A 53,101-nucleotide genomic window follows, 5' to 3' on the forward strand; every position below is an offset into this window, starting at 1 on the left:
CATCGATCTTCTAGTACTAGATACGGCATAGGCTATCTAACAGCATTGAGTTTGTTTTGATACGCAAAGTCGTGGACATGGAGCTCTGCGGGATGGGGCGGGGAACAAATATTTGACGTTAGTCCTATACACCAGTGGCGTAGTACATTAGATTGGTTCATTAGGAATTTTAATTACAATTTAGTATTAAATGCAAGAAGTCTTATCTTCGGAAATAATTGAGTCAAACTTAATTTTAAAGCAGTACATCTTGACATAATAAAGGCTGTGGTTAGCAAAATATATATTTTTTTGCAAATGATATGGGGTTATAGGAACTGTAGCAAAATCAGTTTTTGTAAAAATTGTAATTTTTTCATTTGACTTATACAATATAGTGTACAATTCTTGTTATGGGGGAAAATTACAGAATGACTAAATCTTCATTTGACTATTTTAGTATAGTTATTTACTGATGACTAATTTATCAACATCTAAGTTTACATAGTATACTCGTATATTATGTTAAAATATGTATCTCGCCCTACTTTTATTAATATGTTTTTCAAAAAGCATTTTTTGTAGCAGACGGTTTCTGAGACTGTTGTGAGTAACTTATTGGTTTTGAAATTTGATGGTAATATCATCAAATCAGCAGTTCTCAACAACTTTCTATTAAAAAAATCACGTATATTTATTTTACATGAGACCTTTCTATTAGTTACATGTTTTACACAATTGACAATATTGCCGTCTAAAATTAATGTACTCGTTTAACATTCTATTAATTACATGTTTTACACGGTTGACAATATGGCGGTCCAAAATGAATGTACACGTTTAACATATAACTTGTCGGAGTTATGAACCGTTTGTCAATCAGCAGACTGTCGCATTGTGAGAAACAGAAAAAGTGTGGATATAACTAGGTATTAGCGAATTCTACAAATGCTAGTACAAGTTGTAGGCCTCCGTTTCGGTCAGGTTTTCGTGTTTCAACCGATGTATTTCAAGGCAGGAGTTACGGTTTCTTCCTATTCACATATTCACGATTGGAGTCATATCCACACTTGTCGCTCTTAAAAGCCTCCATTTGGAAGGGTGATAATTCACACCTGTCAACCTTTTTTTTGTGCATCAATTGAGATCGCCTCAAAGACTACTAGTGCTCGATTGTTAGCAAAGCACACAGGAACCTTTGCATTTATGAAGACCCTTTATGCTTCAACATGTGACGTCCGATACTGCTCCTGTAATTGGTTTCACAATCACAGTAGTTACACTTGTGTGTTTAGACTGGGACAAAGGATTTTTATGGTTCAGTTGGGGCTGTTTGATACTTCTGTATTTAGTTCCGAAATAGCAATACTTAAATCTGTACATTTGGACGTAGGAGCATCTTTATGTTTCATTTGGTGTCGTTTGATAGCACTCTTATATTTAGTTTTGTAATTGCAGTCGTTACACTTGTACATTTGAACCTGTGAGGGATCTTTATGTTTAAGTTGGTGCTTTTCGAAATAACTCCTAACTATAGTTTCGTAATCGCAATCGTTACACCGTAACATTTGAACTTGCGAAGGATCTTTATGCTTCAGTTGGTGCCGTTTCATATGAAACTTGTATTTGGTTTCATAATCACAGTCGTTACACCTGTACATTTGAACCTGTAAGGGATTTTTATGTTTCTTTTGATGCAGTTTAATATTATTCTTGTATTTAGTTTCAAAATCGCAGTCATTACACCGGTACATTTGAACCTGTGAAGGATCTTTATGTTTCAGTTGATGCTGTTTGAAATGGTTGTTGTATCTAGTTTTGTAATCGCAGTTGTTACACCTGTACATTTGAACCTGCGAAGGATCTTTATGTTTCAGTTGATGCTTTTTGACACATCTCCTGTATTTAGTTTCGAAATCGCAGTCGTTACACCTGTACATTTGAACCTGCGAAGGATCTTTATGTTTCAGTTGATGCTGTTTCAAATGACTGTTGTATATAGTTTTGTAATCGCAGTGGTTACACCTGTACGTTTGAACCTGTNCCTGTATTTAGTTTCGAAATCGCAGTCGTTACACCTGTACATTTGAACCTGCGAAGGATCTTTATGTTTCAGTTGATGCTGTTTCAAATGACTGTTGTATATAGTTTTGTAATCGCAGTGGTTACACCTGTACGTTTGAACCTGTGAAGGGTCTTTATGTTTGAGTTGATGCTGTTTGAAATAACTGTTATGTCTGGTTTTGTAATCGCAGTCGTTACATTTGTACATTTGAACCTGAGAAGCATTTTTATGTGTAAGTTGGTGCCGTACGATATAATTCTTGTATTTAGTTTCGTAATTGCATTCATTACAGCTGTACATCTGAACCTCTGAGAGCTCTTTATGTTTCAATTGATGCTGTTTGATACCACTCCTGTATTTACTTTCATAATCGCACTCGTTACACCTATACATCTGTATCTGTGAAGGATCTTTATGCTTCAGTTGGTGCTGTTTGATATAACTCCTTTGTTTGGTTTCATAATCACAGTCGTCACACCTGTACACATGGACCTGTGAAGGATCTTTATGCCTCAACAGGTGCCTCTGGAGTAATTTCCTGTTTTCAGTTTCGTACTCGCACGATTCACATTTGTACACTTCCAAATCGTTCTCACGTCTCGCACTGTGTGCCGTAAAACGGATCTCGCATTTGTACAATACTTTGGGCTCCTGCTTGGTTTTCACTTCTGATCCATTCTCACCTTTACATCCATCCTCTTCTTCATTTTTACAGTCACTCTCCTCGAATGGTACAATATCGGAGGTCTGAAGTGGCGTGTCGCTGAAAAAATTGCATATACAGGGTTTTTTTGAAAATCAGGTATTAATTTTAAGGGTTTATAACAATAACTGAATCAACTATAGTACTGATAGTATAATGAATCGATTCAGATTTTTGATAATGTATTTAATTATCAGAAAAGGCATGCTATGTATAAAGTCACAATAAATCCATAAACAAAGCCAAATACAGATAATTTAAATACAATCTACAATAGCATTATAAATAAATTTATTAAATTTAAATCAAATAATAACACCCAGTATATCACCTTCTTTTTGTTTGTCAACGTTATTTAGTTTTTCTTTTCACTTTATCACGAATTTTAAAACACTAGTCACAAAAATTAAAGGATAAAAAGAAAACCCTAAATTATTAGGTGGTTTTCGAAGCAAAATGGCCGTAGAGCAATAAAAAAAAACAAATTCAAGCTTGAAGTTTTTAGTTTCAGGCTTGAAAGTCAAAAATTTTTATCTTTGGCCACCTTTGACGATTAACAAAATAATTTTGGGACAGCCCTTAACACAAGAAAAAAAATATATTAGAGAAAAAACCTGAAAAACCTATAACTGAAATTATAACATGTCTCCTCATCTTCCAAGTTTAATCAACTACTTATTTGTTATTATAATTACTATTACTTTTTTTCACAGCTGTCTCTGATTATACTGGTGCGATTGATTTGTCACTGTGTATAGTCAGGATCCAATACAACATAATATTTATTCTCTAATACAAGTCTGGGTCCCGGCTGACATAAGTGCAATTTACCTCTCATAACTTCTTGTGTAGATTAATTGCATCTAGTCGTACAACAGGGTTCCGAGATATAAAAAAAGATTATTCTTAAGGGCGGACTTCAGGGGGCTGCGACTCCGAAAGAGGGGGCCAGTTTGCAAAAAGAAAAAATACGGATCTCTAAAATTTGTCTTAAGAATCTAAGGCCAAATTTTGTCGCATGAATTTGGGGACACCCTGTATATGGATTTTCTGTATCCGCCGAGATACCAAGGAATATGGCCTCAGAAAAAGATTTCAGATTCCAAGCCATACCGATCGTTTTATAATGATCTTACATTTTTTCCCAATAATTTGTTAACCCAACTCTTAACGACTATTCGAAAATTTATATAATATCGTTTATAACCGACGCAATCTCATAATATGTTACAAGTAATTCATCATCAAAAAATGGTAACAGTCTTCGCTTACCTTCTTTCCTCATCTTCCGGTTTTATGTCAACACATTCAGCCTTAATGGACATTTCCATCTCGTCAAATTCCTTATCTAGGTTTTCAGTCTTAACGAATAAATCGAGTGGAGACGTATCCATCTGACTTCCTGTGGCAGAACCACCATAAATACTTTTTATTTTTTCTTCTACCTCTGAGCAATCTTCAAGGAAACTGTTGTGAGTACACAGAGAATCAAAACATGGCTTACAAACAACGGGATCTTTGACGATATTTATATTCTACAAAGCAGTTTTGTTACCTTACAAAATATGCAAGTATTTAATATTGTTCATACCATTTCAGGAACTAATTTCTCAATAGCTTCAAGTTCCAATTCGCATATGCACCTAAACTCACTTTCTACTGGGTGCATACACAATCGGCATATTTTCTGACTGCAAACTAATTCACTTTTCTTTTCCTGCATGTACACTTCTCTTAAGTCGAGCTGTAACATTTTTTCGTTATCCACATAAGGCATAATCGTGTTATTGGTATTCAGGCACGTTGACTTGAACTCTGAAGCCTTATTTAACTTTCTTCTGCATAGGTTACATATAACCTCGTTGCTCTCATCATCAAATTTCTGAAACATATGCAACTTCAGACAGAAGGAAAATAACTGGCGGAAAATAACAATTAAATACTAAAAGTTAATTTATACTCGAGACTGCTATTACGTAATGTAATGATATTTCCGACTTACAAATATCGGAAAAAGAACATTTAAAATGTATCTGATACTGTTGTCTATCACTTCAAAACTTTCATCGGTTATAATTTTAAGGCAAAGCCTACACGACATTTCCTTAACATCAGTCATTACTCTGCAACAATCTTCTTTTAAATATAAACAGAAAACATAACGCAAAGACAAAAATACAAAGCACAAATCCCTCAAATCTAACCTAACCTTTTTGGCTTCTTATCTTGACTAAATTGGCAGTTGGCACTGTTGGCACTATTGGCATTGGCAGCGCATCTAGTTGTGGATAGAGGTGGGCGAAACATGACGATCCGGCCACAAAACATAGATCTGGCTCTCCGTACTAACACGAGAGACCGGAGCTACCACGGGTCGTGTGAATACACCTATCTATATATTTTTATTAATGGGAATGAATAGTGGAAATNCGGACCATTGGACGGATGTCGTGTGCAATGACTCTACGAGGAAACGGAACAGCAACATGAGCCGGATATCTTAGTTACAATTTAAACGTGAATAGGGTGATTCAGACATTAGCTGCTTTCTTTCGGTTGCCGCTTTCGGATCTAAACGCGTTATGATCCCAAAATCATGTTCGTAGTTGTTTTCTTGTTTCCGGATCATGTCAGATTAACGAAGGCTGTCCAGGCCTACACGAGAAGAGGCAGGATAAAGAGGGATAATCCCCCTCAATCCCAAATCATTGAGGCCAACTTCTAGCCATGGAATAATGGCGCGAAGCTCAAAACCTTCGAGATATGGCTGTTGCTTGAGGTAACTTGGATATTAGTAAAAATCGGTCGAAAATAATATATACAATGAAAATGTAAGGTTGCGCCAAGAAAAAAAGTTGTGCTCCTTGCAGAAAAAATTAAAAACTGCAAAAATACTCAAAAATGACGTGTTTTTCTAACATTTTCCAACATAACTTCTTAAATATGCAGTTTACAGAAAAAACTATTATCGGTGAAATTGTTTGTTATGAAATTTGCTACAAGATAGAATTGTTTTGATACCTGCGCATACCATATTTTTGTTGCTAAATAGCCAAAACAACGTAAGAAAGTGATGAAAATCCAGGTAATTTGGAAGCGTCAAACTGACAGGCAAGAAATTCTCCAGTTCTACTATAAATGTAGATGTAGTACTTTAAACGATTATAAAACGAAATTCCAAAACCCGATCCAAATCGGTCTGATAGTATTGGTATGAGACAATTTGTTACAAAATTTCAACGCGAAATGTCGTTATTTTTTTACGTGAGTGCTGGGGTTAAATTAGGCATTTTAATTGGCGCTGATTTTTTTACACATACTTGGACACCGTAACAATCATATAGAATAGTTAGAATATCAATTTTCTTTTTTTTTAATAATTTTTGGAACGAATTTAAGTTAGAAAAATTTTTATTTTATACTTTCGTGAAGCGGTTTTGCGGGTTGGAAAATATACCAAAGTACTAAAAAACAATTCTCGGAAAGGCGCTTAACTTGAAAAAAGAGAACGTTCAAATCGGTCCTATAAGTTCCGAGATATAGTGCCATAGTCAACAAGCGCTTGCTGCAAAACTATGTTTAATGTAACAACAATAAAAATTGAATTTGGTAGGTTTTTTCAAGAACTTTCCGTATGTTTTTTATAAATATGATCGCACGTGTGCTTTTTTATGAAAATTCAATGAATACCGTCAAGCCTACCATTTGCCGCAAAACCGGGGGGAGGGAATGAATTATAGAAATTGAAATCGCGCGTTCAAAAAAAAGCGCGCGCGCTTCGGCGTTCAATACCTCGGCTTCTATGGCTCCGATTTTGATGATTTTTTTTTAATCGATAAAGTAAAATGAGAGGAATTCAATTATCAAGATTTCATTGATATATTATAAATCCCTTTTCTGTCTATTACGACTACTTAAAATTTCTCACATTTGTTATACTGTATATTCATGTAAATAGTAATATCGATGGTAGGATATAGGTACATAATCCACTGTTACTAGGTTTTAGTTTTAATAATTACATGGTAATAATGTTTAAATAAAATCTTGAAATTTTTATTTAATATGTAATTTATTTATTGTATGCATAGAATATAGAAAAAGATATAGGTACAAATAATTATTTATTTATTTATGTTTATAAAACGTGTTTATTATATTTTCATTATCATCGTATTATTAAAGTTTTTCACTTTTTTACATCATTGGTATTTTCACTTATAATATCAGCATTTGAATAAGTACCGTTTTCCATTATTTTCAAATCAGTGCTTAACTAATTGTAAGTAGGTACCACTGTCAGATTAACAGCAAATGATGACTTATGGTTGGTTAATTTGATTTTTTAAATTTGCTAGCAATTTCATAGCCACCCTCGCAAGAAATTGGATCATTTTATTTATCACAAAAACCGTCAGAACAGAAAAATTAAGAGATAGGTATATGGAGATGTAATGTGGATACATATAGAGTAAATTTTTACAACAGATTTTTATTAAATAAATTTTTGATTAAATGTACAAGGTGTCTAATTTAGAAAAACCAAGTTTTGGCGGTTTGGTCAATCAAATGCGACAATAAATATGAAACTGAAATAGGTCGAAGAGATGAAGCTTTATAAAATTCCCCTAAAATTACGCGTAGAATCCAAATATGCAAAAATATAGTTAAAATCGAAGCCGTAGAAGCCGATTTATTGAACGCCGAAGAGGGCACGCACTTTTTGAACGTGGAATTTCAGTTTCTATCATTCATCCCCTCCCCCCCAGTTTTGCGGCTCAAATGGTCGGCTTGGCGATATTCATTGAATTTTCATAAAAAAGGCACACGTGTGATATTTATAAAAGCACATACGAAAAGTTCTTAAAAAACCTACCAAATTCATATTTTGTTGTTAAATTATGCATAGTTTTGCAGCTAACGCTTGTTGACTTTGACACTCGATATCTCGGAACTTATAGGACCGATTTGAATGTTCTTTTTTTCAAGTTAAGCGTCTTTCCGAGAACTGTTTTTTAGTACCTTGGTATATTTTCCAACCCCTAAAACCGCTTCACGAAAGTAATTGTTTATAAAGTCAAAATTTTTCTAACTTTTCTCGTCGCTCCAATAATTATTCAAAAAAAGAAAATTGATTCTAACGAGTCTATATGATTGTTAGGGGGTCCAAGTAAGTGTAAAAAAATCAGCGCAGATTAAAATGTCTAACTTTAACTCCAGCACACACGTAAAAAAATAAGGACATTTCGTGCTGAAATTTAGTAACAAATTGTCTCATACCAGTACTATCAGACCGATTTGGAATTTCGTTTTATAATCGTTTAAAGTACTTACATCTACATTTATAGTAGAACTGGAGAATTTCTTGCCTGTCAGTTTGACGCTTCCAAATTACCTTGATTTTCATCACTTTCTTATGTTGTTTTGGTTATTTAGCAACGAAAATATGAAATGCGCAGGTATCATAACAATTCTATCTTGTAGCAAATTTCATAACAAACAATTTCACCAATAATAGTTTTTTCTGTAAACTGCATATTTAAGAAGTTATGCTGGAAAATGTTAGAAAAAACACGTCATTTTTGAGTATTTTTGCAGTTTTTAATTTTTTCTGCAAATAGCACAACTTTTTTTCTTGGCGCAACCNGTCAGAACAGAAAAATTAAGAGATAGGTATATGGAGATGTAATTTGGATACATATAGAGTAAATTTTTACAACAGATTTTTATTAAATAAATTTTTGATTAAATGTACAAGGTGTCTAATTTAGAAAAACCAAGTTTTGGCAGTTTGGTCAATCAAATGCGACAATAAATATGAAACTGAAATAGGTCGAAGAGATGAATATAGGGAAGCTTTATAAAGTTCCCCTAAAATTACGCGTAGAATCCAAATATGCAAAATATAGTTAAAATCGAAGCCGTAGAAGCCGATATATTGAACACCGAAGAGGGCACGCTCTTTTTGAACGTGGAATTTCAGTTTCTATCATTCATCCCCTCCCCCCCAGTTTTGCAGCTCAAATGGTCGGCTTGGCGATATTCATTGAATTTTCATAAAAAAGGCACACGTGTGATATTTATAAAAGCACATACGGAAAGTTCTTGAAAAAACCTACCAAATTCAATTTTTATTGTTGTTACATTAAACATAGTTTTGCAGAAAGCGCTTGTTGACTATGGCACTATATCTCGGAACTTATAGGACCGATTTGAACGTTCTTTTTTTTCAAGTTAAGCGTCTTTCCGAGATTTGTTTTTTAGTACTTTGATATATTTTCCAACCCGCAAAACCGCTACACGAAAGTATTTGTTTATAAAGTAACAATTTTTCTAACTTTTAAATTCGCTCCAAAAATTATTAAAAAAAAGAAAATTGATACTCTAACTATTCTATATGATTGTTACGGTGTCCAAGTATGTGTAAAAAAATCAGCGCCAATTAAAATGTCTAACTTTAACCCCAGCACTCACGTAAAAAAATAACGACATTTCGCGTTGAAATTTTGTAACAAATTGTCTCATACCAATACTATCAGACCGATTTGGATCGGGTTTTGGAATTTCGTTTTATAATCGTTTAAAGTACTTACATCTACATTNTCTATTTCGTGCAGAGATATAGACAGATATATCTCTGATTTCGTGGGTCCGTTAAATGAATATTATTCAGCGAGATATACAGTACGTCCACTCGATTGGTACACGAGTCGCAGTGTAGTAAGAAGGGAAGGAATAGTTACGACAAATTCGGCTCCCTAGGAGGAATCGTATCAGCAAAATGAGCCGGATTTCTTAGTTAAAATTTCAACGTCTATACAGGGTGATTCAGGCATAATGTCATTAATTTTAACCACGTATTCGGAAAAACTCGTATTCAACATAGTGAAAATGTTAACAATATTAAAAATACTAAATTGTAATAACGTAACATTCGAAAACAATTATTATCCTTTGTTTTTATTAACAAATAAATACTTGGTAATATTCAAAATGTAAAAAAGTCTCTTATTCATTCACGCATCTGTATAAAAAGATCTTATTTATTCGTTGTAGTTCATTACGGATTAAAAACGCATTAAAAGCTAGATTAATGACCGAATAGGACAAGATTTACTCTCGATAAACCTTTGTGGGTCAGCGGTCAGGAGTCATTCCAAATGGGATTTAAATAATTATTTGAAAGTATTTTCTTCAGTATAAATAAGCATTTTTTAACTGTGTTCTCATATTCTACTTATTTTTTCCCATCCTTAGAATTAATGACATTATGACCGAATCGCCCTGTATGAGTTTAATGCTCGACATGTAAATACCACAGAGATAAAAAATAATGCACATATATTTTGCTTTAGTTCTTTTATTCCTAATATTGTTGCAAAAAAAACCTATTAATTGTACAGGCTGTTACAAATTCACTTCCCACTACAGGGATCTCGGAAACAGTAAGAGCTACGAAGTAGTTTAAATGGGGCAAAGTTGCATAATCAGGGGACCAACATTATGCATCTAAAAAATCAAGGCTAACATGATTTAGTTTTCTAAATATTTGAAAAAACAGAAATTTTGGAAATCCGATTTTGTTTCATTTCAGCCTCGTTTGAGGTGATATTGAAAAAAGAAAAACACTTTCGCATGGCAACTTTTTGCCCTCTATCGAATGGCATATTCAATTTTTATATGTAACGTTTCGTCTTTCCAGGACCATCGTCAACTTCATTCTTTAAATACGGCCCCGGAAATTCTATTTCATTTTTTACAAGCCTTCATGACCCCCAATACTATATTGCCTCAGCCCGAACCAGATTCTGACGTTTTGTCTTGAAAAATTCATCTTCAATGTATTCGTTCCAAATTTATCTAATTTTTTATTTAGATTTTTATGTTTATTGAATTATCGTACACTCTTAAGTGTCGTTAGACCCTGTGAGATCCAGCTAGTTATTTAAATTATTACCGTCACCTGGTCATATATAACTCGATAAGATGTTGCGTGAAAATTAAAACATTAAAATTTTAATTTTATTATGAAAAATTAATTCTTGAACATGCATATGAACAACCAAAACGTCAAATGAATATTATTATACAATAAAAAATTACAGTAAACTTTCAAAAACATTTCCGTTTTGGCAAATGTTGAAAATGAAGATAAGAGTAATATGGTCGGAATTTATTACACCTGTACCCGCAACTGTGAAAAAGCACGTCAAATGTATTTAAATGAATATCCTGAAAAAAAATTCGATCGGAATTTGTTTGAATTTTGAGCACTCGAGAAGCCTAGAAATAACTATGGGCACGGGATTAAAACTCTAATAATGCTTTATTGTAACGCGTGGTGGTAATAGTACAACTAGGTGGATTTCCTAGGGTCTAACGACACTTAGAATGTACGATAATTCAATAAACATAAAAATCTAAATAAAAAATTTAGAAAAATTTCAAAAACTAAATCATGATTGATTTTTTAGAGGCATAATAGCGGTCCTCTGATTACGCAACTTTGCCCCCATTTAAGCTAGTTCGTATCAGTTACCGTTTCCGAGATCCCTAGTGAGAAGCCAATTTGTAACACCCTGTATATTCTACAAAGTAAATTGTATCACTATTTAAAACACATATTGATGCACACAATTGGGATTCACTCTGAACATTGTACAGATATAAGATATATTTTTAGACATGGACAAAACAGGTGCATATTACAATGTACAGTAAGGCCCCGCTTAACGCTGTTTCGTTTAGCGCTGTTTCGGTTTAGCGCTCTTTAATTTCAACCTGGGGATTCCCCGAAATTGCTCGCAGCACTACGGGATTCCCCGAAGTTGTGCGCAGCGCTAGATTTCCAAATATGTATGTACATAACCTATCCGAAACAGTGTAATTGTGTTTCTTGTTTGGTGCGGTGCTGTACGAACGCATTTTTATCAGTTGAAACATTTGATGACATTATTGTAAGTATAAATTTATATAATACTATAATGATTAATACAGTGACAGATATTATGACCTTTAGTTTTTATCATGGGTGATAATGAAAAACAAGAAAAGAAAGCAACCAGAAAAAGCGTTTCACTGGAAACTAAAATGCAAGTGATTAGAAGATTAGATTCTGGTGAACGTCAATCCCAAATTAGTTCTGCATAGAATTTAGAAAATGATCCAAATTTTGACAGGAGTTCAAAAACAAGACGGGCTGTTATAGATGCTTTATCCACTTATCAACAACTTCTAACAGAACGCAAAAGGAAAACGCAAACTACATTAGATGCCTTCTTGACAAAAAGGCAGAAAATTGGAAACACAGAATAGACTGAATGATCCGACTGACTAATATTCGTTTATATTGTTTTTATTTTTGTAAGAAATAAATGTTTGGTTTTATTTTTATTAAAAAAAACACAATTATTTAGAGATGGGCAATGGGAAATTTTCCGTCCCGGAAAGTTTCCAAAACGGAAATTTTCCGGGAAGAAATAATCGAAGCTTGAGAAATTTTCCCTGAAAAGTTTCTGAAAAAATTTCCGTCGGAAATTTTCCGGGAATATTTCTAACAATTTGTAAACTTGGAGCCAATTTTACTTCTAACTTCTATGAACATACACAAAAAATCGTTAGTTAATTTCGGATTTTCGGTTAATTCGGAATACCAGAAGACCATATTATCCAAATAAGTTAGAAAACACTTACACTTACTTATTTTAAGCTTTGTTAAGTCTACAATCTACATAATAGAGAGCAATACAAGACTCATAAATTGCCTCCTTTTCAAATTTAATATGAATTTTGATAGTTGAACCAAAGTATAATTACATTTTAAAACTAGTATAATTATTTAATGTATTTACTATTTGTTTGTTAAAAAATAAAGATAAATATTGTATACTGTATAGTGTTAATGCACTATAACCCTCAGCATGTAATTTTTTCTAACGGATGATTAATACATAATTTATATTTTTCCAATATTTATACCAATATAAATAAAAATGTATATAAGTATTTGGTCTTTTTGGAAAGCTGATGGTATGTAGAACACAATACCAAATCCAAATTTTTTTTGAAATTTTCGGAAAATTTCCGGAATTTTCAATGGAAACTTTCCAGGAATTTTCATAGTTTGGGAATTTTCCATCTCTATAATTATTAAATTTAATACCTAACCAATTTTCTATCCATCTTCACCTAACCCCATTATTTACATGTTAAGATAGGCTCGTTTAGCGCTGTTTCGCATTACGCTCTACTTTGATGGAACGTATCCTACGCGTTAAGAGGGGTCATACTGTATGTATATTAATACACTTGGCTACAGAAACGCATGTAAACTTGTTGATGTTTTTCAAGATAGACTTTACATTTTGCTTCAGTTCAAATATTTAGTCAGTCTCTAAAATGCCCCAATTTTTGACTGTACTTCAATGGGCGGAACTTCACATTTTTTGTGCATCAATTGACGTTTTCTCAAAAAGTTCTTCTATGCTTCAACAAATGACATACCACTCCTGCATTTGGATTCGTAATCTCAGTCATTACACTAGTATCTTTAGAACTTGCGCAGCGTATTTGTTTCAGTTGATGACGCTGCAGATGATTCTTGTATTTACTTTCGAAGGGGCAGTTGTTACACTTGTATGTCTGGACCTGAGAAGGATTTTTATGCTTAAGTTGGTGCTGTATGATACATCTCCTATATCTAGTTTTGTAATTGCAGTCGTTACACTTGTACATTTGAAGCTGCGAAAGATCTTTATGTTTCAGTAGGTGCTGTCTGATATTATCCTTGTACTTAGTTTCGTAATCGCAGTCGTTACACTTGTATGTTTGTACTAGCAAAGGATTTTTATGTTTCAGTTGGTGCTGTTTGATACTATTCCTGTACTTAGTTTCGAAATCGCAGTCCTTACACCCGTACATTTGAACCTGCGAAGGATCTTTATGTTTCAGTTGATGCTCTTTGAAATGCCTATTGAATCTAGTTTTGTAATCGCAATCGTTACAACTGTACATTTGAACCTGTGAAGGATTTTTATGTTTCAGTTGATGCTCTTTGAAATTACTCTCGTTTCTAGTTTCATAATCGCAATTGTGACACCTGTACATTTGAACCTGCGAAGGATCTTTATGTTTCAGTTGATGCTTTTTGAAATGACTCTTGTATCCAGTTTCATAATCGCAATAGTGACACCTGTACATTTGAACCTGTGAAGGATCTTTATGTTTCCTTTGATGCAGTTTAATATTATTCTTGTATTTACTTTCAAAATCGCAGTCATTACACCGGTACATTTGAACCTGCGAAGTATCTTTATGTTTCAGTTGATGCTTTTCGAAACAGCTCCTGTATTTAGTTTCGAAATCGCAGTCGCTGCACCTGTACATTTGAACTTGTGAAGGAGCTTCATGCTTCAGTTGGTGTTCTTTCATATGTTTGCTGTATCTAGTTTCGTAGTTGCAGTCATTACACTTGTACCTTTGAACCAGTGAAGGATCTTTATGTGTCAGTTGGTGCCCTTTGAGATTACTCTTGTATTTACTTTCATAATTGCAGTCGCTACACCTATACATTTGAATGAGTGAAGGATCTTTATGTTTCACTTGGTGCTTTTTGACAGCATACTTGTATTTAGTTTCGTAATTGCAGTCTTTACACTTGTACATTTGAACCTGTGAAGGATCTTTATGCTTCAGTTGGTGTCCTTCCATATGTTTGCTGTATATAGTTTCGTAATTGCAGACGCTACACCTATACATTTGAACCTTCAAAAGGTGCTTCAGAAGTAATTTCTTATTTTCAGTTTCGTAATCATACGATTCACATCCATATGCTCTCAAATTGTTCTCATGTCTCGCACAGTGTGCAGTAAAACGGATCTCACTTTCAGTTTCGTAGATACATTTATCACATTTGTACAATACTTTGCGCTCCTGCCTGGTTTTCACTGCTGATCCATTCTCATGTTTACATCCATCCTCTTCTTCATTTTTGCAGTCACTCTCCTCGAATGGTACAATATCGCAGGTCTGAAAAGGCGTGTCCCTGAAAAAATTGCATATACAGAGTAGTTTTGAAAATCAGGTATTAATTTTAAGGGGTTATGACAATAATTGAATCAACCATGATAATGTATTAATTATCAGAAAAGGCATTTGCGAGATGCTAAGTATAAAGTCACACAGTAAATCCATAAACAAAGTTAGATACAGATAATTGAAATACGATCTACTATTAATAAATTTATTAAATTTTCATCAAATAATAACTCCCAGTATATCACCTTTTTTTTGTCAGTTATTTAGTTTTGTTTTTTTACCATATCACAAATTTTAATGCACGAGTTACAAAAATTTAAGGATAAAGAAAATCCTAAATTTTTGGGTGATTTTTGAAAGGCTGACATAAAGAAAAATGGTCGTAGAGCAATAAAAAAAAGTAAATTGAAGCCTGAAGGTTCTAGTGTCAGGATCTTAAGCTGAAAAATTTTTATCGTTGACCACGTTTTAGAAATCAAAAGAAATCCCGGGGAAATTTTTTTTAAATAATTTTTGCTTCAGTTTCAACAGGTCCACGGGTCTCAATATTTTTTTTGGCAATCCAATCTGTCAGCTCTTTTAGTTTAATTCATTCTCTTTGAATTGAGCTGATGAAGACCTTTATAAATTTCAAAATTGCATACTTGAGGATTTTTGTTAAACCTGAGATTGATATTGAAGATATTTAATTTTTTTGTTTTACTTTCTGTCACGACTTCAAATGGCTGCGATTTTTCTTTCACCGTGAATTGTCAATTAAAGAATAAATTTTGCATTAAATCATTATTTTTAAATAGAAAAAGTTTTTTTCACAAAAATCTATATATTTCCTTCATAAAAAAATGTCATGAGAAAAAAAAAAGAAAATTAGATTTTTTTTTTTTTGAAAAAAAATCTTTTCGGAAAAATATTCTTTACAATATTCACAATGCTATACAAATATCAAATTAAGTTATCTTTTTTTTTTAGAGCAGTTTCCACTTTGTTTTCAAACGTCAATTTAAAAATTAATTGCAACAAGTTGTATAGCCCCAATCAATTGTTGTATTTCTTCTATCTATATAAACATCTAGTCTTTTCAATCAAGAAAATTCCGTCCAAAGTTAATAAATTGATTGAATGAATGGAATTTAGTGTAGCATTCTTTGTACCCGTATCTGACTCAAAGCCATCCTGACTGTTTTATAACGATCTTACGTATTTTCCCAATCGTTTATAATGGACAATCTCATAATTTGTTACAATTAGTTTATCACCAGATGGTACGTATTTAATCATATAAATCATGAAATGTCCGAACCACGGGCTGACATTTTTTAAATTAATGTTAAAATAGTCTCCTATTACCTTGTTTCCTCATCTTCCGATTTTATGTCAACACATTCAGCTTTGATCGACATTTCCATCCCGTTAATATCAAATTTATTGTCCAGGTTTTCAGTCTCAACGATTAAACCAAGTGGAGACGTATCTATTTGACTTCCTGTGGCTGAACTATCAAAAATACTTTTAATTTTTTCTTCTACCTCTGAGCAATCTTTTAGGAAACTGTTGTGAGTACACAGAGAATCGAAGCATGGCTTACAAACAACGGGATCTTTGATGATATTTATAAACTGCAAAGCAGTTTCGTTAAATTATAAAATATGCAAGTAATTAATATTGTTCATACCATTTCAGGTGTCAATTTCTGGATAGCTTCAAGTTCCTCTTCACGTATGCACCTAAACTCACTTTCTACTGGGTGCATAGACAATCGACATATTTTCTGACTGCAAACTAATTCACTTTTCTTTTCCTGCATGTACACTTCCCTTAGGTCGAGCTGTAACATTTTTTCGCTATCCACATAAGGAATAATTGTGTTATCAGTATTCAAACACGTTGATTTAAATTCTGAAGCCGCATTTAACTTTCTTCTGCAAGCGTTACATATAACCTCTTTGCTCTCGCTATCAAATTTCTGAAAAATATACATTTTCAAACAGAAAGAAAATAACTATGGCGGAAAATAACAATTAAATACTAAAAGTTAATTTATACTCGGGACTGTTAAGACGTAATCTAAATATAATTCACGTTTACCAATTTCAGCAAAAGACCATCTAGAATGTCTCTGATAATGTGGTTTATCACTTCAAAACTTTCGTCGGTTATATTTTTAAGGCAAAGCCTACACGACATTTCCTTAACATCAGCCATTACTCTGCAACAATCTTCTTTTAAATATAAACAGAAAACAAAACGCAGACAAAAATACAAATCACAAAGCCGTCAGTCATTTCTAAACTTCTTGGCCTCTTAAGCAGTTGGCAGTATTGGCAATGGCAGCGCATCTAGGTATTTATGGGTTATGGCTAGCAATAGAGATGGGCGAAATATGACGGTCCGGTTCGCCGTCGCCGAACCCGCTCGCCGTAAAATTCCACGCTCGCCGTAAAATTCCTCCAATCCACGGTAGTGTGGGGGTGGTTTACACGAACCAGGAAAAGGCCGAGGCTTTCGCCGATAGCCTGGAACTGCAGTGTAGACTGCCTCAGCTGCCCGACGAAGACGAGGAATTNAAATTGCATATTTGAGGATTTTTGTTAAACCTGAGATTGATATTGAAGATATTTAATTTTTTTGTTTTACTTTCTGTCACGACTTCAAATGGCTGCGATTTTTCTTTCACCGTGAATTGTCAATTAAAGAATAAATTTTGCATTAAATCATTATTTTTAAATAGAAAAAGTTTTTTTCACAAAAATCTATATATTTCCTTCATAAAAAAATGTCATGAGAAAAAAAAAAGAAAATTAGATTTTTTTTTTTTTGAAAAAAAATCTTTTCGGAAAAATATTCTTTACAATATTCACAATGCTATACAAATATCAAATTAAGTTATCTTTTTTTTTAGAGCGGTTTCCACTTTGTTTTCAAACGTCGATTTAAAAATTAATTGCAACAAGTTGTATAGCCCCAATCAATGTATGTATTTCCTTCTATCTATATAAACATCTAGTCTTTTCAATCAAGAAAATTCCGTCCAAAGTTAATAAATTGATTGAATGAATGGAATTTAGTGTAGCATTCTTTGTACCCGTATCTGACTCAAAGCCATCCTGACTGTTTTATAACGATCTTACGTATTTTCCCAATCGTTTATAATGGACAATCTCATAATTTGTTACAATTAGTTTATCACCAGATGGTACGTATTTAATCATATAAATCATGAAATGTCCGAACCACGGGCTGACATTTTTTAAATTAATGTTAAAATAGTCTCCTATTACCTTGTTTCCTCATCTTCCGATTTTATGTCAACACATTCAGCTTTGATCGACATTTCCATCCCGTTAATATCAAATTTATTGTCCAGGTTTTCAGTCTCAACGAATAAACCAAGTGGAGACATATCTATTTGACTTCCTGTGGCTGAACTATCAAAAATACTTTTAATTTTTTCTTCTACCTCTGAGCAATCTTTTAGGAAACTGTTGTGAGTACACAGAGAATCGAAGCATGGCTTACAAACAACGGGATCTTTGATGATATTTATAAACTGCAATGCAGTTTCGTTAAATTATAAAATATGCAAGTAATTAATATTGTTCATACCATTTCAGGTGTCAATTTCTGGATAGCTTCAAGTTCCTCTTCACGTATGCACCTAAACTCACTTTCTACTGGGTGCATAGACAATCGACATATTTTCTGACTGCAAACTAATTCACTTTTCTTTTCCTGCATGTACACTTCTCTTAGGTCGAGCTGTAACATTTTTTCGCTATCCACATAAGGAATAATTGTGTTATCAGTATTCAAACACGTCGACTTAAATTCTGAAGCCGCATTTAACTTTCTTCTGCAAGCGTTACATATAACCTCTTTGCTCTCGCTATCAAATTTCTGAAAAATATACATCTTCAAACAGAAAGAAAATAACCGTGGCGGAAAATAACAATTAAATACTAAAAGTTAATTTATACTCGAGACTGTTAAGACGTAATCTAAATATAATTCACGTATACCAATTTCAGCAAAAGACCATCTAGAATGTCTCTGATAATGTGGTTTATCACTTCAAAACTTTCGTCCGTTATATTTTTAAGGCAAAGCCTACACGACATTTCCTTAACATCAGTCATTACTCTGCAACAATCTTCTTTTAAATATAAACAGAAAACAAAACGCAGACAAAAATACAAAGCACAAAGCCGTCAGTCATTTCTAACCTTCTTGGCCTCTTTAGCAGTTGGCAGTATTGGCAATGGCAGCGCATCTAGGTATTTATGGGTTATGGCTAGCAATAGAGATGGGCGAAATATGACGATCCGGTTCGCCGTCGCCGAACTGACACGAGAGACCGGAGTGACCCAGTTCCTTCGTTCCTTCACAGAGTCACTCCACACGTCGACCGTTCCATTACCGTCAAATTAGACACGGGTGCAGAATGTAATGTACTCCCGAAGAACGTGATTGAAAGGCTAGGAGTTCAAGATAAAATGGTTCCCCCAAAAACAAAAAAACTAGTAAGTTTTACAAATGACCATGCTAACGTTATTGGAGAAGTAAACCTATGCTGTCAAACCAGAGGTAAAGAAGTACCGATAACTTTTAAAATTTTTGACGCATCAGTACATTTAATACTCGGGAAAAATTCTTGGGAAACTTTACAGTTGGTGGAAAGAGTACACCAGATCTATACAGAAGATGAAGTATTTAAAGATTTAGGATGCTTAAAGAATTATGAGTAGGACATAGATCTAATCGATAATCCCCAGTTCAAGATAAAATAAAGTCGGAAGAATGCCTCACTCAATACGAAATATTGTGAAACAAGAAGTAGATTCTATGGTAAAATCAGGAGTAATAAAACCAATAAAGGAACCAACACCTTTAGTAAGCCCAATGGTTATTGTAAGAAAAAACAATAACGTAGAGTGTTCAATGGATGACATATTAATCCATGCAGCTACTCCATCAAAATTACAAGAAATAACTGAAAAGGTAATTAAAAAGATACATGAAGCCGGAACTCCTGAAATACTCGAAACTGATAATGGTCCACAGTATACCGCTTTAGATTTCCAGCAATTTAAGAGAAAGTGGGTTTTCGATCACCAAACATACCATACCACCCGAGAGGAAATGGATTGGCAGAACGAGGTGTACAAATTTGCAAAAACATACTTCGAAAATGTTCAATAGACAATACAGATGTACAGTTGACATTACTTAACTACAGAAATACACCCCAAAATTCAGTACTTGGATGCCCAAATCAAAGTCTTTTGAGTAGAATGACTAAGACAACCTTACCCTCAACAGAGTCTAGCTTATTACCCAAAGTAAAGCAAGACGTCTCGTCAGAACTTGCAAATCTAAGAAAAACGCAACTCACTTATGCAAATAGGAACACTAAAAAGCCTGAACAATTGCACATAGGTGATAGAGTAAGAATCCAAGAATCAGCTAGAAATTTGGTAGGAGGAGAAGTGATATCCCAGGTCAGTGATAGTAAAGACCAGAAAGGGAGCCATATATAGAAGAAACTCCTCAATGCTTCACACAACCGAAGCTGAAATTACTGAACATAAAACCATTGTACCAACCATACCTTGCGATAAAGAACGTGGAAGAGAAATCATCTCCTAACAATGAATTACATATACCCCCATCGTACACACAGATAACGAAATTTACCATTAAAGAGCCCACAGAAGAAAAATTGCCAGTGGTATATATGCATAAGTATTTAAAGACATTTAACTCTTAACAGGTAATTAATATTAGAACCTAGAATATTTTGTAAAAAGGGAAGATGTAACATAGTGATATTCCGGATATTCCGTGGTCTACATCACATGTTAAAACATATTTTTTAATAAAATATTTCTATATCTTCAAGTTAATAAATATAAATACGGCTAACGACGTTACAGGTAGTGCCCTGTGAGATCCACCTAGTTACTTCCCCCCCATATTTTATTTGTCTTTGTGAAGCCTATGTAAATCGAATGTAGATATTTTAGATCATTTAAGAAAAACGCAAAAGTTATAAATTTTGAGTTTTCAAATAATCAAGAAATTCTTAAAGTTACAAAATACAAAGACGACAAATTCAACAAGATTCAAACACACGTTTTAATTATGTTTTACAGTAAAATTACAAATATTATTATCCACTGATAAATTAATTGATTCTGACATCGATCATTAAGGGGGGGGGGCGTTTTTATGCGCAATTTTCAATGGATTTTCTGTCCAAGTCTTTAAAAAAATCTAAGCAAGTTAGAAACAATATCTATTCACTGTTCCAGTGACAATACATTTTAAGTATGGAAAAAAAATCGCGTACGGTAGTATAAACATAGTCACACCCAGCAGAATGCTTTTAGAATACTATTTACACATGAATTAATCACAATTATTGAGTAGTTTTATAAATGAATTGGACAAAACAGGAAAGGTACATTTTTTGAACGTTTTCACGCGGGAAATTATAGGAATCGTTTGTATTTTAACATTTCCATAGTTTGGATACTGTCGAAAAGATGGCGGAAGTCACAGTCTTCGTCCTAAGATTATTTACGTNTTAATTGATTCTGACATCGATCATTAAGGGGGGGGGGCGTTTTTATGCGCAATTTTCAATGGATTTTCTGTCCAAGTCTTTAAAAAAATCTAAGCAAGTTAGAAACAATATCTATTCACTGTTCCAGTGACAATACATTTTAAGTATGGAAAAAAAATCGCGTACGGTAGTATAAACATAGTCACACCCAGCAGAATGCTTTTAGAATACTATTTACACATGAATTAATCACAATTATTGAGTAGTTTTATAAATGAATTGGACAAAACAGGAAAGGTACATTTTTTGAACGTTTTCACGCGGGAAATTATAGGAATCGTTTGTATTTTAACATTTCCATAGTTTGGATACTGTCGAAAAGATGGCGGAAGTCACAGTCTTCGTCCTAAGATTTTTTCCGTCTAGATTCAGACTAACTTCTTCAATTATTACCGTTCAGGGTTATGCACGAGGTGTTGATAAAATATCTCACATTAATCTTTTGGCCACTTTGCACTCTTTGAAAACATTTTACTATTAGTGATTTTGATCTTGTACGCCAATTTGAATTTGATTTAATACAAGTTAAAGGTTTAAAATGAAATAAAAATATATAAATTATAATACAGAAATAATATAAAAGTAATACAATTAAAAAATAACAATAAGTTAAATATGGCTAAAATCACTTGTTAAAAACTGTTCAATGTTATAAAAACCATTTTGTAAAAGATTGTATTAATTAAATCTAAGAGCATTTTACTTCTTAATGACAGACATGTGTCATCAGCAAACAAAATTCCCAGAACATCATTATCCAACGAGTTAAGTAGGTCATTAATATAGATTAAAAATAGTATGGGCCCTAGTATTGATCCCTGGGGTCCTCCATGTTTAACAGTTTTCAAGTAGGATTTTACATTATTGTTTAACTCACTAACTGTTGCCTATCTGTCAACTCAACATCTGTATACTGTCCTCGGTAAACCCTTAAAATTGTAGCTATTTAACAAGAATATTATGATACACAAATGCTTTTGACAAGTCTAAAAATTGTGTATTCACCATTTTCAAAACCTTCATTAATATAGGAAACAAGTTTGTTTATAGCCAATTGTGAAAACCATAATGATTTGAATTCACAATACCATGGGTGTCAAAACAATTGGTATTTTAAATATATACTCATAAATTTTTGCAAAATATGGAATTAAGGATATGGATCTAAAATTGGAAGGATCATTTACGTTATTCTTTTCATATATCGGTACTACTCTGGCAATTTTTAGTCTGGAAAAATAGTCGACTTGATACTAAGGTTAATGAAGTTGGTAATTGGGATTAGTATTGAATTCATTATACTTTCCACTATCTGCGAATTTAAGTTATAAACATCTTCACATTTTTTATTTTTTAAAGTCATAATGACATTGGCTACTTACCAGGGTGTTACCTCCGTAAATTGAAACTTATTTTCTCCATCACTACTATGCAGGTATTCCGTAAATTGCAGATTACAAGTACTTAAATTAATTAAGGTATTATCGGCTATATCGACAGAGAAGCTGTTAAATTCTTCGTCTGTACCAATAGAAAAAGTAGGGCTAGGTTCAATTTTAAGACTATTTATAATGTTCCACGTTGATTTTTTGCGGATTATCATGACTCCTCTCAAAATTATCAAATTATCGTTAAACTTTACCGTAGATTCTGATATTTTCTTACGGCATAGATAACGGTAGTTGTTATAGATAGTCCTATTTGCTTCAGTGGGATTACTTTTATAAAAATCATGAGGAAAATACACACGTTCGCGCATTTGCTTCAAACTGTCATCAAACCAAGATGAGCGAGTGTTTTTGAAGCTATCTATTACTTTACTTTTTACAGGTCAGCATTTGAAATTGCCAGTAGCAAAAAAAAATTATAAATATATTGGTAGGTATAACAATAATATATTTGAGAAATTTACAATGTCCTAGTTTATTATGACTACTTTTTGTGCATTTGTTGAAATTATCTGACTGTTGCTCATTCCGCTAATTTTGCTTAATCCTGCTCTGGCGGCCAGATATTCTGCGAATATATAGTAACCTATAAAAGAAATCTTTACACCTGTTATGTGGAAAATGTGAAATTTCTTGTCTATAAAACGCCCACCTTAAATAAATCTAAATGGGGAATTTTATTTAGACAGCTATTACTACTTATTAAGTATTAATATACTTACTATGAATTAACCAACTTTATTTTATTGTCATATACATCTACAACTAATAGCTAAGGATAAAATAAAGTTTTAAATATAAACTTCTTTTACTGGGGCTCTTGCGCGAGGCCCCTGAATGAGCGAGGCCACGGGCCATTGCCCTGCTCGCCACCCCCTAAGGCATATTACAATATATCTAAATTAATACACCTGGTTACAGAAGCACATGTAAACTTGTTGATGTTTTTCAAGATAGGCTTTACACTTTGCTTCAATTCAAATATTTTTAGTCAGCCTCTAAAATGCCCCAATTTTTAACTGTGCTTCCGTCGGAGGCACTGCAATGTTTCCTCCAAAATTTCTTTGCACTCGTGAAGGCTTTCTATACTTCAACACGTGATATTTTATACCACTCCTTTATTTGGATTTATACTCGCAGTCCTTACATCTGTACATTTAGACGTACAAGTATCTTCATGTTTCATTTGGTGCTTTTTGATAACACTCTTATATATATTTTTATAATCGCAATCGTTACACCTGTACATCTGAACCTGTGAACGATCTTTATGTTTCAGTTGATGCCGTTTGAGATACCTCTTGAATTTAGTTTCATAATCGCAATCGTTACACCTGTACATTTGAACCTGAGAAGGACCTTTATGTTTCAGTCGGTGCAGTTTGAAAGCATTCTTGTACTTAGTTTTGTGTTTGCAGTCATTACAACTGTACATCTGAACCTGTGAAGGATCTTTATGTTTCAGTTGATGCCGTTTGAAATGACTCTTGTGTCTAGTTTCATAATCGCAATCGTTACACCTGTACGTCTGAACCTGTGAACGATCTTTATGTTTCAGTTGATGCCGTTTGAGATACCTCTTGAATTTAGTTTCATAATCGCAATCGTTACACCTGTACATTTGAACCTGAGAAGGACCTTTATGTTTCAGTCGGTGCAGTTTGAAAGTATGATTGTACATAGTTTTGTATTCGCAGTCATTACAACTGTACATTTGAATCTGCGAAGGATTTTTATGTTTTGTTTGATGCAGTTTAATATTATACTTGTATTTAGTTTTGAAATCAAAGTCGTTACACCTGTACATTTGAACCTGCGAAGGATCTTTATGTTTCAGTTGATGCTGTTGGAAAGCATTCTTGTATTTAGTTTCGAAATCGCAGTCATTACACCTGTACATTTGAACCTGCGAAGGATCTTTATGTTTCAGTTGATGCAGTTGGAAAGCATTCTTGTACTTAGTTTTGTATTCGCAGTCATTACAACTGTACATATGAATTTGCGAAGGATTTTTATGTTTCGTTTGATGCAGTTTAATATTATTCTTATATTTAGTTTTGAAAACGCAGTCGTTACACCTGTACATTTGAACCTGCGAAGGATCTTTATGTTTCAGTTGATGCAGTTGGAAAGCATTATTGTACTTAGTTTTGTATTCGCAGTCATTACAACTGTACATTTGAATCTGTGAAGGATCTTTATGTTTCCGTTGATGCCGTTTGAAATAATTCTTGTATTTAGTTTCATAATCGCAATGGTGACACCTGTACATCTGAACCTGTGAAGGATCTTTATGTTTCAGTTGATGCTGTTTGAAATGACTGTTGTACCTTGCTATATCGGAGGTCTGAAGTGGCGTGTCGCTGAAAAAATTGCATTTTCAAAATCAGGTATTAATTTTAAGGGGTTATGACGATAACTGAATCAACCATAGTACTGATAGCACAATTTTAACTTTAATGATGATTCAGATCTTTGATAATGTATTTAATTATCAGAAAAGGCATTTGCGAGATGCAGAACATTTGTGAGATCCTATGTATAAAGTCACACAATAAATCCATAAACAAAGTTAGATACAGATAATTTAAATACAATCTACAATAGCACTATTAATAAATGTATTAAATTTTAATCAAATAATAACACCCAGTATATCACCTTCTTTTTGTTTGTCAACGTTAGTTAGTTTTGGTTTTTTATCTCATCAAAATTTTAATACACTAGTCACAAAAATTAAAGGATAAAAAGAAAATCCTAAATTTTTAGGTGATTTTCTAAAGGCTGTAACTTAATGAAAAATGGTCGTAGAGCAATAAAAAAAAGTAAATTGAAATTTGAAGGTTCTAGTTTCAGGATCTTCAGCTGAAGAATTTTTATCATTGACCACCTTTTAGAAATCAAAAGAAATCCCGTGGGAATTTTTTTTTATTATTTTTGCTTCACTTTCAACAGGTCCACGGATCTCAATATTTTTTTTGGTAATCCTACCTGTCAGCTCCTTTAATTTAATTCATCCTCTTTGATTTGAGCTGTTCAAGACCTTCATATATTCCAAAATTGTGTATTTGAGGATATTTGTTAAACCTGAGATTGATATTGAAAATATTTTCGTTTTTTTTTTTACTTTCTGTCAAGAGTTCAAATGGCTGCGATTTTTCTTTCATCATGAATTAAAGAATAAATTTTGCATCTTTAAATCTTTTTTAAATTGAGTTTTCTTCGCAAAAATCTATATATTTTCTACATCAAAAACTGTCATGAGGAAAAATATGAAAATTGGATTTTTTTTTTAAACAAAGTTCTTTTCGGAAATATATTTTTTGCAATACTCACAATGCTATACAAATATCAAATAAAGTTGTCCTCTTTTTTTAGTGCTTTTTCTACCGTTTTCAAACGTCAATTAAAAAAATTTATTGCAACAAGTTGTATAGCCCCAATCGATTGCTGAATTTTCTTCTATCTATCTAAAGATCTATCCTTTTCATTCAAGAAAATTTAAATTTCAGTCCAAAGTTAATAAACTGATTGAATGAATGGAATTTAGTACAGCATTCATTGTACCCATATCTGACTCGAAGCCATACTGATTGTTTTATAACGATCATACGTATTTTCCCAATAATTTGTTAACCTTATGCTTAATGATTATATAAAAATTTGTACGATATCGTATATAACCGACAATCTCATAATTTGTTACAATTTGTCACCAGATGGTACGTATTTAATCATATAAATCGCGAAATGTCCAACCCACGGGCTGACATTTTTTAAATTAATGTTAAAATAGTCTCCTCTTACCTTGTTTCCTCATCTTCCGATTTTATGTCCACAGATTCAGCTTTGATCGACATTTCCATCTCGTTAATATCGAATTTCTTGTCGGGGTTTTCAGTCTCAACGAATAAACCAAGTGGAGACGTATCTATTTGATTTCCTGTGGCTGAAGAATCAAAAATACTTTTAACTTTTTCTTCTACCTCTGAGCAATCTTTTAGGAAACTGTTGTGAGTACACAGAGAATCAAAGCATCGCCTACAAACAACGGGATCTTTGATGATATTTATAAACTGCAAAGCAGTTTCGTTAAATTATAAAATATGCAAGTAATTAATATTGTTCATACCATTTCAGGTGTCAATTTCTGAATAGCTTCAAGTTCCTCTTCACGTATGCACCTAAACTCACTTTCTACTGGGTGTATACACAATCGACATATTTTCTGATTGTCTGAAATTGACTTGCTTTTCTTTTCCTGCATGTACACTTCCCTTAGGTCGAGCTGTAACATTTTTTCGCTATCCACATATGGAATAATTATATTGTCGGTATTCAAACACNCTAACTTGCTTTTCTTTTCCTGCATGTACACTTCCCTTAGGTCGAGCTGTAACATTTTTTCGCTATCCACATATGGAATAATTATATTGTCGGTATTCAAACACGTCGACTTAAATTCTGAAGCCGCATTTAACTTTCTTCTGCAGGCGTTACATATAACCTCTTTGCTCTCATCATCAAATTTCTGAAAAATATGCAACTTAAAACAGAAAGAAAATAACTGTGGCGGAAAATAACAATTAAATACTAAAAGTGAATTTACACTCGACTGTTAGGACGTAATTTAATTATAATTCACGTTTACCAATTTTAGCAAAAGACCATCTAGAATGTCTCTGATAATGTCGTTTATCACTTCAAAACTTTCATCGGTTATATTTTTAAGGCAAAGCCTACACGACATTTCCTTAACATCAGTCATTACTCTGCAACAATCTTCTTTTAAATATAAACAGAACGCAGAGACAAAAATGCAAAGCACAAAGCTGTCAGTCGTTACTACTAACCCTCTTATAATCTTAAATGACAATGACTGCATTGGCAGTTGGCACTGATGGCAGTGGTAGCGCATCTAGTTGTTTATGGGTTATGGTTAGCAATAGAGATGGGCAAAACATGACTATCCAGCTCGCCGTACTGACACGAGAGACCGGATTGACCCAGTTCCTCGTTTCTTCACAGAGTTACTCCACACGTCTGTCGTACCATAGCACAGGTTGTGTGAATACGCCTATCTATATTTTTTGTTAATGTGATCGATAGTGGAAATAAGGTCTGTTTATTTATATTTTCAATTATAATTAGGTCAACTTTATTATTTTTGACACTTTTCAATTTAATTGAAAATGATATTTCATATCAAATGCGTAAATTTTTTTTAATAAACGAAGGAAATCAATTTTAAAAATCTTGATACGACTGGGAACTGGCGGAAGAATGTAAATAATCAGACCTTATTTTCACTATTCGGTCACATGAATGAAGGCCTTCGATACGGTTTGGCATGAAGGCCTACTGATGAAAATGCTCACCAACCAATATCCCATATCCTTTACCAAACTCATAAAATCCTACCTACACCACCGTAAATTCCGCATCCAAATCCAAGATTCCCTTTCCACCACCCGTCCCATGGAGGCCGGTGTCCCCCAGGGCACCGTCCTGTCCCCACACCTATACACCATTTACAACTCCGACATCCCACATCCCCCCAACACCAACATATACTTATACGCCGACGACCTGACAATCACATCCCAATCCGTAGATCCTAGATATTCCGTCTCCCTCCTCCAAAACTCCTTAGACCAACTTGAAACCTGGTGCAACAGGTGGAAAGTCAAAATTAATCCCAACAAAAGTTCGGCTATCCTTTTTACCAAACGAAAAATCCCACAAAACCTCGACAGACTGACACTATCCCAGGAACCTATCTCCTGGAATCGACAAACACGATACCTGGGCGTGACGATGGACCAGCGTCTCACGTGGAAACCGCACATCGTGGAGACGGTGGCGCGAGCGAAGACCACCAGGGCTAGGCTCTATCCCTTACTCAAAGGTGGAAACACCCTCAGTTTAAGGAATAAGCGAACGCTTATCAAGGTGGTACTTCAACCGCAGCTAACCTACGCCTCCACGGCGTGGGGTCACGCGGCAAAAAGCCACTTAAAGTCATTACAGGCTGTGGAAAACATAGCCCTCCGCACGGCCACCGACGCGCCCTGGTACGTAAGAAACACTGACATATTACGAGACTTACAATACACAAACGCTACACAGACAATAAGACAAAACGCGGAGAAACGATTTGACGTAGCCGCTAGACATGACAATCCCCTCCTCAGGCAAGCCGTTGACTACGTACCCGACGTGACCGACAAACACAAAAGACCTAGACACCAACTTTTTGACCCTGGGTGACCACCCCAATGACCCCCCCCCTGCCCGCTAACCTTTTCTGTTTCAGAGACAGCCAGGATCAAGAAACGAAGACAACGACACACACACACACACACACACACACCCCCCATACCCTCCTTAACCCTCCCCTCCCGCGCTAGCCTAAGGGCCACCTTAGCAAAGCGCATCCCAGGCTGCATAGCCGCACTACCCTACCCAACCATACCACACATAAACATGACACTACCCCCGGGGTTTACACAGACGAGCCGGCGAAGCAAGAAGAGCGCCAGAAGAAAGGGCCCTAGCCGGCGGGGCCCAGCCAGGACAAAAGGAGGTCCCACAAAGCGCCTACACCGGCCGCATTTGCGGTCGGGGTAGACGACGGATGGGGCCCACCTACGAAGGCTGTCCAGGCCTACACGAGATGAGGCAGGATAAAGAGGGATAATCCCCCTCGATCCCAAATCATTGAGGCCAATTTCTAGCCATAGAATAATGGCGCGTGGCGCGTTTCAGTATATTTTCAGAAATGTTTGAGTAATATAATAATTTTATTACCATATTGTTGTCATAATGCTCTCAACTTTAGATAATTTTCACTTCAAAAGCGTTTTTGAAATAGTATAAATAGCGAGTAATTTTTTAGATATTTCTAATATTCTTTTGCGATATTTTTATTTGCATTGTCAATGGCTTAATTCGAATTCCAGACAACTTTTTCTGATTTCTCAAAAAATTTAACTAAAAAAAGTTGTTACATTGTATATTAAAAAAAAAATAAATATGCTCTTCTAGTTTGGGGATGCGGTAACTTTTACCAAGAATTTCTTTCTTTTTGAGAAGCCACTGAAAAAAGTTTCTAATATGGATTACGAATTTTGCCATTCATCGTACAAATAAAAATGTCACAAAACAATATCAGAAGCATTTTAAAAAAGCTACACATCATTGTATATTGTTCAAATACGCTTCTAAAATGGAAATTTTCTAATGTTGAGACCATCGTGAATATGGTAACAATGACGAACTGATAATTAGAAAAAGTTAGTTATGATTATGAAAAACAAATGACATTACTGAAAAATAATATAGTTACAATTTTCTTCTACGCATGGTCAATATTACATCTATCCTTTTAATAATAATAAATTATACAGCAGAAATAAAGATACAAAATGATATCTTGACAAAATAAATATCTGTAGGTATACCTCAAAGACCTCAGAATTACTAGACAAATAATTCCCTATGCATTGCAAAGGAATTGTTTTGATTTTCCACAACTTGAGACATCCTGCTATTAAACAAGGATGAAGATAGTTCTTTGTTTACTAGGGAACTCTTAACCAGTGGCGTGTGTGTTAAAAAGGATGATACATTTTAATATTTGTCTAATTTATATATACTTACCAATTGCACACCTAATTTGGTTTTAAAATAATGTTAATGACTTCTTTTTTAAATAAATAGAACCATGTTTGTTTTACTCCATAACGGCACTTACTGCCGAAAAAAAGTAATACTAGTTACAACAATCTTTATTTTCTCAGTAACAGTATACATCAATATGTTAAATAATACTAATTAATAAAAGTTTTTACCAGTTCAAATAGGAATCACAAAGTTACAGTTACAGTTGCATATAGTATGGTAGCTATACTATACTTGTATACAATAATATGCATATCAAGTAGGACAATTAAGTGATAAATGAAAGAGAAATAGTAAATGGGGTTATTACACATATTTTTAAGTTCTTTAATTCTCAAAACAGATTTATTGGATCTAATTTGTTATGGTGACAATTGCTACAAGGTGATCCCGAATTATGTGCAAAAAAATTGTTTATACAATTTTAATATGGGTCCTGTATTTTGACTAAACGAACTTGGGAACTCAGGAACTGCTGTGTCCTTAAGATAAACTCGGCTACCAGGTCTTATTAAGAAATCACTTGATGTGAAGTGATCTGAACATACAACACTATGTTTAGGACTATTTTCCTTTCCTATGCAGCTCAAAATGCGAGAGAGCCAAACGTCTCGGCGTTCAACATTCGAAGGAATCCTAAAATCAAATTACCTAGGTATATTTCCTTTTAAATAATGTCGCCTTTGCAATTCATGTTACTTTTTATTTAACCGTAACACACAATTCACTTTTTAAAAAAATATTTTATATTTTCAATATTATTGCACTGAAAATTTTCTATTTCAAATTTTGTTTTAAACTACCGTCTGTTATCTGTTACGCCCATGGTAAATCTACCTACCTGTGAAATGAGCGATTGCCTCCACTTTTAAAGCGAAATCTACATATAACACAATATTTTCCCATTGTCTATTCACAAAAACAATAAATTCTGCCAAAGAAACTAATAATCCACGGTAAACACAACGTTAAACTCAGTAAGCACGCAAAGAATTAATGGCGGCCGACAGTCGTAAACAATAATAAACATCTAGCATAGAGCAGGTACTGCGCGCGCACCTTACCACGTGTCTTTAGCCAATAGGAAGCTGAGTTCTCAAAATATTTACAGTAGAACAAAACAAACCAAGACAATGCACTGTCTATCCTTTCTGAGGTCGTTGGTATACCTAAACTATTTTATTTAAGCATGTCTATACCACATACTTCTATATGTATGTACATACTCGTACATATACAAAGCATTTTGAAAGGGAATTGAAGCCAAAAAGTGGGGGAGTTGCACTTTGTGTATTATACGCACGCGCTATGATTCATTTTCCCATTGGTCGGTTTGTCGGTTAACGTCATTGTCATTTCCGAAAATAGGTTATGAATTTGAATAGAAAGACAGCTGAAAATGATTTGGCAAACAAAAAAAAAGGAAAGGAAACGAGACAGACCCTAAAAAACATGGGACCAAGGACCAAGTAGTGGCAGAAGACTTAAAGAAAAGAGGAACAAACTGGCATGAAGCGATGATTCTAGCAAAAAATAAAAAGAGAAAATTTGTTTATAAGTAAAAATGTATAACTTTACACCTTATTAAAGGTAATGTATTGATGAAATTGGCTAAAGCTAATTTTTACGTGTCCAATCAGTAGCTAGAAATTCCACATTTTGCTAATGCATGAGACTTCGTGTTTCATGGTGAACTCTTACTGTTATATATTAAAAGAAGGCGAGTAGTTTCCCTTTATATATTTTTTGTAAATGTCACAAGAAATTATGTTTATAACCTGTGAAGTTACAAAGCCCGCTATATATGATACCACATCTTCTACATACGGCGAAAGGTCAAACATGGTTTTTACATAATCATGTTCAAATAAAAAAAACGACACCTAATGTACTTGTGTTTGGATCACAAACTGGATCAGCTATTTTATTTGAAAAAGAATACTTAGGGACAATTTATATCTAAAATCGTCACTGCTTCAATGTGTTCTAAGATCTTATAACTAGCTTTGCATTGTATATTTAATAAAATAAGACTTGTTGATATTTAGCATATGTTAGAAAATCAAATTGAATCTGGTAGGTACCTTGAATTACTACGAACATTTAGGTTAATATGATTGATTTTTATTATTATTTATATATATATAAGTATTAGTTAAGGTAAATAACTTGTTATCATTTTTATGTATATTTGTACATAATGTGTATTTTTATATGAACTTTTGTGTAGATGTATTGATTTTAAATTTCAAAAAATGTTTGCTATTTTATATAAATAAACCACTTTTACTCTCCTCGATTCAGTTTTATTGTACCCATTTTATTTTACATTCACTATCTAATATTCTCATAAATTACAATTAACAAGTTGTACAATTAGTTATACAAAATAATGATTGGTAATTTTGCTCTGTTAATAGTACATCAGTTATTAAATTTCGTTTGAAATAATCCGCTAAATTTTCGGGCTTGCGCAAAATTGACAAAGTGCAACATATACACTTTTTATCCCCTCTTTTTGGAAACAAGGTCATTAATGTAAAAGATATGCAGTTGCTTGGTATATGTATAGAAGTATGTGGTCTATACACATAAACAAATATAAACATTTGTACAAAATATAAAATAAATGACGTCTATTTCACTTGATTCATCCATATTTCAAATAGTTCTCACTGACTAAGTAGTTGCTCTTCAAATTATATCGGAACGTATAGTTCCATGTTCCATTTTCTTAGTTCTTGTACTTCTTGTCCCTTGTCCTCTTGTCGTCTTGTTTATAATTTTGGGTATAACTATGTTTAGGTAGATGTGACGCAAAATTCAACAGTTAATTAAGAAAATACAGAATTATACATATTTTTCAATTCTCTCTCACAGTAAAACCAATGATTATTTTGAGCTCCCAATTTTTATACATACCATTTGGAATCCCTCAACTATCAATCCCCATTTAAAAACTTTCGGTTTTATCCATTTTAGCAACAATTACAATTTTTCCAAAATTTCGAAAAAATAATTATAAACATTTAGAACTGGGGCTATTGTATTTGCATATTCTTCAAATATAATTATGGGTTCAAACAGAGGAAGGATTGACGTCATTGACGAACAAAATCCACTTTTGACCTTGCGGATACGATGAATCGTCGAGATATGAAAGCTCAAAGTTGAAGTGGCAAAACAACTGTACTGTACAATAACAATCAAAAGTGATTTTGATTGTTTGATGCAGTCTTTATAACTATAAAAATTTGTTTAAATCGGAAATGTATTTTAACTGTTCTGATCGAATTTGTAAAATTATCATTATGGAAATGTGTGACGAAGACTATCATTCTTGGTTCTATCTGAAAAACGAAAGTACAAAGTACAAAAATAATATTATAAATGCCAAACAAGTTTTATTTGAAAAAAATTAAAAACTTCCAACAAAAATCGTGAAATGGGGAAAATAGTTAATTACAAACTAAATCGCAAGGAACCCCATTTGAAATGTATCGATTTAGATATAGACAATGTTAAAATATGGGATACAGATGCTATAACTACATTATTTGCTACCATTTTTTCAATTATGGTCTCCGAGAGACTACAGTTGCATTTCCGATCTAAATTATCATTACCTTGTACTCTTTCACATTACAGGGAGCAGTCAATATTTACATCACTTGTAACAATCGAAGAAGTTATTACAAAAGAACAATAAAATACAGGGTGTTAAATACGGGTTAAAAAAATGAAGTTTGAACTTTCTAAAAATGATTGTATTATAGAAAACGACCTGTATATAACATCGATATTAGCTAATATATGAGCCTTTGTCTCCCAACCCACAAATGTGAGAATGAAGTGGACAGCTTTTGGTTATTGTTGCGTATGCGGATATTTAATGGACTGTATCTAGGGTTAGAGTAGATGGAAAATGGAGAAGCACACTTACATATGTCGCTACGGTCTTCTTTCTAGTGTTGGTTCTGGTGCATATATTTAACACTATTTGTCGGTCGGCACACTGGTTACTTAACAATTTTGAGTACCTTTCTTCGAACATACATGAAAACTAGGAAAACACTTTTGAGTCTTAAGGGAGTTCTTGACTTGATAATTTTCAACTGTAACTGTCCTTTTTCCACGTAGAGCAGCTGCGCATGTGTGCCATTCTGTGTAAATGGGAATTGAGGGAAAGGGAAAGGTAATTGCGTGCTGCATATATTTAAAACCGAGTTTGAGTTGAATAAAGACGGAACAGTTATAAACAATCATGCACATTTATTTTACATTAGACCCTTCAATTAATTACATGTTCTACACAGCTGACAATATCGCTGATTAAAACTAATGGACACATAACCAGGTATTTGCGAATTCTACAAGTGCTAGTCCAAAATCACTTGTCGGCCTCCGTTTCAGTCAGGTTTTCGGGTTTCAACCGATGTATTTCAAGGTAGGCGTTATGTTTTTTTCGTATTCACATATTCATGATAGGTGTCATATCCACACTTGTAGCTCTTAAATGCATTCATTTTTGCCAATATTTTGCACAACGAACACCTGCAAACCTTTTTTTGTCTTCTCAAAGACTCCTTCTGCTGGGTTGTTAGCAAAGTACACCGGCACATTTGCATTTATGACATAGACCTTATAAACTACTGGACTCGCCCAACACGGCAATCGCTCAGACGTGTGCGAGAGAGATGGAGCTAATAACGGCTTAAGGTTCGTTCACAGAATTTCGATTGCAGCGCGCCTACATTTAATTCAACCAATCAGCTAGCTATACTCGATTCCTTACCCTTTTTTTCTGTTGGGCCATATTCAAAAACTATAAAAATAATATAGACTAAAAGACAAAACATTTTCATTTCTTCCAGTAGTGTACGTATGTAAAAGGGTTTATTATATTACTGTCCTAATTACAGTACAATATTTGAATTGTTTTAGCTATAATATTCCAAATAGTTTTTATAATGCCTTATTTATGTATTTCTCCATTTATTTTCCTCATATCGTAAACTCGATCGGTTAAAATTACTGCAAGCTCTTCTGACGTAGTTGTTCCAAATATTTAATATTTTCTTGCTTTGCAGAACTATATAAATTGAAACTATGTCGATGCTTTCTTGGTTCAATATATTATTTGAAGAGATTTTTTGCTGGAGCACATTATAAGTACATTTCAGTTAAAACTTTTTCTTTATATTCGGTTTGATGTTAAAAAATAATATGAAGAGTAACACATTTAAAGCGGTAAAATTTTGACGTTAAAATGACATTTTGAGGATGGGAAGTAATATGATCTAATAAGTTATCATCAACTCTACTTGGTCATTATTTTCAGAAAGATGCGAAATGTATAAACATGTTGGTACCATCATAACTTCTTCCCTACCTATGAAATTTAATTTTTTCTCCACTTAAACGTCTCTTTACGCAATTTATCGCAGAACACGATTGCACCATAATTAGTTTTTACGAATCTTTCATATACACTAATAAAATCACACAAAAATTCAAGAAATCAATCAATAATGTCAATACATGACATTTACTTCAAAGTCTGTTTACGACATTTTGTAACGGTATACCCGTGTACCATCATTTGTTTTACCGGTATTTGCCTCAACTAGCTTCATCTGCCTTGCACACATCAGCGCGATTGACCTCTCTTTCTAGGGCCAGTCCATAGTTTACTAGGGCTATGATTTATGAAGACTCTTTATGCTTCAACATGTGACGTCCGATACCCCTCCTGTATTTAGTTTCGAAATCGCAGTCGTTACACCTGTACATTTTCACCTGCGAAGGATCTTTATGTTTCAGTTGATGACTTTTTATAGCATACTGGTATTTAGTTTCGTATGTGCATTCGTTACATCTGTACATTTTCACCTCTGAAGGATCTTTATGTATCAACTGATGCTTTTTCATACATGCTTTGTATTTAGTTTCGTAATCGCAGTCTTTACACCTGTACATTTGAACCTGCGAAGGATCTTTATGCTTCAGTTGGTGCCGCTTGATATTTCTCTTGTGTATAGTTTCATATGTGCAGCTGTTACACTTGTACATTTGAATCTGTGAAGGATCTTTATGTTTCAGTTCGTGTTGTTTGGCATCTTTGCTGTATTTAGTTTCGTAATCACAGTCTTTACACCTGTACATTTGAACCTGTGAAGGACCTTTATGCTTCAGTAGGTGTTCTTTTATATTCCTGCTGTATCTAGTTTCATAATTGCAGTCATTACACATGTACATATGAACCTGTGAAGGATCTTTATGCTTCAGTTGGTGCTGTTTGATATAACTCTTGAATTTAGTTTCGTAATCGCAGTCTTTACACCTGTACATTTTCACCTCTGAAGGATCTTTATGTATCAATTGATGCTTTTTCATACATGCTTTGTATTTAGTTTCGTAATCGCAGTCTTTACAACTGTACATTTGAACCTGCAAAGGATCTTTATGCTTCAGCTGGTGCCGCTCCATATTTCTCTTGTGTTTAGTTTCGTAATCACAATCATTACACTTGTACATTTCAACCTGTGAAGGATCTTTATGTTTCAGTTGGTGTCGTTTGGCATCTCTGCTGTATTTAGTTTCATAATCACAGTCATTACACCTGTACATACGAAGCAGTGAAGGATGTTTATGTTTCAGTTGGTGCCTTCTGACAGCATACTTGAATTTAGTTTCATAATCGCAGTCGTTACACCTGTACATTTGAACCTGTGAAGGACCTTTATGTGTCAGTCGGTGTTCTTTCATATTTCTGCTGTATCTAGTTTCATAATTGCAGTCAATACATCTGTACATTTGAACTTGTGAAGGATCTTTATGCTTCAGTTGGTGCTGTTTGATGTAACTCTTGTATTTAGTTTCGTAATCACAGTTTTTACACCTGTACATTTGAACCTGTGAAGGATCTTTATGCTTCAGTTGGTGCCGTTTGATATAACGCTTGTATTTGGTTTCATAATCGCAGTCTTTACACATGTATATTTGAACCTGAGATGGACCTTCATGATTCAACAGGTGCCTCTGAAGTAATTTCTCATTTTCAGCTTTATACTCACACGATTCACATTTATACAATTCCAAATCATTGTCGTGTCTCGCAGAGTGTGCTGTAAAGCAGATCTCACTTTCAGTTTCATAAATGCATTTATCACATTTGTACAATACTTTACACTCTTGCTTGGTTGTAATTTCTGCTCCATTCTCATGTTTACATCCCTCCTCTTCTTCATTTTTACATACACTGTGCTCGAATGTTACGATATCGGAACTCTGAAGTTGAGTGTCGCTAAAAAAAAATAGCAAATAGTGTTTTTTAAAAAGTAAGTTTCAATTAATAGGGGTTATAGCTGACACATGACAAAATATTGCGTTTCACAAAAAATGACATAAACGGGCATATTTACATTTGAAGTTAATGAGATGTGATTATTAAGTAATTACACATTTGTACCCACATACCAGAACAATCCTTTCAATTTTTGTTTCAAATTGCTATTATATTGCATTAGATCACGAAAAATTTATTTAATATTAATTATTACTACATATGTTTTCGACTGGAATAATTATACAGGGTGTCTCACATTTAAATAGCAAGACTTCAGGAATCAGTAGAAGACCTCATTTTGAGTCTAAAAGTTCCTATATATATGGGTCCTAAAACGCTTAGTTTCTGAGATACAGGGCGTTCAATTTTATTTTTGTTTTATTTATTTATTTTTTAACTAAATAACCGCTGACAAAAAAAATCATCATGTTGCGGCGAAAGACTTAGTATTTGAGGGCAAATAATTTGACACAGAAAATCATCGCATATTAGTTCCAGTGGTGGAGATAGAGGGGTCTCTATGCATATTTTTATAAAAAAAAGTATAGCCGATTTGATATTTTGCATATGTTTTCGAAAAATATGAAAGAACATTCAAATTTTACCCAGAAAAGGCCCTTTTGTCCAAAGTCGATAGGAGGCGTTTTCAAGAAAAACCGAATATACTGTTTAGAAGTCAAATTAAGAAAAACCAAAAATACTGTTTAGAAATCAAATCAGAATTAAAATGCCATTCTAATATTGACATTTCGCTTATTTTATTATAGTTTCTAATTGTGTGTAGAGTATTAAAAAAAATTGCAACAAATTCAAAATGCCGTTTAAGTTTACGAACCAAGAATACGCAGATATTCACTTCGTATACGGGTTTGCCAATGGGAACTCGGCAGAAGCTGCTAGGGAATATCGGAGACGATTTCCTAATAGAAGACAGCCGCATCCACACGTTTTTATTAATATTCATCAACGTTTCGCTAATGACGGATTGAATCTGGTCCATAGGGATCGCAACATAATTAACGTTAATATTGGCAGAAATAGGAGGAATCAGCGAATCTTGCACGAATTTGACAGAGATCCCACGACGAGTACCAGAAAAATTTCCAGGATTATTGGTGTTTCCAGGTGCACTATTTCTAGAACATTAAGACGAGATCATAGACANTATTCATTCCATTATCTCAATAATTACATTGTAAGTGCATATTTTTATTGTTTTAAAATGTTTAGTAATATTTAATTCTTTAATTACAATTTTATTTTCCCGATCCTAACCATTTTTAAGAGCAATATTCACGTTTGATTAAAATTTTCTCCCAACTCGCATAAGAGCCTGTGTATAAGAGCATAATTTTTAATATCATTTTTCAAAAAAACTATATTGGCAATCGATCTGATATTTATATACAAGGCAGTTGGCATATTTATTAACAGATTTCCATGATTTTGAAACCTTTCTTACCATTTTTTTTCGGTATCGAACCTCCTTAAAAGACATTAGGATTATATCAATTATGTAAGTGATATTTTCCATTTTATCCTGAAATGTCCTGTCGGTGTGTATAATTAAAATATCATCGCAAGATCGCAGAAATTTTAAATTTTGCCCGAGGTCCAATGTACAAGCAGCATCGAAGTTACTATCAGAAAATATATATGGATTTATACAGTCCTCCAAAAATTTTTTCTAAGAAATCTTATCAAATGAAATAAAATTTGGAAATAAGAAGAGCTCTTTGTAATAGCTGTTTTTTTAGTGTTCATCTTTGTCAAAAGTAATGAACAAAAAAAATTACAAAGTACTTTGAATGATTTCATTATTTAACATTTATCTGGCATGTCTTTCCGTATTAATTATATTTAGTAAAATCATTCCTAGTATTTCTTTTGGATAACTATTTATTACTACAGTTTACAACGTACAACAATACAATAAAAGACAAATGTTCAATTAGTGATCAACTGAAATAACTGATCATAGAAAAAGACAAGCAATCACCTTCATGTATTATGCAATTGATATTAATTCCGACAGAGGTTATCAATTGCCCCTGATGAATGAGAAAGACCTCTCGTTTTATTCACATTTCGATTATCTATAAATTGTCTCCTTATAGCATTTAGATTGTTTCGTTATTTTATGTTTTATAAGCAAAAAACTTTTAAAAAATACATTTTTTGCATTAAAATTAATTAATGGTAAATTGGAGTAAGAAACATACAAGTTATATCTACAGATTGTCTTTTATATGATGGCACAGTCCGTTTGCTACTAGTATTTTTGTCACAGACAAAACCTCTATTGTTTGGCTTAATTTTCTGTGAGTTCTGTGGTTATTTCAGTAAATCGAGCTCAAGTTTGTTTGCATTTGGTGGATTTCAAACTGTCATTATGATGCAAAAAATCACAAAACATGTTTTCGTTTACAAATGTGAATCCTCACTATATCTTAAATGAACAGTAACTCATGAACATGACCACTGATTAGTACACTTAGTACAGATTAGAACAGTAACTTGTTAACCTAACTTTTAATGATTGTATAAAAATTTATACAATATACCGTTTATAACCAACAAAATCGATCGCATAATTTGTTACAATTAGTTTACCACCAGATGGTACGGTACGTATTTCACGACGGTGTCAAGAACACAGGCTGACATTTTTAAATTAATGTTAAATCAGTCTTCTCTTACCTCCTTTCCTCATCTTCCAATTTTATGTCGATACCTTCAATTTTGATTGGCATTTCCATCTCGTTAATATCAAATTCTTCTTCCAAGTTTTCAGTCTTAACCAATAAATCAAGTGAAGACGTATCTACTTGATTTTCTGTGGCTGAAGAATCAAAAATACTATTAATTTTTTCCTCTACCTCTAAGCAATCTTTTAGGAAACTGTTGTGAGTACACAGAGAATCAAAGCATGGCTTACATACAACGGGATCTTTGATGATATTCATGTTCTATAAAGCAATTGTGTTAAACTACAAAATATAAAATTATTTAATATCCTTGATACCATTTCAGGAGCCAATTTCTCAATAGCTTCAAGTTCCACTTCACGTATGCACCTAAACTCACTTTCTACTGGCTCCATACACAATCGACATACTTTCCGACTGCAAGAAATTTCAACTAACTCGTTTTTCTTTTCATGCATGTACACTTCTCTTAAGTCAAGCTGTAACATTTTCTCGCTATCCACATAAGGAATAATTGCCTTATCAGTATTCAGACATGTTGACTTAAATTCTGAAGCGGCAACTAACTTTCTTCTGCAAACGTTACATATAACCTCTTTGCTCTCGTTATCAAATTTCTGAAAAAAATGCAACTTTAACCAGAAAGAAAATAACCGTGCCGTAAAATAGCAATTATACACTAAAAGTTGCTTTACACTTGAGACTGTTAAGATCTAAGCGAATTATATTTCACAGACTTACCAATTTCAACAAAAGAATATCTAGAATGACTCTTATAACGTTGTCTACCACTTCAAAACTTTTATCAGTTATAGATGTAAGGCAAAGCCTACACGAAATTTCCTCAACATCACCCATTGCTCTACAAAAATCTTTTGATTATAAAAAGAACACAGATGCAAAATATAAACCTGCCACTTCTAACCTTCTTTTAGTTCTTTTCTTGAGTGCTTGTGGCGCGTAGTCAGGGTTGCCAATCGGTCTTTACCGGTTACTAACAAAACTGTTCCGGATTAATCACAATTCCTCACATCTTTAAAATATCAATATCAAGAAAAGTTTTTTATAAATGGTAACTGACGGCCATCTGATGTGTCCATGGAGACTACAATTGTGTCAATGTTGCCAAACATCAAAAGCTGGGGCGCGTTCACAATCGTTGTCAAGCAATCACGCTCTCCGAACGTATACTATTGGATTGGTTGAAAATGAGTGCTCCAACCAATCGCGGCGTGCTAGAGTGAGACAGCAAATACCGAGATATTGTCTGTCTCTCTCGCACACTCAGCTACACTTTTCTCAATGACAAGTTTCCTCCAGTTGTATATGCTTGAAGATCACGCTCATCAAATTACAATCGGGAAGCGGGTAGGTAAGATTGTGAACACCACGGATCAAGAAAATACATAGATAAATAATTCAGGGTATTTGTTTGAATCTCAAATGATTCATGTTTATATTTACTATTCCCCGTGTTGTGATTGGTTCATTTAAGTTTCGCGCCACTTTTACGCTCAAATTTTGACATTTTCCAGAAAATTCGAGTTCGCCATTGTTGTATTTCGTAGTGTAATCTAATGTTTTTGCGTTTTTAATGNAGGACCCATATATATAGGAACTTTTAGACTCAAAATGAGGTCTTCTACTGATTCCTGAAGTCCTGCTATTTAAATGTGAGACACCCGTATAGTCTATAGCCGAGCTAATCAAATATAGCGGGTCAGTCGAAGCGTTAAATACAGTGTACAGTGTTGCCATATTTCCTTTCATTGGATCAGATATTTGTTCAAATTTGTCAAAACGTTATATATTCATTCCATTATCTCAATAATTACATTGTAAGTGCATATTTTTATTGTTAATATTCAATTCTTTAACTACAATTTTATTTTCCTGATCGTAACCATTTTTAAGAGCAATAGTCACGTTTGATTAAAATTTTCTTCCAACTTGCATAACAGCCTGTGTATAAGAGCATAATTTTATTAAAAATTATTTCAAAAAAACTATATTGGCAAATGATCTGATATTTATATACAAGGCAGTTGGCATATTTATTAACAGATTTCCATGATTTTGAAACCTTTCTTACCATTTTCTTTCAGTATCGAACCTCCTTAAAAGACGTTACTATTATATCAATTATGTAAGTGATATTTCCATTTTATCCTGAAATGTCTTGTCAGTGTGTATAATTAAAATATTTGTTCTCTAATATTGTTTGTTGTTTGTATAATATGGTCCTGTATTTTTATGCAGTTGGTATTATTTATTATTTATCATTATCATTATTATGATCATCTGCCTGTAAAATATTTTCTAAATTATTTATTTTTCCTAGTGACAATTTAGATTTTTTTTCTCGTCACATGATCGCAGAAATTTTAAATTTTGCCCGGGATCCGATATACGAGGAGCAGTCGAAGTTACTATCGGAAAATATATATGGATTTTCTGTATCCGCTGAGATACCAAGGAATACAGCCCTCAAAAAATGTTTTCTAAGAAAACTTAGCAAATGAAATAAAAGGTGGAAATAAAAATATCTCTGTAGTAGCTGTTTTTTTTTAGTGTTCAAATTTGTCAAAAGTGATGAAACAACAAAAGATACAAAGTACTTTGAATGATTTCATTATTTAACTGGCATGTCTTTACATATTAATTATATTTAGTAAAATCATTTCTAGTTTTTCTTTTGGATAACTATTACTACAGTTTACAACAAACATCAACATAATTAAAGACAAATATTCAATTATTGATCAATTTGAATTAACTGATGATAGGAAAAGACAAGCAATCGCCTTCATGTATTGTGCAATTGATATTAATTCCAACAGAGGTTATTAATTGCCCCCGAGGAATGAGAAAGACCTCTCGTTTCATTCGTATTTCGATTCATTACAAATTGTCTCTTTATAGCATCCAGATTGGTTCGTTAGTTTATGTTTTGTAAGCAAAAAACTTTAAAAAAATACATTTTTTGCATAAAAATTAATTAATGGTAAATTAAAGTCGGAAACATACAAGCGTATATCTACAGACTATCTTTTATATTACGGCGCAGTCCATTTACTACTAGTATTTTTGTCACAAACAAAACCTCTATTTTCTATGAGTTCTGTGGTTATTTGGTTATTTCAGTAAATCGAGCTTAAATTTGTTTGGTTTTGGTGGATTTTAAACTGTCGTTATGATGCAAAAAATCACAAAACATGTTTTCGTTTACAAATGTGAATCCTCACTATATCTTAAATGAACAGTAACTTATGAACACGACCACTGATTAGTACACTTAGTACAGTTAGTACAGATTAGAACAGTAACTTGTTAACCTAACTTTTAATGATTGTATAAAAATTTATACAATATACCGTTTATAACCAACAAAATCGATCGCATAATTTGTTACAATTAGTTTACCACCAGATGGTACGGTGCGTATTTCACGACGGTGTCAAGTACACTGGCTGTCATTTTTAAATTAATGTTAAATCAGTCTTCTCTTACCTCCTTTCCTCATCTTCCAATTTTATGTCGATACCTTCAATTTTGATTGGCATTTCCATCTCGTTAATATCAAATTCTTCTTCCAAGTTTTCAGTCTTAACCAATAAATCAAGTGAAGACGTATCTACTTGATTTTCTGTGGCTGAAGAATCAAAAATACTATTAATTTTTTCCTCTACCTCTAAGCAATCTTTTAGGAAACTGTTGTGAGTACACAGAGAATCAAAGCATGGCTTACATACAACGGGATCTTTGATGATATTCATGTTCTATAAAGCAATTGTGTTAAACTACAAAATATAAAATTATTTAATATCCTTGATACCATTTCAGGAGCCAATTTCTCAATAGCTTCAAGTTCCACTTCACGTATGCACCTAAACTCACTTTCTACTGGGTGCATACACAATCGACATACTTTCTGACTGCAAGAAATTTCAACTAATTCGTTTTTCTTTTCATGCATGTACACTTCTCTTAAGTCAAGCTGTAACATTTTCTTGCTATCCACATAAGGAATAATTGCCTTATCGGTATTCAGACATGTTGACTTAAATTCTGAAGCGGCATTTAACTTTTTTCTGCAAACGTTACATATAACCTCTTTGCTCTCGTTATCAAATTTCTGAAAAATATGCAACTTTAACCAGAAAGAAAATAACCGTGCCGTAAAATAGCAATTATACACTAAAAGTTGCTTTACACTTGAGACTGTTAAGATCTAAGCGAATTATATTTCACCGACTTACCAATTTCAGCAAAAGAATATCTAGAATGACTCTTATAACGTTGTCTACCACTTCAAAACTTTTATCGGTTATAGATTTAAGGCAAAGCCTACACGAAGTTTCCTCAACATCACCCATTGCTCTACAAAAATCTTTTGATTATAAAAAAGAACACAGATGCAAAATATAAACCTGCCACTTCTAACCTTCTTTTAGTTCTTTTCTTGAGTGCTTGTGGCGCGTAGTCAGGGTTGCCAACCGGTCCTTACCGGTTACTTACAAAACTGTTCCGGATTAATCACAATTCCTCACATCTTTAAAATATCAATATCAAGAAAAGTTTTTTATAAATGGTAACTGACGGCCATCTGATGTGTCCATGGAGACTACAATTGTGTCAATGTTGCCAAACATCAAAAGCTGGGGCGCGTTCACAATCGTTGTCAAGCAATCACGCTCTCCGAACGTATACTATTGGATTGGTTGAAAATGAGTGCTCCAACCAATCGCGGCGTGCTAGAGTGAGACAGCAAATACCGAGATATTTTCTGTCTCTCTCGCACACTCAGCCACACTTTTCTCAATGACAAGCTTCCTCCAGTTGTATATGCTTGAAGATCACGCTCATCAAATTACAATCGGGAAGCGGGTAGGTAAGATTGTGAACACGATCTAGTACAGATACAAAATACAGTTCGTGTTTGCACTTTCTTTACAGCATTATTTTCAGTATTCACTAAGATTTTTTTGATACATCCTTTAGATACAAAACTGTAAGGATTAAGGATCGGTGTAACCAGACTAATAAAAAACAAAAACTCGGATACAAAAGGGATTAATATTTATTTAATAACAAGCAACAACACAATAACTTATTAAGTAATTCACTAAAAACTATCCTAATAAAAAAATATCTCATCCAAAAATATTCTTGTCTACCAAAAATTGTGTACATGTTAAAAATAATGTAACAAAAAACAAAATAATGCGAGAACAAAATATTTATTGGAGGTTTTAAGAAAAAAATATTTGGAATTAACATCGATTCTTAACGCTTTATATTCCAAATTTAGGCAATGGCATTGCTACAACACGTAAAGTTAGGCTTAAACTAAGATTTTTAAGAACAAAATATATCTATGCTGACCTCCCGATTACTCACAATGACACTTTACACACAAAATTACAGAGTAGCAAAATACTCACAAATGTGAGGAATTACTCACAAATTGCCTACCCTGGGCCAAAATTTAAAGATGGGTTGTAATTTAAATAGAGACCCATATTGGGTTGATAGCGAACAAAAATTAAACGGCAGAATGTCCCGAAGTTTACCTTAAATTGTAAAAGGAGTGTCAAAGTAAAATAATGAATTGCAAAATATATCAAAATGTTTACAATAGTACATTTAGTACTAAAAAACGAATGTTGATTTTTTTTTTAAATTGCCAGACAAGATATTTGGATTAATAGGAATGAAATCTTGAGACAATGAGAACCCAACAGTCGATTTTAAAAATTTTCCATTCTCTATACCAGTGTTTCTCAAACTTTTTCGAATCTGGAACCCTTTTTCGTTTGGAAGGTAAGCATGGAACCCTACAATCTTGATGCAAGTTAAAGCACTGCAGCTGTGGAATGCGAACCTTTCTTTGTACATCAACTGAGGTCGCCTCATTGACTCCCTAGGCTTGGTTGTTAGCAAAGAACAATTGCATTTATGACGACTCTTTATGCTTCAACATGTGATATTTTATGCCACCCCTGTATTTGGATTTATAATCGCAGTTGCTACACCTGTACATCTGAACCTGTGAAGGATCTTTATGTTTCAGTTGGTGCTGTTTGATATAACACTTGTATTTGGTTTCGTATGTGCAGCTGTTACACTTGTACATTGGAATCTGTGAAGGATCTTTATGTTTCAACTGATGCTTTTTGATATTCCTCTTATATATAGTTTCGTGATTGCAGTCGTCACACCTATATATTTAAACCTGTGAATGATCTTTATGTTTCAGTTGGTGCAGTTTGATAGCAAACTTGTATTTAGTTTTATTATCCCGGTCGTCACAAATGTACATTGGAACCTGCGAAGGATCTTTATGCCCACCAGGTGCCTCTGAAGTAATTTCTTATTTTCAGTTTCATACTCGCACGATTCACATTTATACACTTCCAAATCGTTCTCGTGTCTCGCACAGTGTGCCGTAAAACGGATCTCACTTCAAGTTTCGTAAATGCATTCATCACATTTGTACAATCCTTTGTCGTCTTGCTTGACTTTCATTTCTGATTCATTCTCATGTTTACATCCATCCTCTTCATCTTTGCAGTCATTCTCCTCGAATGGTACAATATGGGAGCTCTGCAGTAGCATATCGCTAAAAAATCAATCAATTATAAGTTTATGAACTCCACAAGGCATTAATTCATTTTTATTACAGTGAAATAATTTTCCTGCTGCTCAAATAGTGCAATAAAAAAGTGTAAAGTTGTAACAAGACCAGGAATTTCGTTTTTGGACATTTTATTGATAAGAAATTTAGATCAACCAGTTGTGACTTTTGGTAATGCAAGTCTGTAGCTGGCAATCATTGTACTTAAACCTATTAGTTCTGGTAGGCTTTTGTACTGTCATTCCGTTCACCCTTTACATCAGAAGATACAAATTATGAAAGTCACAAACAACAAAATTCAAATATCAAGTAATACCAGAACAAGAATACTAGTTAATTTATGCAAAAGCTAAAATGTAACGATTATCCTGTTTCCCTTTTTCTTCTTTTCCTTCTTTCTCTCAGAGTTTAATTATCAAAAAAGGCATTTGCAGGATGTTAAGTTTAAAGTCGCACAATAAATCCATAAACAAAAAGCCAGATACAGATAATTAGTACAATCTACAATGACATTATTAATAAATTCATTAAATTTTAATCAAATAATAACACCCAGTACATCAGCTTCTTTCGTTAGTTAACATGTTTTACCTTTCGAATTTTTACTGGTACCTTTTGGTTCGCATTACGTCACATTCCACAGAATTAAGTTGCATTGTATTGTATTACATTGCGTAATACTGCATTAACCTTCATTATGCTGCTTTACTATGCTTTACTATTGCTTTATTATGCTTACTTTAACTTACGTTATGTTGAGTTACGTATGCATTACGCTCAATTTATTGATTTTCTTAACACATACCTGACGTATTGAAAATTTTAAATAATGCAATCATTCAAATAAGCAGTACTCGTACTGTCCTATTATTACTCTTGACAAAGATTAATCACATAAGAAAACTCATTTTACTTGGCACTGTTCCATCAGGTCCCTTCTCGTATGGAAATAATAAATATTAACAGACAAAAATTATGTACAAACACCAAACTTTTATAAAAAAACTACATTTTGAAATGACTGCCAGAAGCTTTGAACATGGGATTTATTATAATTGTTTATTAATCCAAAAAAATATGTGCCCTTTTTATTATATATTTTTTTTAATTAATTCTCGCATTTTGGACTCTATTTTAAAGCTAATTCAAACAAATTTTTTTATTTTTAATCTGGTCAAATCAAGTCAAACGATGTTTTCCTTTCGCATTCCTGGATTTCTAGTATCTCGAAGGACATTACTTGATTCATTTACTAAGAAAAAAAAAATTTCATAGTGGTGGTCATGGTTACCGGCGCACAGCAATGAAAGACGGAGTGGGAGTAGCATGTATTTACCATGTAGTTTGAGCTCTGTTTAGTCCGACTGTAACCAAATGGTAGTTATTCACGGCTTTTTTTCATAATAAACGTAATTTATTTAGGTGTGGTGTAAAATTTTGTTATTTACGTATGGCTTCTTGTGTATTTTTGTAAAAATTTAAATAGGTTGTAAAGGCAGATTAACAGTAATGCTATCTATTGATAAATCAATGGTGCAAGAAATATCAACCTTTAATGGAAAAGTAATTGAAAAGTTTATTGCGGACAAATACAGAAGAACGGACTTTCACTATAAAAAATATTACTGAACACATTTTCCCCAATATTTCAATAGTACTTAAAATAAAACTGCCCAATTATATTTAAAAAATTTTTTTCGATAATTTCTACATATTTTTCCCCCCTCCCTCGTATGGAAATCTAGAGCCGCCACTGTGTTGGCCATTTGGATTTCGTGCTTTTTTTCATATCAAATCTTCTGTGCTTTTAATGATCCCTAGATTGTATTTATACAAAAATATTCCAATATATTTTTATTGTCACACGATTAGTTTTAGAATCGTTTTCGATTTATGCCGATTGTGTAATAAACTTATTTTGAGATAAAAAAACAATAATCTGGAATTAATTCGTTTTTCAAAATTGAAGGGATACCTCTTCAATAAAAATCAACTGAGAATTAAGTGAACTAATGAAATTTACAAAATATTCATCGTCATCAAAACAGTGACCTTCTTATCGGTATCCCCACTATTTCCGCCATTGGTTATGCAACGGTTTTGATATTACGGTATTTTGTAGAAACTTGACCCAATGTAAGGTACACCAAATTTAATTCAAATATCTCTACTATTTCCAAAATGGTTGAGATTTCGAAATAAATATGTGACAAAGTATTACCAGTATTCAGGTTCTGTCTGCTGCCAAAGTTCGAGAAATTAAAATTGAGACAATAGTGAAGTCAACAGTTCTCACCAGCTTTGCATCATAAAAATCGTGTATTGTCATATTGTGAGAAACAGGAAAAGTATTTCAATTGCTAGTCCAAATTCACTTGTCGGCCTCCGTTTTGTCAAGATTTCATGTTTCAGCAGATGAATTTCAAGAGAGGCGTTACATTCATATGCCTCCATTTCTACAATATTTTGCACGAAGAACGAAGGGTAATAATTCACACCTGCAAACCTTTATTTGTGCATCAATTGAGGTCTCCTCAAAGATTCCTAATGCTCGGTTGAAGACTCTTTATGCATCAACATGTGACATCCAATACCGCTCTTGTAATTGGTTTCATAATCGCAGTAGTTACACTTGTATGTTTGAACTGGCGAAGGATCCCTATGCTTCAATTGATGCTGTTTAATACCATTCTTGTATTTAGTTTCGTAGTTGCACTTGCTACACTTATACATTTGCACTTGCGAAGGATCTTTATGCTTCAGTTGGTGCCGTATGATATAACTCCTGAATTTAGTTTCGTAATCGCAATCTTTACACCTGTACATTTGAACCTGCGAAGGATCTTTATGTTTCAATTGATGCTGCTTGATATATCGCTTGTATACAGTTTCGTAATCACAGTCGTTACACTTGTACATTTGTTCCTGCGAAGGATCTTTATGTTTCAGTTGGTGTCGTTTGATATTCTGGGTGTATTTAGTTTTAAAATCACAGTCATTGCACCTGTACATTTGATCCTGTGAAGGATCTTTATGCCCCAACATTTGCCTATGCAGTAATTTGTTATTTTCTGTTTCACACTCGTACGATTCACATTTATATGCTTCCAAATCGTTCTCGTGTATCGTAAGACAGATCTCACTTTCAGTTTCGTAAATACATTCATCTATACAGTCACTCTCCTCGAATGGTACGATGTGGGAGCTCTGCAGTAGCGCATCGCTGAAAAAATTGTGGAGGTTTATAGGTGACATGTCAAAATAATGCATTTAAAAAAAGTGACTAATAAACGACCATATTTACATTTGAAGGAAATGAGACATGTGTCGCTGGCTCCGTAATTATTAATTATACATTTGTATCACCGTACCAAAACAACTAAGTGTCATTTTTAACGTGATCAAGCTTAGATTTGAATCAACTAGAGTACTAATACCATAGTTTTAATTTCAATGATGAATCGAGTCAGATTTTTGATAACGAATTTAATAATTAAAAAGACATTAGCGAAATGCTATCTATAAAGTCACTCAATAAATCCATCAACAAAAATTACAGATAATTTTGGGTACAATCTAATAGATTTATTCAATTTTAATAGAATAATAACACTCTGTATATCATCTTAAAAGACGGTACTGCTATATCAGTTACGTAAGTGATATTTTCCATTTTATCCTGAAATGTTTTGTCAGTGCGTACAGTCAGGTCCAAATATAATTAAAATATTTATATGAGTATAAATCAGTATTGCTTGTAATATGTACGTACGGGGTGATTGATTTTTGATAGTTTTATAGGGTACAGCCAAAACGGTGATAGATACAAAAAATCTGATATCGATGTCCCACTTTCTTCCTTTGAGTTTACTTCGCTGGTACCGAAAGATCTTGGCTAACTTGGTTAGTTTTAGGTATACAGGGTTTTTTTGAAAAATTGCCCATTTACATTAACCTCTTAAGGTATTTTTTTTTAATTTGAATTCTACCAATATTTGTTTCGATCCGCTCGAATTCTATCACACGTCTGGCTCTTTTTTGTTTTTTTTTTAATTAGCTGTCCACTTAGTGGCTACAAAATAGTACACACAAAGGTATCTATTATTTGGGGTTTAAACTAGCAAATGATCTCTATTTGTTTGAATCTATTTTAATGGATTGGCTTAAACATTCTGTAAGAATGACTTAATATGCGTATAAATATGATTTTCTTCTTGCAATCCGCTTACATAACCATTAATCGTTTTGTAACTCGGTCAGAGATCTATCATTTTCATTCCAAAATAATTTCGATTTGTCAAAAGAAAAAAAAATTTTGAAGGAATAAAATCTAGTATAGCATTCTTTGTACCAATATCTGATTTAAAGCTATACCGATTGTTTTATAATGATCTTAAATTTTTTCCCCAGTAACTTAATGGTTGTATAAAAATATATACAATTTCGTTTATAGCCGACGTAATCTCATAATTTGTTACAATTAGCTTACCACCAGATTCTTTTTTAATCATATAAATCACGAAACGTCAGAACCACAGGCTGCAATTTTTTAAATTAATGTCTTCTCTTACCTCCTTTCCTCATCTTCCGATTTTATGTCGATACTTTCAGCTTTGATGGACATTTCCATCCCGTTGATATCAAATTCTTTGTCCACGTTTTCAGTCTTAACAATTAAATCAAGTAGAAATGTATCTATCCGACTTCCTGTGGCTGAGCTATTGAAATTACTTTTAATTTTTTCCTCTACCTCTAAGCAATCTTTTAGAAAACTGTTGTGAGTACGCAGAGAATCAAAGCATAGCTTACAAATAACAGGATCCTTGACGATATTTATATTCTACAAAACAGTTTTATTAATTTACAAAATATTCAAGTATTTAATATCATTGATACCATTTCAGGAGCCAATTTCTCAATAGCTTCAAGTTCCTCTTCACCTATGCACCTAAACTCACTTTCTACTGTGTGCATACACAATCGACATATTTTCTGACTGCAAGAAATTTCAACTAACTCGCTTTTCTTTTCCTGCAAGTACACTTGTCTTAAGTCGAGCTGTAACTTTTTTCCACTATCCACATAAGGAATAATTGTGTTATGGGTATTCAGACACATTGACTTAAATTCTGAGGCTGTATTTAACTTTCTTGTGCAAACGTTACATATAACCTCTTTGCTCTCGGTATCAAATTTCTGAAAAATATGCAGCTTTAACCAGGAAGACAATAACTGTGGCGTAAAATACCAAAAGCTGCTTTACATTTGAGGCCGTTAATATCTAATCTAATTATAATTCACCGACTTACCAATTTCAGCAAAAGACCATCTAGAATATCTCTAATAACGTTGTCTATCACTTCAAAACATTTATCGGTTATATATTTAAGGCAAAGCCTACACGAAGTTTCCTTAACATCACTCATTGCTTTGCAACAATATTGTTTTTAGCCACTTCTAACTTTTTTGGCTTCTGGCACCAAAGCACATAATAGCATAACACATTCTGTGAGCATAGAGTAAGGTTATAAAATAGAGATGGAAGATAGAAGAAACGACACTGATCCGGCTCACTGCGGGGCACTTCCCTTTCGTTGGAGTTATTCCTCTTTCTTAAAATGAACGGTTTTTACTCATTTGATGATTATTTTAATGACGATTTTGTTGCTCTTGTTGGTCCCCTAGGAATACCATGGAATGTGTGTGATGTTATAGAGGAGAGATCGAGAATGATTGACCGGATTCTGAACGTACCCTGTCTCAATTGCTATCAAAACTGATTTCCGTTTGGCGTTTGCTAAAATTACTTTTTTTTCCGTGCAATTTCATGGTGTTCTGTAGCGATTTCACAATTTGACGTTCTGTTCATTGG

At 33.4% G+C, this 53,101-nt stretch overlaps 4 protein-coding genes across 4 annotated transcripts; all 4 read right to left on the reverse strand.

The window, feature by feature from the left end:
- Nucleotides 1-2,237: 2,237 nt before the first annotated feature.
- LOC108913565 (zinc finger autosomal protein-like) lies at nucleotides 2,238-4,524 on the reverse strand. Its single transcript, XM_023456501.1, has 4 exons — nucleotides 4,339-4,524; nucleotides 4,020-4,282; nucleotides 2,335-2,807; nucleotides 2,238-2,257 (listed from the first exon to the last, which is right to left on the reverse strand). Exons 1-4 carry the CDS (start codon nucleotides 4,522-4,524, stop codon nucleotides 2,238-2,240), a joined length of 942 nt encoding a protein of 313 aa, XP_023312269.1.
- An 8,519-nt stretch (nucleotides 4,525-13,043) lies between these two features.
- Nucleotides 13,044-18,963, reverse strand: LOC108913566 (zinc finger protein 184-like). Its single transcript, XM_023456502.1, has 7 exons — nucleotides 18,800-18,963; nucleotides 18,387-18,677; nucleotides 18,062-18,330; nucleotides 16,869-16,989; nucleotides 16,456-16,746; nucleotides 16,131-16,399; nucleotides 13,044-14,790 (listed from the first exon to the last, which is right to left on the reverse strand). The coding sequence occupies exons 1-7, from the start codon at nucleotides 18,914-18,916 to the stop codon at nucleotides 13,215-13,217; spliced, it is 2,934 nt and encodes a 977-aa protein (XP_023312270.1). The 5' UTR covers nucleotides 18,917-18,963; the 3' UTR covers nucleotides 13,044-13,214.
- Nucleotides 18,964-24,314: 5,351 nt separating this feature from the next.
- Nucleotides 24,315-26,900, reverse strand: LOC108913567 (protein hunchback-like). Its single transcript, XM_018719134.1, has 3 exons — nucleotides 26,661-26,900; nucleotides 24,698-25,216; nucleotides 24,315-24,387 (listed from the first exon to the last, which is right to left on the reverse strand). The coding sequence occupies exons 1-3, from the start codon at nucleotides 26,717-26,719 to the stop codon at nucleotides 24,315-24,317; spliced, it is 651 nt and encodes a 216-aa protein (XP_018574650.1). The 5' UTR covers nucleotides 26,720-26,900.
- A 231-nt stretch (nucleotides 26,901-27,131) lies between these two features.
- LOC111692472 lies at nucleotides 27,132-45,069 on the reverse strand. The gene is made up of 11 exons (XM_023456503.1): nucleotides 45,037-45,069; nucleotides 44,852-44,972; nucleotides 44,428-44,727; nucleotides 44,103-44,371; nucleotides 41,334-41,454; nucleotides 40,910-41,209; nucleotides 40,585-40,853; nucleotides 37,545-37,842; nucleotides 27,505-27,771; nucleotides 27,206-27,384; nucleotides 27,132-27,141 (listed from the first exon to the last, which is right to left on the reverse strand). The coding sequence occupies exons 2-11, from the start codon at nucleotides 44,966-44,968 to the stop codon at nucleotides 27,132-27,134; spliced, it is 2,130 nt and encodes a 709-aa protein (XP_023312271.1). The 5' UTR covers nucleotides 44,969-44,972; nucleotides 45,037-45,069.
- Between the last annotated feature and the right edge of the window lie 8,032 nt (nucleotides 45,070-53,101).

This window comes from Anoplophora glabripennis, unplaced genomic scaffold, assembly GCF_000390285.2.
Source record: "Anoplophora glabripennis isolate ALB-LARVAE unplaced genomic scaffold, Agla_2.0 scaffold1172, whole genome shotgun sequence".
In the NCBI taxonomy this organism is placed as follows: domain Eukaryota; kingdom Metazoa; phylum Arthropoda; class Insecta; order Coleoptera; family Cerambycidae; genus Anoplophora; species Anoplophora glabripennis.

Coding starts and splice junctions, on each gene's coding strand:
- LOC108913565 (XM_023456501.1), bottom strand. CDS start 4,524: ATGCCTTATGTGGATAACGAAAAAATGTTACAGCTCGACTTAAGAGAA. Junction 2,808..4,019: donor CCGGAAGATGAGGAAAGAAG/GTAAGCGAAGAC, acceptor CAATTTTTTCAG/CGACACGCCACTTCAGACCT. Junction 2,258..2,334: donor AGAGGTTCAGATGTACAGCT/GTAATGAATGCA, acceptor AATGCTTCTCAG/GTTCAAATGTACAAATGTAA.
- LOC108913566 (XM_023456502.1), bottom strand. CDS start 18,916: ATGACTGATGTTAAGGAAATGTCGTGTAGGCTTTGCCTTAAAAATATA. Junction 18,678..18,799: donor ATGGTCTTTTGCTGAAATTG/GTATACGTGAAT, acceptor TATATTTTTCAG/AAATTTGATAGCGAGAGCAA. Junction 18,331..18,386: donor AGAAATTGACACCTGAAATG/GTATGAACAATA, acceptor ACTGCATTGCAG/TTTATAAATATCATCAAAGA.
- LOC108913567 (XM_018719134.1), bottom strand. CDS start 26,719: ATGGAAATGTCGATCAAAGCTGAATCTGTGGACATAAAATCGGAAGAT. Junction 25,217..26,660: donor TCGGAAGATGAGGAAACAAG/GTAAGAGGAGAC, acceptor CAATTTTTTCAG/CGACACGCCACTTCAGACCT. Junction 24,388..24,697: donor TACAAGAATGCTTTCCAACA/GCATCAACTGAA, acceptor GATCGTTCACAG/GTTCAGACGTACAGGTGTAA.
- LOC111692472 (XM_023456503.1), bottom strand. CDS start 44,968: ATGGGTGATGTTGAGGAAACTTCGTGTAGGCTTTGCCTTAAATCTATA. Junction 41,210..41,333: donor ATATTCTTTTGTTGAAATTG/GTAAGTCTGTGA, acceptor CATTTTTTTCAG/AAATTTGATAACGAGAGCAA. Junction 27,385..27,504: donor ATGGTCTTTTGCTAAAATTG/GTAAACGTGAAT, acceptor CATATTTTTCAG/AAATTTGATGATGAGAGCAA.